Source organism: Schistocerca piceifrons, chromosome 8 (genome assembly GCF_021461385.2).
Source record: "Schistocerca piceifrons isolate TAMUIC-IGC-003096 chromosome 8, iqSchPice1.1, whole genome shotgun sequence".
Taxonomy (NCBI): domain Eukaryota; kingdom Metazoa; phylum Arthropoda; class Insecta; order Orthoptera; family Acrididae; genus Schistocerca; species Schistocerca piceifrons.
In genome coordinates, this window is record NC_060145.1 from 301,034,987 (window position 1) to 301,104,093 (window position 69,107).

At 39.9% G+C, this 69,107-nt stretch overlaps 1 protein-coding gene across 2 annotated transcripts; it reads right to left on the reverse strand.

Moving 5' to 3' along the window:
* Nucleotides 1–19,560: 19,560 nt before the first annotated feature.
* Nucleotides 19,561–60,626, reverse strand: LOC124711843 (elongator complex protein 4). Of its 2 annotated transcripts, XR_007005532.1 has the most exons (9): nucleotides 60,204–60,626; nucleotides 58,616–58,651; nucleotides 58,329–58,441; nucleotides 53,531–53,771; nucleotides 52,439–52,692; nucleotides 44,220–44,429; nucleotides 38,919–39,030; nucleotides 34,180–34,320; nucleotides 19,561–21,720 (listed from the first exon to the last, which is right to left on the reverse strand). XR_007005532.1 is itself a non-coding variant. In XM_047242068.1 (8 exons), the coding sequence occupies exons 1-7, from the start codon at nucleotides 60,331–60,333 to the stop codon at nucleotides 38,923–38,925; spliced, it is 1,092 nt and encodes a 363-aa protein (XP_047098024.1). In that variant the 5' UTR covers nucleotides 60,334–60,625; the 3' UTR covers nucleotides 19,561–21,720; nucleotides 38,919–38,922. The 2 variants fall into 2 exon arrangements, 1 of the variants encoding a protein (XP_047098024.1); XM_047242068.1 differs by lacking the exon at nucleotides 34,180–34,320 and having other exon boundaries at nucleotides 60,204–60,625.
* Nucleotides 60,627–69,107: the final 8,481 nt, after the last annotated feature.

Below are 69,107 nucleotides of genomic sequence, written 5' to 3' on the forward strand. Positions count from 1 at the left end.
TGAGCAGGAGTACGATGCAATTTCCACATACACTCCTGGAAATGGAAAAAAGAACACATTGACACCGGTGTGTCAGACCCACCATACTTGCTCCGGACACTGCGAGAGGGCTGTACAAGCAATGATCACACGCACGGCACAGCGGACACACCAGGAACCGCGGTGTTGGCCGTCGAATGGCGCTAGCTGCGCAGCATTTGTGCACCGCCGCCGTCAGTGTCAGCCAGTTTGCCGTGGCATACGGAGCTCCATCGCAGTCTTTAACACTGGTAGCATGCCGCGACAGCGTGGACGTGAACCGTATGTGCAGTTGACGGACTTTGAGCGAGGGCGTATAGTGGGCATGCGGGAGGCCGGGTGGACGTACCGCCGAATTGCTCAACACGTGGGGCGTGAGGTCTCCACAGTACATCAATGTTGTCGCCAGTGGTCGGCGGAAGGTGCACGTGCCCGTCGACCTGGGACCGGACCGCAGCTACGCACGGATGCACGCCAAGACCGTAGGATCCTACGCAGTGCCGTAGGGGACCGCACCGCCACTTCCCAGCAAATTAAGGACACTGTTGCTCCTGGGGTATCGGCGAGGACCATTCGCAACCGTCTCCATGAAGCTGGGCTACGGTCCCGCTCACCGTTAGGCCGTCTTCCGCTCACGCCCCAACATCGTGCAGCCCGCCTCCAGTGGTGTCGCGACAGGCGTGAATGGAGGGACGAATGGAGACGTGTCGTCTTCAGCGATGAGAGTCGCTTCTGCCTTGGTGCCAATGATGGTCGTATGCGTGTTTGGCGCCGTGCAGGTGAGCGCCACAATCAGGACTGCATACGACCGAGGCACACAGGGCCAACACCCGGCATCATGGTGTGGGGAGCGATCTCCTACACTGGCCGTACACCACTGGTGATCGTCGAGGGGACACTGAATAGTGCACGGTACATCCAAACCGTCATCGAACCCATCGTTCTACCATTCCTAGACCGGCAAGGGAACTTGCTGTTCCAACAAGGCAATGCACGTCCGCATGTATCCCGTGCCACCCAACGTGCTCTAGAAAGTGTAAGTCAACTACCCTGGCCAGCAAGATCTCCGGATCTGTCCCCCATTGAGCATGTTTGGGACTGGATGAAGCGTCGTCTCACGCGGTCTGCACGTCCAGCACGAACGCTGGTCCAACTGAGGCGCCAGGTGGAAATGGCATGGCAAGCCGTTCCACAGGACTACATCCAGCATCTCTACGATCGTCTCCATGGGAGAATAGCAGCCTGCATTGCTGCGAAAGGTGGATATACACTGTACTAGTGCCGACATTGTGCATGCTCTGTTGCCTGTGTCTATGTGCCTGTGGTTCTGTCAGTGTGATCATGTGATGTATCTGACCCCAGGAATGTGTCAATAAAGTTTCCCCTTCCTGGGACAATGAATTCACGGTGTTCTTATTTCAATTTCCAGGAGTGTAAATGGATTTGAAAATCGATGTTGAAACTTGTAATGGCTCAGAAGCACAAGTAGGAATGTTATCCATACGAAATTTAACGGCAGGAAAACAACTAACTGAGAGAAGAGTGTGCACGAAAGTACCCACAGAAAATAACTTAAATCGCTGGAAATGTAAAATTTGGGAATGTTAAAACAGATTTTACTATAATTATACTGTTAGTTTGTTTACAACAGTCACCAGATGCTAAAAGTACAATGTAGAAACTAATAGGAGAAAATTATGAGTACATGACAATGCTCTGAAAATTTATAAATCACTTCTATGGCAAAAATGTTTTGCCCCTACTGAGATGAAAACCTGCTGGCGCCCCTGAATGAATTTTCTCTTTTTGAGAATGTGACAGATCCCTTATCTGACTAACTCCACGGACGAGTACACAATACATCGCTAGCGTACAGCGGTCTAACTTACTTATCCGCAATAATAAACAACAGTCGCAACACGCGGACGATGTGAGTTATTACTTCATAAACTTCGTGTGTTTTGATTTGAACGCCGTGCAGGTGACGACATTATCAGAAAATACGCACTCGCAGAACTTCCTGTATACAATCAAATGTGGAGCCCTGATATGATACAGGCATCAGTTTGCACGTGCTCAAAATGAAACGTTTGACAGCTCATTGGTCATCCCCAGATGATATCTGCAGTACCGGCAGTTGACTAGCTGACGACAGCCGAGCCTCCAGTTGCACAACATGACACACCCCCACAGCACTGAGATTATTCAACATAAAGGTTACGCCAGTTTCATCATACGGCATACAACGAATATGGAAACACCCCATATACAGGGTTATTACAAATGATTGAAGCGATTTCACAGCTCTACATTAACTTTATTATTTGAGATATTTTCACAATTCTTTTCACACACATACAAAAACTCAAAAAGTTTTTTTAGGCATTCAAAAATGTTCGATATGTGCCTCTTTAGCGATTCGGCAGACATCAAGCCGATAATCAAGTTCCTCCCACACTCGGCGCAGCATGTCCCCATCAATGAGTTCGAAAGCATCGTTGATGCGAGCTCGCAGTTCTGGCACGTTTCTTGGTAGAGGAGGTTTAAACACTGAATCTTTCACATAACCCCACAGAAAGAAATCGCATGGGGTTAAGTTGGGAGAGCGTGGAGGCCATGACATGAATTGTTGATCATGATCTCCACCACGACCGATCCATCGGTTTTCCAATCTCCTGTTTAAGAAATGCTTCTGCTTTAGCCTTTTCCGTAATATTTTCCAAACCGTCGGCTGTGGTACGTTTAGCTCCCTGCTTGGTTTATTCGTCGACTTCCGCGGCTACGCGTGAAACTTGCCCGCACGCGTTCAACCGTTTCTTCGCTCACTGCAGGCCGACCCGTTGATTTCCCCTTACAGAGGCATCCAGAAGCTTTAAACTGCGCATACCATCGCCGAATGGAGTTAGCAGTTGGTGGATCTTTGTTGAACTTCACCCTGAAGTGTCGTTGCACTGTTATGACTGACTGATGTGAGTGCATTTCAAGCACGACATACGCTTTCTCGGCTCCTGTCGCCATTTTGTCTCACTGCGCTCTCGAGCGCTCTGGCGGGAGAAACCTGAAGTGCGGCTTCAGCCGAAAAAAACTCTATGAGTTTTTCTACGTATCTGTAGTGTGTCGTGAGCATATGTCAATGAATGGAGCTACAGTGAATTTATGAAATCGCTTCAGTCATTTGTAATAGCCCTGTACTCAAATCTCGAACGGATGGAAAGAGTCAAATCAGCATACCTGGGGGAAAAAAATGCTATGCATCTCATGATTCACTCAAAACAGAATAACCTACGTCTTAGCAGATACTACCTTCTTAATTGAAGACCTAGTGGCAGCTAATAGCCTGGTATCAACCTTATACAGCACCAGACCCCTTCAAGATGCGCAGCAAAAAGCAAGAGAGACAGATCATGGACTCCCCAGCAACACAGCGATGATGAATACCGGACAGAAGAAGGCCAGCTTCCGGTTGCGTCGCCTTTACACGAAGGTGGCAGTCCATGGACTACATCACAGAGTGTGTTCAACCAATGATACCACAAGTCCACCGACAGATGTCAGTGCACCATATGTGAGGTACCTTGCACTAAATATCAAATCACTGAGTGTAAAGAAAGAAAATTGTCACTACGCAAATTATGATAACTTTAACTATTTAATAACTGGTACATATCGCATTTAATAAAACCTTAATAAATAAAATGAAACTCATATACGTTCTCTACCTTCATATACGAGGAATGTCGGGAAAGCAAGCACCGTATCGGAAAAAACTCATAAAAGGTTTTTCCAAATCAAAATTTACTTTTACAAAAAAGAGCATTTCTTAATCTATTTTTCTACATAGTTGCCACCATTTTTCATAAGTTTTTTATAGCGAGAAAACGATGTTTCTATATGCTCTTCACAGAAAGATGCCATTGGTGAAGACAGTCGCTGCATAACTGCGTTTCTTGTGCCGTCACCGCTGTCAAAGGGCACTCCATCAACATCTCGCTTCAGGTTGAAGAACAAGTGCTAGTCAGAAGTTGCGAGATCGGGACTGTATGGCGGGTGATCGAAATGCTCCCAACACAATTCTTGACTAACATTTTGAGTGACACTATCAGAATGGGGACGTGGGTTGCCATGAAGCAACACAACGCCGTGACTGAGCATTCCACGCCTTTTGCTTCGAACTGCACGTAAAAGTTTTCTCAGTGTTTCGCAGTATCGTACCGCATTGACGGTTTCACGTCTGGGAAGGAATTCAACAAGCAGAATGCCCGTTCTGTCCCAGAACACAGTGCACATGATATTTTGGGCTGACAAAGTTGTTTTGAATTTACGTTTTTTGGGGGTTCGTGAGCGCCTCCACTCCATCGACTGTTGTTTTGTGTCTGAAGTGACATGACAAACCCAAGTTTCGTCACAGATCACAGTTCTGTTTCAGACTTCATCTTCCTCACCACTGCATTGGGGAACAAATGTCAAAGCACTGCCAAGTTGCTTCATTTTGTGGACATCCGTAAGCATTTTCGGAACGCAACAGGAACACAGTTCGCCAAAATTTAACCGATTTGTGACAATCTCATGCAAAACACTTCTCGAAATTTTTTGAAACTCATCACACAGCATTCTTATTGTGAACCATCTGCTTTTAGAAATTTCTCATTCAATTTCTCGACCAGACTATCATTGATAACAGAAGGCCACCCACTTCGTGCTTCGTCATGAACAGTGGTTCGTCCATCATTGAATTGTCTCGTCCACTTTCTCACCATTCCACCAGTCACTACATTTTCACCATAAATCTCCACAAGTTGACGATGAATTGCAGCTATCTAAACATTCTTTGCGCTCAAAACTCTATTACAGAATGCACTTCACAGTCAGCGAGCTCAAAGATTGTCTTAACCATTTTGATTGATTACTAACAGTTACTGTGTGTAACATGCAGTGTCTTTTTGTTACATATTATTCATATGTACATCAATTCTGAGCTATGGCATTCTTTTTTGGGGGACAAATGCACAAAATATGAACACAATTTTCAAACTCCAGAAAAGAGCCATAAGAATAATAACCAAAAATACTAGTCAAGCTCGTTGTAAAGATCTGTTCAGAACACTAGGGATTTTAACTGCTCCATGTGAATACATTTACCAGTCAGTTGTACACATCAAAAATAACATTGGCAATTACTGCACAAACAGCTCTGTCCACGACCATGCAACAAGAGATAGACTCAACTTACATTAATCAAGAAAAAATAAACATAAAACTCAAAACAGCATTTTCTACCAAGGAATAAAACTGTACAATAAATTACCAAAAGAGATTAAAGAAATTTCAAAAATACCTATATTTAAAAAGGCAGCTAAAAAGTATCTGTTATGCAATACATTTTATACATTGAAGGACTACTTAGCTAAAACAGAGTAGGGGTTTCATAAAAAATGTTATACAAATAAATAATAATAATAATGATTATAAAATAGCCAACATTCCACATAATACCTTCACTTTATGTTTTTTCCATCTTTTTTTTCCTTTCTAGAAATACTTAACCCACAAGCTATGCATGGCACAATACAACACCTCTTCCTCTCCCTGAGTTCAACATTTTACTAATTACGGAGGGATGCTGACTCAGTTTTTCAGGATAGCAAATGGGAAGCTGCGGTACAGAAAGTGGCCCAGAGATCACCTGTGTGTGTGTGTGTGTGTGTGTGTGTGTGTATGTGTGTTTGTGTGTGTGTGTGTGTGTGTGTGTGTGTGTGTGTGTAGTGAGTGAAGTGTCGTGTATAGTGTGTGCAGTGACTGATAGTGAGATATGAGTGAACAATGTGTCATTACATTATTTAATAAGTTATTTGCAAAAAAAAAAAAAGTATTGTATACCAGGAGTAAATCTAATGATTGTCTCTAACTAGAAGTCTGTAAATATATGTGTATACGAATTAGCTTATTTTAAATTGATGTAAGTTTGTAAATACTTTGACATGTCCTATATCCTTGTAAAAAGAGATCTACGGATGAATAAAGCTACTACTACTACTACTACTAACAATGTAAACACAACACAACCTAGCTCTAATGGTGTCAGTGGATAGACGATAAACCAATTAGACGAGTGCGAATAATGTGCGAACTGCGACACTTGTGCTGCGGTAGCAATAGAAAGAAATGGTGCTTACTTTCCGGACACGTCTCGTACCTCACGCACTGCAGCGCAATTAGCAGTTCTCAAAACAAGATCACGTAAGTTACAGCCTACTGCGCATGAGATCTGACTCGCATTTCTTCTGTAACCCATTCCGCTTGTCTGGTTTCGAAAGCTTGCGTTCTCCAGAAACTGTCGATTGTCTTCTGTTATGTGACCAGCATTGGTCACAGTGTAAAGCAATCGTCAACTCGAAAGCTAATTTGAAGATCACAGCGTTTTAACAGCACTGTCGCGGGTTTCCATGTCCTTGTTTTCCACGGAACTCACTCACATATGGATAGAATAACATCGAAACTACCACTTCCGACTGATTTCCATGGAAACCACGATAAGCATTGTTGAACATAATTGAATGTGGTGCAAAAACTCTCCGTATATCTGCAGCACTACAACCAATGAATACTGTCAAAGCCAGTCTCGACCGCATCAGCTAGTCATATGCACCCTGTGTCCCGGTTTGCGATGTTGAGGGTTCCACCCATCGCCAAATTCCGTTGACACCACAGTACACGGAGCAGGATTCCAATATCGATCACGATATGGACGTGTTTTCTGTTGAGGATCACGCAAGTCAGGAGCACTTCATGGTGAAAGACGAGTTAAGAGACAGGGCTGTGCCATAAACATCAAAGTTCTATCTTCTCCCATGAAAGCGCCGTTTCAAGATATCGCAGACTGCAGTGGAGCCACAGAATAGCACATCTACATCCAGACTAGCATCCGACTTAACAAAAAGAGACTAGGAGTAGAATTTCAAAACATATCAGTTAAGATGTAGAAAACTTTATATGTCCAGTCAACAAACACAGCCGGACCAAGGCAGCTCACCATCCATACATGTCACCACAAGCGACTGCTATCAGGTTGTTAACATGGCAAGTGCTTCAATGCAAGAAACCTCCACCAGCATGAAACTGCAGTTGTTGTCAATTGTGTTCAAGTACAACGGCCAGTACACTTCTAGTCACTTAAATTGCAACGGCAGGAAGGATAGCAAATAACGAAGTTTGACTTATTTTGTGTATACAGTATAGTGAGAAAAATACGTGATTAAATTTATAGGTGATTTTGAGGGTATACAGGTGCCGAAAAAAGGTTTCAGATAAAGCACAGTTTAAACAGAGTTTGAAAGAATTTTGATAGGCAACTCCTCCTACTCCATAGATGAATATCTTAACAGAGACTGTTAAGCCAGCTTAAGTAAAATTATCTGATAGATTTCAGTTTTGACAACACTTGGTGACAATATTCAAGATTAGGTATTTTGTGTATGATAAATTTATTAATAGTGCATAACAGTGTTTCATTCTCACAGTTTGTTAATTCTGTCAACACTAGCTGTTCCAGTTTAGTGCATTGTATTAACTTATTTCGACTATCTCCTGATAAATGATCACGGTAATAAGTATTATATTCAAATGTTTTATGTTGTACTTTTTGACATGTTCCACACCCACAAGAATCATCTCATTTTTTGGGTCTATGGAACGAAAACTGAATCTAATCTAATCTTTAGTATACACAGCTCCCACATGTGGCAGCATCAATGCCTCTAACATAGTTGGATGACATACGAGTACGGCATTCGATGCTGCTTCAACTTTATGGCAGGAAAATGTTGGTATGCCATTCTCTCAGCAACCCATGGCCAGATATTCTCAATATTCGATGAATAAGAGACTTGCAGGATGTGCTGGCCAGGGCAACAGTCGAACATCATTTGTATCAAGGTAAGTCATGACAGCATAAAGAACGTGTGGTCTTGCATTGTCTTGTAGAAAATGGAAAGATATTTTAGGTAGCGCACAGCCACTGACCTTAAGACGTTAGAAATTTAACGTCTACTTTACAAATCACCGAGCATGCGAAACAGAGATGATTGCATTGTGTACACAATGACACACCATACCATCACGCCAACAAATGGATCTGTATGACAATGACGAATGCAGTCTGGCAATGTTTATTCCGCGCAGAACAGGGACTCAGTGATCATACGACCGTTGCAGCATCCCTGAATATGAAAGTAAATATGATTATAAAAAAAGGGACGAAGGTTTATCTGTTTAGCAAGAGTAATAGGAGGCAGATTTCAGACTACCTAACAGATCAAAACGAAAATTTCTGTTCCGACACTGACAATGTTGAGTGTTTATGGAACAACGCAATCGTAAAATGAATTTTAGACAGGTACGTGCCGAGTAAAACTGTGAGGGACGGGAAGAACCCACCGTGGTTCAACAACAAAGTTAGGAAACTACTGCGAAAGCAAAGAGAGCTTCACTGCAGGTTTAAACGCAGCCAAAACCTCTCAGACAAACAGAAGCTAAACGATGTCAAAGTTAGCGTAAGGAGGGCTATGCGTGAAGCATTCAGTGAATTCGAAAGTAAAATTCTATGTACCGACTTGACAGAAAATCCTAGGAAGTTCTGGTCTTACGTTAAATCAGTAAGTGGATCGAAACAGCATATCCAGACACTCTGGGATGATGATGGCATTGAAACAGAGGATGACACGCGTAATGTAGAAATCCTAAACACCTCTTTCCAAAGCTGTTTCACAGAGGAAGACCGCACTGCAGTTCCTTCTCTAAACCACAAAGCGAACGAAAAAATGGCTGATATCGAAATAAGTGTCCAAGGAATAGAAAAGCAACTGGAATCACTCAACAGAGGAAAGTCTACTGGACCTGACGGGATACCAATTCGATTCTACACAGAGTACGCGAAAGAACTTGCCCCCTCCTTCTAACAGCCGTGTACCGCAAGTCTCTAGAGGAACGGAGGGTTCCAAATGATTGGAAAAGAGCACAGGTAGTCCCGGTCTTCAAGAAGGGTCGTCGAGCAGATGCGCAAAACTATAGACCTACATCTCTGACGTCGATCTGTTGTAGAATTTTAGAACATCTTTTTTGCTCGCGTATCATGTCGTTTCTGGAAACCCAGAATCTACTCTGTAGAAATCAACATGGATTCCGGAAACAGCGATCGTGTGAGGCCCAACTCGCTTTATTTGTTCGTGAGACCTAGAAAACATTACATACAGGCTCCCAGGTGGATGCCATTTTCCTGGACTTCCGGAAGGCGTTCGATACAGTTCCGCACTGTCGCCTGATAAAGTAAGAGCCTACGGAATATCAGACCAGCTGTGTGTCTGGATTAAAGATTTTTTAGCAAACAGAACACAACATGTTGTTCTCAATGGAGAGACGTCTACAGACGTTAAAGTAACCTCTGGCGTGCCACAGGGGAGTGTTATGGGACCATTGCTTTTCACAATATATATAAATGACCTAGTAGTGTCGGAAGTTCCATACGGCTTTTCGCGGATGATGCTGTAATATACAGAGAAATTGCAGCATTAGAAACTTGCAGCGAAATGCAGGAAGATCTGCAGCGGATAGACACTTGGTGCAGGGAGTGGCAACTGACCCTTAACATAGACAATTGCAATGAATAGCGAATATATAGAAAGAAGGATCCTTTATTGTATGATTATATGATAGCGGAACAAACACTGGTAGCAGTTACTTCTGTAAAATATCTGGGAGTATGCGTACGGAACGATCTGAAGTGGAATGATCATATAAAATTAATTGTTGGTAAGGTGGATGCCAGTTTGAGATTCATTGGGAGAGTCCTTAGAAAATGTAGTCCATCAACAAAGGAGGTGGCTTACAAAACACTCATTCGACCTATACTTGAATATTGCTCATCAGTGTGGGATCCGTACCAGGTCGAATTGACAGAGGAGATAGAGAAGATCCAAAGAAGAGCGGCGCGTTTCGTGACAGGGTTATTTGGTAAGCGTGATAGTGTTACGGAGATGTTTAGCAAACTCAAGTGGCAGACTCTGCAAGAGAGGCGCTCTGCATCGAGGTGTAGCTTGCTGTCCAGGTTTCGAGAGGGTGCATTTCTGGATGAGGTATCGAATATATTGCTTCCCCCCTACTTATACCTCCCGAGGAGATCACGAATGTAAAACTAGAGAGATTCGAGCGCGCACGGAGGCTTTCCGGCAGTCGTTCTTCCCGCGAACCATACGCGACTGGAACAGGAAAGGGAGGTAATGACAGTGGCACGTAAAGTGCCCTCCGCCACACACCGTTGGGTGGCTTGCGGAGTATCAATGTAGATGTAGATGTAGCGTCGACGTATGGGTATGTAAATGGTGGTTGACGTATGCAGAAACGGAACTCGTCTGAAGAGATCACGTGTCTAGTGTTGTCATTGGGCGCGTCATTGTCGGTGGGTCTCTCCTTGCTGCAACAACAGTCGCTGTGCTGACAGTCTGCGATGCTCCGCGAGCAGTCGCAACGTCCGTAAAGATACTTGTTTTAAAATGTTTATTTGACACCACAAACGGTCATCAAGCCACAGCCACTAAAAGAATAAAATTTTTAAAAGGTTACTAGTTTCGGCGCTCTGAATCGTCATTTTCAAATGTCATAACAAACCTGGAAACCTGCATTAATAACTGAAACCACGCTTCTTTCAGATATTACGAAAAATACGCTAAAACCAGCAAACTGAAGCAAAGACAGCAGAAATGAGTCACAAAACGTAATGACAATTTCTGGTTGACCAGTCATTCCACATCTTAATGCAGTGTAGATAAAAAGTGCATCGGGATGAAAGATATTATACACTCTTGCTTTACATCCTACAGCGATGCAACGATCATTTTGCAAACAAAGACTCACACGTCGTAATCTCATAAAGTGCAGTAAGCCCAAAACTAGAACACAGCACGCAGTCGTACTGTGTTCCGCTAACGAAGTCTTACAAAGATACTTGTTTTGTTGGGAATAATCCCGTTTAGTGACCTAAGGTTAGTGGCGTGGCTGTACGATCCTGCACTGGCAAGCAAATAATACTCTATACCTGTCCTCTTCGGGGCTAGTCGCATGCAGCCTGAATGGCACTGACAAGGGGAAGGCCTCAGACAAGGCCAGTCGATTCAGCTCATATTTGGCAGGTCGCTTGTGCACAAACTAAAAAGAAAAACTCAAAGATATTTTGGCTCAACAACCCTCCTTTTTATAGAAAACCACCCCCAAATTTCATGACCTGCAGTTGACTCAAAATTGACGAGATTGACAGGTAACTGAAAACTGAGCATTTTCCATAATCATATACAGGGTCGGTGTAAGCATGTTTTCCTAGACATCGAGGAAATAAACTGTTACGATCGTCCCACGGTACAAGCACGCGAAGGAAAGCGCCGCTTTGATCGAGATGCGGAGAACGTATTCTGCAGGCTTTTTTTATTTGCAGCTTTTTTTGCATATCGAAATTGGTAGGAACAGGATGTTTAATAGGGTAAATAAATCAATAAAAAATAATAACAAGGTAGGCAAATAAGTTTCTCAAACGACTCTGATTAGTAGAAAATAACAATTTTAAGCCTCGCCTTATAAAAACAATTCTCAGTAAGACTGCTGCGGATTTGCCGCAGGGACCTCGGACAGCTAACAGCGCGATGCTTGTTTACAGTCAGGCGTGGGACAGAATTTTATTTTGAGGTTTCAAAATTGCAAATTCGTAGCTAATTCATGATCAGCTGTCAGCATCGATTTTTCAGGCGACGTTATTGCATGGTCGGTACGCATCAAAATTAATTCCATAAAAACAAATATTTTAAACATAAAACAAGTCTGTTTTTCGCCTTTTCTTCAGAAAGAACAATGTAGTTGCGCGAAGATTGTATTCATAAGTTGTTTAGAGTGTTTATATGCCAAGTACCATCCCTTTAGTTTTTCGGAGGAAAGTGAGAACATTACAGTGTGAGTGAAAGAGTCATTGTAAGGCGACCAGGATTAAAATTTTAATTATTTAGTGGTCAAAGTCGTTTGGAAATTTATTTGCATCTCTTGTTATTATTGGTTATTGTTTTGCTTACGCCATTCACCCCCTCCCCCAATTATCCCTGCCAAATTCTATTCGGAAAAAAATTCAAATGAAAAAAAAACAACAGAATTTGTTCGGGAATCGAACACGGGTTCTCCTCTCCCATGTCAAATGCCTTGGTCTCTATGCCCACATCGCTTTCATTCACCAGCGTGCACCTTACGGTTCCGTAAGCAGGAGTCATAACACTTTCTTTCCTCGATTTCTAAGGAAATGTGCGTTTGTGGACCCCTTACATGGTAACAAAAAAATGTTTTGTTTTCAGTTACCTATCTATTTATCCAGTCAATTTTGAGTTGTACACAAGCAACCTGCCAAATATGAATCGAATCTGTTGGCCATGTCTTCCCCTTGTGAGCATGACCTTCCTGAAGCCGTTGGTTCCACATTTGCACAAAGTGAGGGATCCCAATCAACGCGAACAGCAATATCGTGCAAGGATAAACCACAGTCCCTACAGACCAAAAACCAGTGATCATCGAATTCCGGCACATACTAGTAGACGTTCCTCTTCCTTACACGAACGATAACACAATCTTCTCGCAGACAGACAGCGTTCTCACTTGGTTTCTGAAAGGGAAACTTGTTGCGTACTCTTTCCACATATATGGAAAGTAGATGACCTTATTACGAGGGCTATTCGGAAAGCAAGGTCTGATCGCGGGCGAAATGGAAACCACAGCGAAAATCTGATGTAGCCTCGCACAGTTGTACTGAGCATTGTATGCCCAACGATTGTGTCACGTCGCTTTTTTCCTTTTTGAGCGTACAGTGAGCACGTAAAGATGCCTAGAAAATAGTGTCTTCCGCCAAATATGAGGACCTGGTGAGAGATTTCGCATCATGTCATGCAGTTCACATAAAATAACTCTCACGCGTCTCCTTTTTCATGACAATGCTCGGCCGCGTTCTGCAGGGGCAATGAAGGTGCTCCCGCAGCGTTTCCTTTGGGGAGTGTTTCATCAGCCACAATACAGCCCGTAATTGGCTCCCCTCAAGTACCATTTCTGCTCACATGAACCGCTGGCTATCAAGACAATATTTTGGCACAGGCAATGAGCTGTCGACCAACGTAGAGAATTGGCAGAAAGCACATGCGGCTTTCTTCTATGACGAAGGTATTGTAAAGTTGTTACAAGACTACGACAAAAATCTAGCTGTAAATTGGAGCGATGACTACGTAGAAAAGTACCAGTAGCTCGAAAGAGTAGCTAACTGTTTCAAATAAAACATTTTTTTATTTTCACAGTGATTTCCACTTCGTGACCAATCGGCTCTTACTTTCCAAATAGCCCTCGTACTGCGTATATTGTGTGGCAGCGCTGAAATGGTAGTCATTTACATAGCTTAGCATGTGCACTTAATGCAAATTTGACTTTTGTGGCATGGTGCATAAATTTATTGGCAAACAGCAAGAGAAGACTAATTCTGGAATCCATACGGTTGTCATCAGAAACAGTTGTAGCACTCTGTGTCAGTGTATTTAAAACGGCTCTCTTCTGGACTAAATGGTGGATACTGTGCATCGACTTGCCCTATGCTGAGCTGCCTATCTGACATTGTTGCGTCAATACATCTCAAAATGGCAACTTTCCTTCTCTCTCTGACTCTATGGTGAACTGGATGACTGGGCGCATGATGTTTATGTGTTGAAGGAAGTGCTCAAATGCTTCAACATCATGTGGCCAGACTGTAAGTATGTGAATATCGTGATAAAATGAAGGTGAATGAAATGGAACACGTTTTCAAAATGTTCCATAAAGAAGTTAGCCACTGCTGGAGGTGGGTGAGAAACCATAGCCGTTCTGTCGGTCAAATATTTTCAGCTATACAAGAAGTAGGTGGTCCTCGTAGCATGATGAACTATATAGTCTAAGAGGGAAAGTGCTTCTCCAACTGTCTCAGTGTATCCTCCTTAGGATCTTTTCTAAATACAGAAGGATCAACCCTTATTTATTTGACCAACTCAACAAACATCTGAGAGTTTTTATGGTGATGTTAATGTCAGAGTCATTAACCTGGTTAAATGCACTGACAGAAAAAAATCACAACACTAAAAAATAATTAACGTAAAGTAATGAAATTTTGGGATTACATCTAAGTAAAATATTTAAGTGATTAACATTGCAAGATTACAGGTTAACATAAGCACAAAATAAGCCATTGCAAATATGAAATGCTGCTACATTAACAACCAGTGTACCCACCAGAACATTGAATGCAAGCATGCAAAGGTGCATGAATTGTGTAGCATTGGTGCCAGATGTCAGTTTGTGGGATGGAGTTCTATGCCTATTGCACTTTGTTGGACAATACAGGGATGGTTAATGCTGGATGTGGATGACACTGAAGTTGTTGACTAATGATGTCCCACATTTACTCGATTGGACAGATTTGGTGATCAAGCAGGCCAAGGCAACATGTCGACAAACTGTAGAGCATGTTGGGTTACATGTTATGTGGTTGAATGTTATCCTGTTGGAATATACCCCTTGGAATACTGTTCATGAATAGAAGCACAACAGGTTAAGTCACCAGGTTGATGTACAAATTTGCAGTGAGGGTGCATGGGATAACCACAAGTGCGATTCTGTTGTCATACAAAATCACACCTCAGACAGTAATTCCATGTGTAGGTCCAGTGTGTTTAGCATGTAGACAGGTTGGTTGTACGCTCTCAGCTGCATGTTTAAAGCAAATATGATTTTCATCCTCCTAGTTGCACAACTAGTGCCACTCTTATGCGACTGGTGCAAAATTTGAATAGACATCATCTTTCAGATGTAGAAATTAGCCTAAACTTTCATTTATGTCACATAATACCTTCTTGGTGTTACAATTTTTCTTTCCACCAATGTATTTGGTTAGCCTGTAGTGGGGGAGAACTAGCAGCACTAATGATGGATCACAGCAGCATGGGTTCTTTGTATATTTTTGGATAATCTGTACAGTGTGCGATGTCTAGGAGTTCGAGCTCAAAAATTTTTGCATTGGTAAATCAGAATTCTTCAGTAACACTGCCATGTTAATGCTGTATTACATAGTAGGGTTCTGTTATAGGCATTTGTAAGTATTATCCTCCAACAGTGATGACACTTTGGTATGACATTCAGTAGCATTAAGAACAACCATAGCATTTCCCTTGTCAGCTGGAAGCACAAATAGACTTTAATGTCTCTATAACGCATGAAGTCTCTCTTTCTCTCTCCCTCTCTTCTCTGCTGATGTTTGACTTAGTGGGCTTGGCTGTGGCTAAAATGCAACCTGTGGTAACTCTTACCTCATTAGTGGCAACCCGTGAGAGATGCTGAACTGCCTGTCCCACTCCACAAACAAAATTTACAATGAGTACAGAATGTGACGTAGGAGTGAAGTCCATCCTTTAACAGGCCAAAAAAGTTACTTCATCCAGGAACTTGAGATATCATCAGCCTCATAAATAAACACAAAATACTATGTGATAAAAAAGGGTTGTCTGTGGCTTCTACAAAATGAGATTCTTTTATTAAAGGGGCTGTCTAAGTCACAATGTGTGAGAACAACTTCGACTGGCACGGTGGATATACTCTCACGTGTGTGTGGAAGGACGTCGTCTGCACTGAAAAGAAACAGAGAATGCTCATATGGGAACAGTGGTGCCACCAACACAGACATAAACACAATCTGTGGCAGGATGATGTAATGGTGCATGCTGTCCAATCAGAAGCTGTCCATAGGCTATGTAAGGACACAACAGCAGCAGTCAGTCGGTTGCTTCTGACAAAGACGATGGTGGTAATTATTGAAAGCTTGGGGTTTTACCCACAATTCACATGGTGTTGCCATGAGAAACTCCGTTCTCATGTTACTGTGTGTTTAAAAAATCATTCTTGAAAACTGTGAGACTGAGTACTTTTTATTATTCAACTACCACCAAACAAACCCAATTTGCTGTAGAATGAATAGAGGTCAGAGCCAGATGTAAATATGTGCAGAACTGTACTGCCTACCACTCTGTAACTATGGAAGAAGTGACCTTGCCAACAGCTTTACTGAATCTTCTAAGTATAATACATATTCATAAATTTATTCAAGAGCAAAACTAGCCATCATTCCATAGTCCCCATATCCTTGGTTAACTTCACACTTGCTTTGTGTAGTCCATACCAGAATAAGACTAACTGAAATTCATGTTCATTTGACTCACTTCATACTTGCTGCTGACAAGTAGAAAGTCTGTACATCTTACCAATGTATTACAGAACATTAGCTAAAACTAGACAATGGTAGCACAGGAAATTGGACATGACTCTTTCAAAGCAATCACTATCAGAACATTTTCCTTAATTAATTCAGGGAAATTTCCAAAACACTAGGCCCAGATCTGAACGACGCTCCTCCTAAATCAGAGCCCAGTGCCTTAAGCACTGCACTATGCCACTCAGTACAGAGAGGTTGACTAGCAGAGATTGACGTGACAAGAGTTGCAAGAAAAGTTGTATTGGAGAGACAGTTCCCAGTTGTGCAACTGGAAAAGCTGTTAACAGATGGGAGGGAAAAAGGAGATCAGGGTGTAAGGGAAAGCAGTTCTTAAAGTTGAAAATGCGCTCAGCAGCATACACAGCCACTGGGTTTTGAAGCTGCCCTTGGACACACTATTAGGCAACATCTCATCATACATTGGTTAGTGAATGGCTATGCATACGTAATAATCTGTGCATTAGTTGCAACAGAGTTGGTACATGATGTGGCTGCTTTCATAGGTGGCCCTGCCCATAACTTTGATCTGATAGGATAAACTGGCTGCAGGTTTGGAATAGGATGTACTTAGATGATATGTGGGACAGGCTTCACATCCATGCCTTCCACACAGATGTGCCCCATGTGACAGGTGGGGGGGAGAGGGGGGTCAAATGGAGGAGTGTCATAAGGATGGCCCAGTATAATTTGTAGGCTGAGTAAGCAATCAAATACTACCCTGCAGAATGTTGGAAGTAATTTGGGGTTGCAAAATTTCTCATTTCTTGGCATAATGAATGGTTGTTAAAGTCCTGACAAAGGACACACCAACCTGGTGTGATTTACATCTACATCACACTACACAAGCCCCCTAAATATGCATGGCAGAGAGTATTGAGAGTATTGATGGTGCCACTACCTGATTCCCCCTTCCCTGTTCATCTTGCAAATGGCACGTGGGAAAAATAGTTGTTGGTAAGCCTCTGTATTAGCTCCAATTCCTCAAATTTTCTCATTGCGGTTATTTCATGAGATGTATGTGGGAGGAAGTAATATGTTGTCCAACTCTTCCCAGAAAGTGCTCGCTCGAGATTTCATTAGCAAATCTCTCCATGATGCACAACACCTTTCTTGTAATATCAGCTACTTGAGTTCGTTGAACAACCCCTGTAACACTCTTGCGCCGACTAAATGAACCTGTTACGAAACGTACCACTCTTCGTAGGATCTTCTCTATTTCTTCTAAACATCCTAACTGTTAAGTGCCCCAAACTGATGAACAATACTCTAGTGTCGGTTGAACAAATGCCTTGTAAGCCATTTCCTTCATGGGGGAGTTACATTTCCTTAAGATTCTTCCTATGAATCAGCATGGCATCTGCTTTTTCTACTATTTGTTTTATGTGGTCATTCCACTTAAGGTCACTCTGGATAGTTACTCCTATATATTTTATGGTAGATACTGTTTCCAACAATATGTCATCAACAGTGCAGTAGTGGATTTCTTTTTCTATCTATGCACAATATGTTAAAATTGTTTATGTTCAGGGTCAACCTCCACAGCATGCACCATACATCGATTCTCTACAGGTCATTCTGCAAATCTATACTGACTTCAGGCATTGTTACTTTCTTATAGAAAACCACATCATCTGTAAACATTCTCACAGAGTTTCCAACATTCGCTACTGCTGCAAACAGTAATGGTCCTGTCACACTTCCCTAAAGTACTACAGACATTATCTTTATATCTACTGATTTTGCTCTATTAAGAGCAACTTATTAAGTTCTATCTGCAAGCAAGTCTTGAATCCACTTGCAAATCAGATTTGATACTTGGTAAGCTCATATTTTTTCACCAAACAGCAGGATGGAGTCAAACATCTTCCTCAAGTCAAGAAATACATCTGCCTAAGTGCCATTATCTACAGCACTCTGGATGTCATGGAAGAATAAAGCAAACTTAGTTTCAAAAGATAATACTAAGTAGTAAAGTAGCTCTTCTTTAACGCTGGTCACTCAGGGTGGCTGGAGTACTGGTAGTATGAGATACAGAACACCTGTTATTGTTCAGATTTTGGGGGATAATTATTGTCCGGAAAGAACTTGTCAAGGTATTTATAGCATACCAGGAAAGGTATTGCTCTACATTAGAGCTGTACCATCCTTCGGTATCAAGACTGAATGAGGCAGATTTTTTTAATATGAAATGGATAGGAGTTGTTGAAATGAAGAAACTGTTTCTTATTGGCACTTTCTATGCAGACATATTTTTTGGATCTATCGGAGAGGTGATAGTCAATATCCAGCAATGTGTGCCAGTGAACTAAAGAAGACCACATGAAATAATGAGTAGATAAGATTTAAAGTATGTGACATGAAGAGAACAAACTCTTTCATTGGGCCAAGGCCAGGAAAACATCAAAACTGGACCAGAACCAGGCTAAAGGTTTAGCATAGTTCATGATCTGTGTAAGATCAATGTTGAAATAAATGTCATGTCATGTTATGCCATGTCATTTAATCAGATGAATGCCCTGTGCATTAGTAGTAAGACATGCAGTAAATCACTGATTTTCAAATTATGGGTGCCAAGAGATAGTCTTAGTCAGGGGTTTCTAGCAAGATTGCCAGGACTGACACCATTAGACTAACTCTTCCGACAGAATGTAGACCATAGCAAATAAAAAAATGAGTAATACACACACACACACACACACACACACACACACACACACACACACACACACACACACAAAACATTTTACTGTTGTATGTAATGCAATTTCTTCAAATACGTAGATCAGTCAATTATTTGTGCAACACTCATAAAAGTGCTGTGTTAAAAAGGTCAACACTTTGAACATATTTTTTTCAAAATATTGTCAGCAGAAATGACACATCTTGCAGATGGTATACTTGGTTCTTAGTAAAAAATATTTGGATTCAGTTAAGTACCATCTGATATACAATATTTCTAGTCAACAAAATACCCATAAAACATCAACAGAAAAAAAAATGTTAATGTTATAACAATAAAAAAACAATTTCATTGCAAGCATGAGATGTTCGTATGGATTCTTATGATTGATTGAAGTATTTTAGTAAGCCTGGATAAAGACTTTAATCTGACCAACCTTTCTATCAGATGAATGATTGTTCTCAGTATTTGGTACAAGTTTACAAGGGTGTAGAAAAATTTCCACTACCAGTCACAATAAAAGGTTATTTTTTTGTCACACGATCAGTTTCTGGTTTGTGCCCATCCTCAGGTGTTTATACATTCATGTACATGTTTATACTGCTAGAGATCACTGTATAAATACAGAAAAATTATTTGTTGGTGACTAAACAGATACAAGTGGGACAACTGTAAGTGGCGTATCAGCATTTGTCGAAATAAAGCTATACTTACACAAAGATGAAGCATCATTATTATAGTTACACTATGGTGACAGTTTTTCCACTTAGTTGCACACTTGTTTACTATTTACATGCATATTTCAGTTTCATAAAGTTTAGCTGCATATTTCACTATTACGTTGTGCACTCATGAAATACACTGTGTTTACATACAAACATGATGGCTATGGTCATAGAACTTAGACATAGCAGGTGTAAAAATGTTGCTCATACAGAAATGTGTAGGTTATGGTCAAACCAGTTATGGTGGACTCTTAACAATGTGTTCCTGGATACTGGCTTTCGGATCAGGTAGAGACCAAATGTGTCGCTGGTAAATGCATTCTTTTATACAACCCCAGAGCCAAACGTCACATCTTTTCAGACTTGGTGATCTTGCAGGCCAGACCTCTGTAAAATTTCTGGTTTGTTCACGGAAGATTGCTTTAAGCAGATCTTTCACTGGGCAAGCGACGTTAGGTGTGGCCCCATCTTGCATGAAAACAGTGCTTCCACACAGTTATGTTTTCCAAAGCAGGAATTACATGCTTTACAAGGAGATCTCAATAACGTTCAGACATCAGGGTGCACCTGACAGGCCCTCTCGGTGTGTTCTCTTCAAAGACAGATGGAATGAGAATGAACAAGCTTGTGAATCCACAGCACAAAGTCACATAAGGTGAGGAAATGGTCCTTTGTGCGCAACATGCAGTTTAACAGTATCTCAAACTTGGCAATTCAGTATATACACTCCACCCTGTAGTGTAAATGTGTCTTGTCACTCCACAGAATATTGACCGGCCACATGTCATCAACTTCAATCCGCCCCACAAATCAAAGAGGAAATTCAAAATGTTGCTGTAGATCATGAGGTTTCAGTTGCAGCACCATCTGAATCGTGTGCAAGTATGAGTGTAATTGTAATATAGACTGCAAAACTTTCTGTACTGTTGACTTTATGATGGGCAATTCTCGCGATACTGCACAAGCACTGGAACTACCCGGGGAATGTCTTGCCTGCTCAGGTATGGCAACAGTAACCTCACCAATAACTTCCACCAGGATAGGATGCCTTCCTCTTTCAAATTTAGCTCACCAATTCAGCAACATTCTCCCCATGCAGCACTGTAATTGCTGCCATGTACATAAAACAGTTTCACTACCAGCGCACAGTTTTTCTTCTCGATAGCCATATTGTTCGCTCACATTATGGCTTGTCGAATGACAGCATATCTAGCAGATTTCACTGCCATATGACAGTTACAACCTACAATGGACTTCCATGAGTAGCTGCACTTTAATTATAACTGCCCAGTATTTGTGTAACACTTTTACGGAAATCTGTAGTATACTGAATCAAATTAACTAAAATTTTTAGGTGAAATTATTAAAAGTTTTTACCAGAAAGACTATCTGAATATTGTTGATGTAATTTTGTCTTCTACTTTACTGTGTGCATGTGTCTGCAATTAACTGTGGAGTATGTGTATTGATATCTCCAAATAATCTTGCATAAACTTATGTTTTCAGGCCTACAAGTCTAAGTCACTTGTAGCCCTCAACATGTAAAACTGTGGACACAAGGGTTCAATAATGAAGAAGAGATAATCTTCTAACAAAAAGATATTTTAGCTCAAAATCATTTTTTTTCCAATGGTAGTAGTTCTCATGTCTTCTACAGTCTATGAGATTCTTCAGTCACACTTTTTACTTGTTTCATTAGAAACACACACACGTAACACAGTTATGAACCACATTATACAATGACACATTTCAATATTCCAATGAATACAGAGTCCACACAACTACAACAGCACCACTTTTTTTCATGTTTCCTTTAAGCACAGGAATTGTAGTTTTCAATATCCTTAAATTTTACAACAAGGAAACCATTTCAACAGCCATTTCCTTTCTTACAAGTGACAGTGAATCAAATGCAATTTCTTCAATCTGATGTCTTCTCTGTTTGCCTGCAATAAAAACAAATGCTGTAAGTATTATGCTGTCTTATTAGGTTTGACATACAAAGTCTTTTTTACAATCTCTGAGACAGAAACGTCATCCAAAGTAGAATCAGGAAAACGACTATCACTCTATGAAAGAAGCCCACAAGTTTTACTGTAAAGCTTCTTACTTGCATTTAAAGTTACTTAATTCAGTACAAACAACAATCATACATAAGAAAACGTTTTCAAAGTTCTTCTGTAACACTGAAAACTATTACTTTTTTCTTTTAAAAATGATGTTTAATGATGTAATGATGATTATAAGAATATGAAGATACAGGGCATCCAGAGAAGGAGTCCCCGATTTCAAAATTAAATGCCTCAAAAGCTAACCTCGATACATGAGTGCCACAAAAGTTATGTTTGTTGTGAGAACTGCAAGAATTTTATACAGAAGTTATATAGAAATTTCAAAATAGTTTTAAAAAGCTGGTAACAGATGGCGCTGTATGCTGTGCACCTCACAGAGTATCAGTGTGCATAATTAAACTCATCCTACGCAAGCAGTCTTTGCAATCACATCACAACCTTTTCAAAATTTCCACCACTCGCAGTATGGAGGCGGTACAAACAAACAATGAAATTTATCATCACACCCTGAACTGTCTCAACAGAAATCAAACAGATCACCGATTCAAGTTCATCTTGCGTGGTAAGATGGTTTCCAGTGTACAGTGTCTTTCACTGTTCCCCTCAGAAAGTACTCACAAGGAGTCAGACTGACCAAATATGGAGGACAATCCATCCTTGCACCAGCAAATTTACAATAATCTAATGCCGTGACTCTATTCCCAAAGAAGTGTGATGTCGTCTGGTCTCACCTTGTATGAACCACTCATAGTCTGGTCGATCCTCCAACGCAAGCTGTCTGCCGACAAATTATTTCAAAATTGCAAAGTAACATTCATTGGTGATCATTTCTCACATGAAAAAGGGCTAATAATGCCTCTGCTGCATGTTGCAGCCCAAACAGTAACTTTGGGAGAATACAGTGGTTTCACTGCACATTAATGGGGATGTTTGGAACCCAAAAACCCCAGTTTTGTTTATTCATGATTCCATTCAGATGGAAGTATGCTTCATCTGTGAAACACGTGGATGCAGCATCAAATACTCCATTATTAGTCACTGTGAGAATCTGGTTCACAAAGTCAGTCCTCTGTTGCACAGCTAGTACAGGTATGGCGGCTTTGGATTTTGAATGGATACACAAGTAGGGTCTGTCTCAGTATTATCCGCATGCTAAAATGCTTCAAACCAGTCTCGGCTGCAATTTTTCAGTTTGATTTCCTTGGATTTCGCCAAATAGTTCCAGAAACTGTGATGACGTTTTCAGGAGCAACTGCAGTTTGCCTACTGCCAACATTCTCCATTACATCATTGGTCATGCTGCCTGCCTGTTGGAATTTCGCAAAGTGCTTGCAAATGCTTTGGACATTGGGTCTTTTTGAAACATTAAATCATGTTTGAAAACTGTGCCTTGTTGCTGTAGGACTGTTTCCTAATCTGTGGAATTCCAATACCAGAAAAGCACATTCAATGGAATACATAATATCAACCTCCTCCTTCAGTATGCTAACCTCCTTTCACATTTCAACAGTGGAATTGATAGCTCTCAGCTGTGGTACACTATTTACAGGCATTACATATTGCAATTACAGCACCATCTCTTAGCAACATTTCAAAGTATTTCTAAACTTCTGTATAAAATTCTTACAGCTTTCAAAATAAACATGCCATTTGTTGCAGCCATCTACCAATCTCGGTTTTCAAGATATTTAATTGAAGTCAGGGACTCCTTTGCTGGACACCCTGTAGCAGACAGCAGTAGCAAAGAAAAGGCAGATGCACATGAACTGAGGCAGAAAAATATAAAAGCAGAGAAGCAAGAAACTCACAAAGATTTAGACCAGACAGCTATAAAGGATTTCTATTAAGAACAAGAGAAGACGTTCTGATGCTTGAAACACACTGACAATTGTACAACTTTTGTGTGTGAAGGATGATGTGCAGCTGTTTGGTGTCACTTCTATGCCAAAGTGGAGGTGTGTGTAGAGTTTAAATTTGGAAAGAACTGTCATTGTTTACAGAAATATCTCCCACAAATTACAAGCTTACCACGTGGTGAGCCTTTGGTATGACAAGCAGCCTATAAAAAGACACAGGTTGCATCTAGAACATATTGTGCTAATCATTCAACATTTTTAGCATTGGCCTTGACTGGCAGATGCAGTCGTCATGTGTTTGTGAGTTGCATTTGTATGTGTGTGTGTGTGTGTGTGTGTGTGTGTGTGTGTGTGTGTGTGTGTGTGTGTGTGTTGTCTAATTCTGAAGAAGGTGTCCTGGTTATTAGTCAATGAAGTTGTGCAGTGTTGAGCACTTTTCAAAAGTCCAGGGAGATTAAATCCACCTTTTCACCTGTACCTGTTGTTTGCAAGACATTATGTATGGATAAAGCAGTTGTGTATCACACACATGACTTTTCCTGAATCACTGCAGATTCTTTAATGGAAACTTTTTTTTTCCGGAGGTAATCTGCATTCTTTTATAGTCATGCAGACTTATTCACTAGGCAAGAAATTCATGATAAATATGAACTCTGATAGGGGCTAATTCTAAAGTGTATTCAGTATAAAAATCCAACTGGTATTCCATCAGGGTATAATATCTTATTTAACTGTCTGTCAGTACTGTGAGTGTAACAGTCAAACATTGGTATGACAGGATCCTCATACAAGTATATTCGTATGTTCAAGTATAGAATTTAATATTTCTGTTTTCAATCTGCTTTTGTCAATGGGCTTTCACTCAGCAATGGAGTGCACATTGTTATGAAACTTTCTGACATATTAAAACCATTTGCAGGACCGGAGTTCAAATCCGGAATCTTGCTTTCTAGGGGTAATATCCTTATTGACTGAGCTACCGGGCACACCTCATAGTCGGCCCTTGCAGTTTTACTTCTACCAGTACATCTCTCCTACTTTCCAAACTAATTTCCCCAGCATACTTTGTGGGACTAACATTACTGAAAGGAAGGATATTGCAGAGAATTAGGCTTAACGACAGTGTAATGGATGGTTAACTGAGTGGTAGGCTGGGACTTGAATGTGGAAACTTTCATTTCACTGGTAATGCTCTTACCAAATAAACTATCCAGGCGTGGCTCATCCTCACAGCTCTAGTTCTGCCAGTACCTCTATTCTACTTTCCAAATTTCAAGAAAGTTGCTCAAAAGTCTTTCAGGCATGCAGCTGGATGGATTGGTCACTGGAAAGAATTTTCAATGGGTACTACTATGAACAGAATGATGGTATGGCTGTGGGTTGTCCTCTGGCACCTGTGGTTGCCAATATGTACTTGGAATACTTCAACAAGAAAGCATCACATTTATGCCTCTTGCCTGTCAAGCCTAAATCTTTTCTAGAGACAGAAAAAGTGATCTGGGACTTTGAAACAGTAGTGCATACCACGCACTATGCGAGTGCATAAAAACACATGTCAGAGAAACCATTCACATGGTTAACACCTTGAGGAATGGGCAGCTAGGGTGATACGCAAGTGCCTGATACTATGCTTTTTCACTTTCCTTTTTTTTCCAATTCTGAGTCGCAGGTTCTACTGCACACAAGTTAAGTCAGTTTACTGCAATAAGAAAGTTGAGTCTTTTTTATATAAAATAGAGCAGAGAAACATAGACTTACATCAGTGGCAATTTTTTGTTGTGAAATGAAAATGTGTTTATAATTACTGAAACAAAAAAAAGATTTATCTTTCGTTACCTAAGTAGAGAAAGTGTCAGCAATTGTTGGTGCTAAAACTGTATGAAAATGTAGTTTTTAATTGCAATTTACTTAGTTACATTTGCCTTAGAATGAAATTTTTGAAGCATTTTGGAACACAAAGTCCTACATCAAAGTCTTCACAACAGTTCCTCATATATCTTCTTGCCACGTTCCTAGATCTTTCCTCATTTTGTTCCACACAAACCTCGTATCGCCTCTGATTTCCTCCCCCCCCCCCCCCCTTAGTGGACCACATTGCAAAATATGTCTTGTAGTGACATGATTATGATAATGATACAGCACTTACACTGACTTTATATGAGTTTTATAGTGTAAATCACAATGAAGTCATTCCAGCATATTGCCATCATCACGTGTTCTGTAAATACATTAATAGGTGATAATCTTGATACTGTACTTTGTAACTATGATTGTACAGGGATTATACACTCAATTAGTGTTTTTACCTTACAGGTAATATCGACACTGTCATATGCTGTCTTTCTTGGATTTGTATTTAGACATTACTTGTTGGGCATTTGTTTCAGACATACTGTTATATCTGATGTTTAGGTATAGATTAGTCACATTTTTGAGCTTTATTTTCCCTTTTGACAGCTTCGATGACAGTGAGTTATTCATATTACATGTTTCACAATTATCACTAGAAGTAGGTGATGGGTGGAAATTCAGTTATGTTTTGTATATTTTCTTAGGGTTTTTTTCTGATTATGTTTTTTACCTGAAATTCGTGTGGTTTGCTTTGAGATTATCACGTGTTATTTTTATTATTATTTAATAATTTTGTTATGGTTTATGATTTGTCACCTTTCCTTGGTGCTACTGTATATTTTTGTTGTATGGTGTTTATGCTGTTACTATGGATGTGTGTTACTCAGTATCCGTGGTTTGTTTATTTTACCCATTTCCTGCTTTATAATATCAGTAGAGTTTTCAATGTATTTTTTGTGCTTGAGGTATGTTTGTTCATTCTGTAAATCTTGAGGGTTATTGTTCGCATGTAACATGAGCCACAAAGTCTACACAGGACAAACCAAAAGAAACTTCAACACCATAAACCAACCTCAAGCACAAACAATACATTGAAAACTTTATTGATATTATAAAGCAGAAAAATGGGTACAATAAACAAACCAGATACATGAAGTAACATTCATCCATAGAGCAACGTTCATGCCATCCACCTGCAAAATTGGTATCCCACATGACAGAACAGAGATGCAGGATGCCTTCATCACAGCAAGTGAAACCAAAGCAGATGTTACGGTATGACTGAGGCTGCTGTTGGAGACTAACATAGCCTCGGATCTCAGCCAATGGCAACCAGGTCCTGCTACCTGAGCACTACCAACCAACAGCAGTGCCAGAGGTCGCATTTCAGAAGCGAACTATTTTCCTGCGTCACTCATGTGATCGAGAATAATCCCAGAAAACCCATCCACCAACCAGGCTTATAAGCTGGAGTACCACCAGCCAGAAAGCGGTTCAAAACGCCGCCTGGACCTGTAGGTATCTGCCATCCTAGCCGCAACATCCCAGATTATCAGGAGAGATGGCTTCGGACTGTGACTCAAGAGTGTTGCGCAATAGTGGTCTAGTCTCCATGGACAGCTTTGTAGTAATGCTGTGCCGACCACTCTCAAGTAGTTTTGTTTCCGTTTTTTCTTCGGTGGACTTTCTTGAGGAAGAGCCTTGTAAGGGAAACATTTTGTTTTGTTATTCTTCTGTTATAAAACCCAAAGCGGAATCCTTACTTTGTTTCTAGCTTGAATTGTGCTTTGTTTTTGACTACTTTGTCAGCAACAGCAACATTCTTGTTTATTGGTTTTTCCCAGAAACAGATTTAGGAATACCATTCACATTTTGTCTCTGCTACTGCAGATACAGCACATAGTTAACAGCATAAGCACTGTACAACAAAGACATACAGTAACACTAAGGAAACATCACAAATCATAAACCATAACAAAATTATTAAATAAAAATAAAAATGGAACATAATAATCTCAATACAAACCATACAGAATTTCAAATCGAAACATAACCAAATTTTCGCACATCACCACCTAATTCCTAGTGGTAACTATGTAAACATGTAATATCACTAATCCACTGTCAGCCAAGCTGTAAAGAGGGAAAATCAGGCACAAAAACAGACCCATCTATATCTAACAATCAGATATAACGGTATGCCTATAAAGAACGTCTGAGTACATTTAAATACAAGGTAAAAACACCCCAATCAAATGTATAATACCATTATGATCATAGTTACAGTTTACAATACTAAGATTAATAGGCGATAATTTACCTACAGAACACCTTATAAATGAGTGCATTGTGATTTATGCAATAAAACTTATAGAAAGAGCAGAGTAACTGGTATATCATTATCACAATCCTCTAAAATCGTTTCAACATTTCCGTAGCCAAGGTCACTTTATGAAAACTTCTTCCACTGGATTTGTTCATGACTGAACTTAATTTGAGTGGAAGGTGATTCAATGAGGCTTGCCTCTGCCAATTCAATAATAAATACAACAAGGTGTTTGCTAGTAGTCCCTGACTTTTTGTATAAAACATATAGTTATCCTTACACCACATTCTCCGCTCCATAATTATCCCAGTCTCAACCTACAGTAACACACTATCCCCACAGCCTCCACATAAAACTTTCCACCTTCTCTGTCCTATCATCTCCTCCCCATTCTCATCTCAAACCCTGTTTATTTGCTGCCCTCTGACAATGCATCCGCCCATCTTTCCCTGCTCTTCCCCTTTTTTTCCCCATTATCCTACCCCACAAACTCCTGATGCAGCACCAGTTGGAATTCTGGTCTCTGTGCACTCCACCAGACAGTGTTTGTCTCTCTCCCCACCCACACACTACTATCCCTTCCCTTCCCCTGCCCCCTCCAGGTTGCTGCTTGTATCCCACGTGATAGTTGCACTCTGGCCCAAAAAGCTGGAGTTGGCGGTCACGTGTGTATGAGGTGTGCTTGCTTGTGTGTATGAATGGTGTGTGTCTCTCTTTTACTGATGAAGACTGCGGCTGAAAGCTTTATGTAAGTATCTTTTAATTGTGCCTGTCTGTAACTTATCGTGTCTTCTTTACAGCAAGTAGCAATCTGTCTTTTCCTGCTTTGTTTGTTTTTATTAATTCTGGACTAGAATGTGTTAAGGATACACCATAATTTGACAATATACCCTACACATAGCTGTTCCAACACTGCCCCATTGGGCACCGGCATCTGCAAGTGCTTTTCAGCTTGCCTGTGGGCAGGGGCAGATGGTGTAGGCAACCCGCCAGATTGAAACACAATCTGCGCACACAACACCTTCTTGGTCATGTCTTGGCTGACTGAGATCAGCCAGTGGACTACAATCTCATATGCTATGGGGCGGCTGCATGGTTTCCCGGGTGTCAGCTGTTTGCCCACCCGCACCAGCCCAGTGCCCATTGCTCCCTGGCTGCTCTCGGGTGGGTATGCAAGCTGGAACTGCCAACCCTAGACACTGAATAAGTGACTGTTCTATTTCATCACAATAATACAAAGAATATTTTTTTCGATGTAGCAATGGGTCTTCATTTGACAACGACCTATACTATCACATTCCACTGGCAATGTTTTCATAATTTTTAGGTTCTTTAGCACACACATTTCAACTTTTTATAACATACAGTATTAAAAAAAATTATGTGTCTGGTTCCACAACCATTAAATATTTTACAACTGAAAACACTGTACGGTGTATATTAATGTTCTTTATTTAATTTGTGTGATTAGCTAATTTTGACTTTGCCTCATTTTCAAGGACATGTGTGACATCAACTTATGTACATCATATTTTACATTGTGTAAGTATTGAATGCCACACATCACACATATGTAAATACATGTGGACAGAATCCAGATCATAATGCTATGCCAGTTTATGTTATGCCTGTGTCTAAAAATGATGCAAACTCAAAGGTAGCTAATCGCATAAAGTGCTATAGCAAGAACAAAAGCGATTTATGGAACGAAGTACTTTATAAAGGAACACATAAGATACAATGTAGTACAGGTTGTGCATAGAACTGAACACATGCACTGAACACATTGACTGGACTACAGTAACACAAGTTACAGAATAGGCCGAGCACTCATTTACTATCGCTTAAATAACACTGTTTCTTTAGTGGCTCACACTGTGTGCCAGGGGGCCAACCCAGGTGGCCTCTAGAAATGGGCCTGTGAACTGTACGGATGTGCGATCTCTGAAACGCTTCTGTCAAGAGCGAGGGTACATCACAAATTAATAAAGAACATTGATATACAGCATCCAGCGGACCACGTTTTTATTTGTAAGAGAAATACTATTCACTTTAAACATTTCCTTAAGCTTTGGCGCATCACATAAAATTTTTTCAAGACAAGTATCAACAAATATTAAATTTACATTCACAAAATCTAAGATTAGGACTGACAAATTTTGAAGAGAGGTGCATTGAACATAAACAGCGCACTGCTCTCTGGCAGCCAATGAAACCAGCAATTGCTGAATTCTTGGATAGACAAACCACATAAATGAACGAGGTATGAAGACAAAAATTTTGAAAAACACATGCCCCCCTTTGGGACTTTGCATATAAGGAGGCCACAGAAATCTAGCAACAAATTAACCTAATCAACAAGGCGATGGATTTCAACTTAGCCAAGCATGGAATCTAACACTGAAGCTGCTGCGAATGCAGTGGAGGCAGAACACAGAGTAGGATGAAGGCAGAGGGCAGACCACTACTCAATACCGAGAGCAAGTCATCCTCACAACAGTCGCCAGTGCATCATCGACAACTACATTCCACAAGTTACAATATGGTGGGTGGTGAAGGGTACTTCTAGTACCACACGCTTACCCCCTTTTATGCTCCATTCGCATACGGCATGGGGAAAAAATAACTGTCAGTAAAGCTTCATACAAGATCTAGTTTCTCTAATTTTCTTGTCGTGATCACTTGACAAGATACATGTTGTGGGTGGAAGTAATATGTTGCCTGACTCTTCTTTATATGTAGGCTCTCAAAATTTCAACAGCATATCTGTCTGTGCTGCACAACACCTCTCTTGTAGCATCTGTCACCAGAAATTGTTCAGCATAACTGCCATCGAGTAAACAATGCCTTGGTGAAACACACTACTCTTGAATGAGATTTTCACTCTGCAGTGGAGTGTATGCTGATATGAAACTTCCTGGCAGATTAAAACTGTGTGCCGGACTGAGACTCAAAATCAGGACCTTTGCCTTTCGTGGGCAAGTGCTCAGGAGTGCTAGTTCTGCAAGGTTCACAGGAGAGCTTCTGTAAAGTTTGGAAGGTAGGAGACGAGGTACTGGCAGAAGTAAAGCTGTGAGGACAGGGCGTGAGTCGCGCTTGGGTAGCTCAGTTGGTAGAGCACTTGCCCGCGAAAGGCAAAGGTCCTGAGTTCGAGTCTCGGTCTGGCACACAGTTTTAATCTGCCAGGAAGTTTCACACTACTCTTCATTGGATCTTCTATTTCTCTTCTATTAATCCTGTATAATGAGGGTTCCAGACTTATGAACAGTACTCAAGAATCAATCAAACAAGTGTTTTTGTAAGTCACATCTTTCAGGATGGGTCTCATTTCCATGAAATCCTCCCAATGAATCTCAAACTGGCATCTGCTTTCGTTACTAACTGTTTTATGTGGTCATTGCACTTTAAGTCACTCTGGATAGTTGCGCGTGCATTGTGTATCAAACCGAGAAGCTAGAAATGACGGAGAGGTTTCGTCCCTGCCATAGCCCTCAGTGATTCACAATCCCACAACAGGCTATAGCAGTCCACTCACACCACCACCACCCCACATCGAACCCACGGTTATTGTGTGGTTTGGCCCCCAGTAGACCCCCCCCCCCCCCCCCCCCCCCCGCCAGGAATGTCTCATACCAGACGAGTGTAACCCCAAATGTTTGCGTGGTAGAGTAATTATGGTGTATGCATACATGGAGACTCTGTTTCTGCAGCAATCGCCAACATAGTTTAACTGAGGTGGAATAAGGGGAATCAGCCCGCATTCACCGAGGCAGATAGAAAACCACCTTAAAAACCATTGACAGGCTAGCTGCCACACCAGACCTCAACATTAATCCGCCGGGCGGATTCGTACCAGGGACCGGCATGCTTTCCTGCTCAGGAAGCAGCGCATTAGACCACACGGCTAGCTGGGCGGGCTACCCTGGATAGTTACTCCAATGTATTTTACGGTAGTTACTGTCATCCATTTTATACTCAAACAGCCATGGATCTCTTTGCCTATTTATTGCAATACATTACATTTATTTACACTGAGGCCAGTTTTTGTACCAATCGTTGATTCCCTGCAGATCTTCCTGCATTTTACTACAGTTGTCTGGTCTTGCAACCTTCCCATAGACAGTAGTATAGTCACCAAATAGCCTCATGGAGCCTATTATTCACTACAATGTCAATATGAACTGTAAATAGCAGCAGCTCTATAAACCCACTTGGTGTACTCCTGAAATTATCTTTACATTTGCCAATTCTGTTTGATGATGATGATGATGATGATGATGATGATGAAGTCCAATACTCCTTGAAGAGTGTAGGGGACGATGCGGGAGAGTTAAGGGCAAAGTTTTGAGTTCTACATGAAAGGAAGTTCCGTGTACAATTATAAATCTGGTCTAGTACTCAATATATACATACTTTGTTCACTACATGACAGTGTAGAGCGGTATCAAATAACGTCCAGAAATCAAGGAACACGGCATCAACCAGAGAATCTTTGTCTATGACACTCTGGATTTCATAGACAAACGGAGAAAGCTGAGTTTCGCAAGATGGAGGCCACAACCCAGTTCAATACAAAAGTTGATTAGTTCTTGAGCTATAACGTCACTACACATAAGACATGAGTATGGCACTAACTCCCTCAAATCAAATGCTAGTAAACTGGGTATAGACACCACATCATCACATGGAAACATGAACTGAAACTTTGTGTCATGGAAGATTATATTGGGTATTAAAAGTGCTCTTTGTGAATTTTATGACATAATGCACCAATATCAACTATATCAAAAATGGAAGCTTCTATACAAAAAGTGATGGAAGGCAAGTATTTTTTTATTCGATAAACACCATTTTTATTTGTTTTTATATAGAGAATCTTAAAAAAAAATCTGTGTTAGACCATAGTTTTGGTGTGACCTCCTTATACCTCTAACAGCAAAGATGTAAACTTCCAAAACACTATGCAAGTTGTACTTGAAGTGGTGGAAGTTGTACTTGAAGTAGTCATGAGATATGTTGTTTGTTGTTGTGGTCTTCAATCCTGAGACTGGTTTGATGCAGCTCTCCATGCTACTCTATCCTGTGCAAGCCTCTTCATCTCCCAGTACCTACTGCAGCCTACATCCTTCTGAATCTGCTTAGTGTATTCATCTCTCGGTCTCCCTCTATGATTTTTACCCTCCATACTGCCCTCCAGTACTAAATTGGTGATCCCTTGATGCCTCAGAACATGTCCTACCAACCGATCCCTTCTTCTAGTCAAGTTGTGCCACAAACTCCTCTTCTCCCCAGTTCTATTCAATACCTCCTCATTAGTTATGTGATCTACCCATCTAATCTTTCAGCATTCTTCTGTAGCACCACATTTCGAAAGCTTCTATTCTCTTCTTGTCTAAACTATTTATCATCCATGTTTCACTTCCATACATGGCTACACTCCATACAAATGCTCTCAGAAACGACTTCCTCACACTTAAATCTATACTCAATGTTAACAAATTTCTCTTCTTCAGAAACACTTTTCTTGCCATTGCCAGTCTACATTTTATATCTTCTCTACTTCGACCACCATCAGTTATTTTGCTCCCCAAATAGCAAAACTCCTTTACTACTTTGTCTCATTTCCTAATCTAATTCCCGCAACATCACCCAACTTAATTTGACTACATTCCATTATCCTCGTTTTGCTTTTGTTGATATTCATTTTATACCCTCCTTTCAAGACACTGTCCATTCCGTTCAACTGCTCTTCCAAGTCCTTTGCTGTCTTTGACAGAATTACAATGTCATCGGTGAACCTCAAAGCTTTCATCTCTTCTCCATGGATTTTAATACCTACTCCGAACTTTTCTTTCATTTCCTTTACTGCTTGCTCAATGTACAGATTGAATAGCATCGGGGAGAGGCTACAACCCTGTCTCACTCCCTTCCCAACCACTGCTTCCATTTCATGTCCCTCGACTCTTATAACTGCCATCTGGTTTCTGTACAAATTGTAAATAGCCTTTCGCTCCCTGTATTTTACCCCTGCCGCCTTCAGAATTTGAAAGAGAGTATTCCAGTCATGAGATATATGTATAGCTTATGACTAAGATCTTTTACTGACTTTGTCATATTTACTTTCCGTGTTGCTAAAACAGATAATTTAAAATAATGAATATTTCACAAAAACTGTAATTGTGTTATTAATATTATTGACGAGTTACTGAAAATGAAACTAAATACACATTGCTCCTCCCTCTATGGCATGCAATGTCATTTCAGAAGTCTACACGTTCATTAGCTTTGGGATTTATTTACCTTCAACGTACACATTCACAACATGTTTCTTCCATGAGGCAAGCAGTGAGTTTCATAATTTCTGGAGAAATTCAGGGCAAAATAATCATGGACCACCTGCATTTAATGCTCTTTCAGTGAATCCCACCATGGTATCTTACACTGCAACAAAGAGACTGGTATTTAACAACTTGTAGAAAGAGAATGGAGAATAAAAGATAACATCATCCACAGATTTTCTGCAGTGCACTGAGAGAACTTAACATATAGAGCTACACATTTCAAAAGATATTTTTTACTTCTGGCTTTATTAATATGTTCACTCCTATGTATGGCATCACTATTATTTCTACAAGCACGATAATGAAGATTTTATATCTTTTCTGGCTCAGAAATACCATAGGAATTCAAACGTGTAACAAGGGAAAGTTTTCTTTATTTAGAGTGACTGGGCACCTTCCATTTACAAAGTAAGAATGTTTAGTCATAGCAGTAAGTAAATATCTCATGCTGATGACTTTAATGAATGCACGTAGAATGTAGTATTGTTTTTGTGTTGATATTGACAGTGAGAGAGACAAGGGGAAAATTTGGAACGCAGTGCCAATACACAGCATATTCCACTTGAATAGCACCAGACTACCCAACCAAGTATCCCATTTGACAAATGGCTCTTATCAAAAGTGTAACAGCTTCCATTAGTCTGATATCAAGAGACATGCATTTTATCTAAGTAAACTTCCACATTAGCATAATGTCTTTATTCATCCCTTCAGATTCAAGAAGTTTTGCTCATCATTTAACAAATACCTAACTTTCCACAATCAAATAATGGAAACTCCAGGTCAGAATAACAAAAATACAGGAATAGGATAGATTGCTACTCACTGTAAAGAGAGTTGCAGACAGGCATAACAAAAAGACTGATACACATGCCAGCATCAGCCAAAGCCTTCCTCAGCAAAGAAAACATACACACATTCACACATGCAAGCACACCTCAATCACACTTGGTCACCACCTCCGGCGGCAGTATGTGTATCAGTCTTTTCGTTGTGCCTGTCTGCAACCCAATGGGTCATCTTTACGGTAAGCAGCAATATATCCTATTCCTTACATTGTTGTTATTCCTACCTGGAGTTTCCATAAAATATGGTACTGGTCAATGAAGTGTGTCTGGCTTCACTTAATGCTGCCATGGACAAACAAAACAATTTATCAGAGTTAAAAAGAAATGTTGTTCTGACTTAACACTCAGGAGAGACAGTACATCTAAAACACTTAACCACTGCAGTGCCAGTGTGAGTGGAATAATGGTGCCATAATGAGCAACCACAAAAAAAAAACTGTAGAGCTCGAACGGTAATAGATGTCCATGTTTGATGTTGAGTGCAAGTGTGTAGAGCACAATTGATTATCTCTCACCACTCAAGTGCACCAAGAGCCTACCAATCAAATAAACCATAAAAACTTAATGAATCCTGTTGCCTATTGGACCTAAAGATGGAAGGTAATTCCACCCATCCTAACAGTGCTACTTCAATGGGAAATACTTGAATTTGTTCAGCAATATTGAAAGAGAAGCACTGCTGATTTGTGACATATAGCATTCCTCAACGACTCTTGTTATGCCTCACAAGATGGCTGGATTTCAGCATTTTTAGCTCCATTAGGTGAAAATTTACCTTGATGCCAGCCTTGGTCTTCTCATCTAACAGACTTCCCTTGAACTTTGCAACACGTTTCACTACAAACTTGACACTCATTATATCACTAGATTCCCCTTTTCATGTACATTACTTGAGTAAAAAATGTTGTTTCAATGTTTCAGCAACTAAAATGATTTAAGTAATAAATGAACACAAAATGTTCACAAGTACAAACTTGTTTGTAAATCTTCTGTCAATAAATTAAAGCATTCATAGTTGTCCATATTACGTTAAAAACCAAAAATGGATAAAAGTAACTTTGTTGCCTTATCCAGTATTTCTCCTTCAGCGTTTTTGACCACAGTCCCTTCTTTGTCACAGCACTCTGGTTGTTGCCATGGAGAATAACACTCTCTCATTGTACCCCTCTATTAATTTTGATTGCATTTGTTTATGTTCTCTTTCTTTACCACACAGATAAGTGCACCATGCTTTTCTTATTACAACCTGCTCCTCTTTATCTTCCTCATTTTCTCTTTTTGTTCTGGAAAAATGGCTCGTTTCCAAAACACTAAGAATCTCGCACGTATTTTGTCTCTCTTTTGCCCTACTGTCATGTTCATTTTACAAATAGAGCAATTTTACCATTGGCTAGTGTGATAAAATAGACAGGGCATTCCTGTGACACTACGCAACAACATTTCACTTTTTTCTGTAACTGTCATGAAAACAGCTAAATGTTATGTTTTTGGTTATGCTGATAATGAAAATGTCAATGAAAATTCAAGATTACCTCTCATTTTGAAGTTCTGATAAGTTTGTTTTATTGCCAGTATCAGCTTATGCACGTATTTACCTTGGCGTTATCCCTTGGAAGAAGTTCATTGAAGGGGCAACTGCTTTCCCTCACATTTGTACTTTTCTGCTGGTGATTCCATGATTAGTGTCCAGCAGTAATCGGCTAACTTTGATGCACTTCACTTTCCCTAGTATTTCGTTTCCCTGTCCGAAAGTTGCTGTGTTCTTGTGCTCATTGGTTATAGCACCAAAGTTGTCACAGAAGAAGTCCAAGAGAAAATCTAGGAAATGTAACTTTAATGGCAGGTTGCAACACAGTCTATTGTTGTAGTGTTGAGGATTTACTGCAATATCCTTATAGTTTTCTGCCCTCTTATTTCCTTGAAAGATTGTTGACACTTGAACAAAAGCATCCCAAGCTAGCTTTTCACCAGCTGTCAGGATGGTGTTGAAGTACTCATCTTTGTACAGTTTGCATATCTGGGAATCCACAAAAATCCCGTCTTTTATTTTTGCCTCACTAAGACATGGAAATTTCTTGTGTAAACAGAGAAATGTTTCCCCAGTATTGTCCATGGGCCTCATGAAGCTTTTCATTAGACCCAATTTTATATGAAGGGCAAGGAGAATTATGCTCCTGGCTTCAACAACTGCTTCGCGCATAACATTGTGAGATTCTGGCTCAAGTGAGGGATGCTTAGCCCAATCTTTCTTTTTATAATGAAGTGCTTCGGTGCAGCTATCCCAGAGGTACGGGAACCAACACAATTCGGTGAAGCCTTGTTGTAGCCCAAGTAATATGCCTGTTACTTTCAGATCTCCAGAAATCTGCCACTTAAACTTGTCATAGTTCAATAATAATAATTTTATGTTATCATATGTTTCTTTCATGTAAAATACATACTCAACCGGAATCAATGGTAGCATGTTGCCATTATGCAGTAGCACATACATGAGAGATAGTTTGGAGAAGTCAATGAACAACTTCCACTGTAAATGGCCACAGTTGCCATTAGTCCCTGTACATCATTACAAAATATCAATTTCTTTTGCAGTTGCATTTATTGTCCTACAGATACAATTCCACTGTTTTAGGTTTGACACCAACAGTTCAGCTTCACCTCTCTGCAATTCCAGATCTCTCACTAGGTCATTAAGTTCACACTGTTCACTAACACCCCTGTCACTGTCACAATCAGGTGGGACAGGGACAGGCAGTCCAACCCCATGAGGCAATGGCTGCATGGCCAGCGGTATGTTAAGATGTGTCAAGGAAGACTTTTTCTTCTTGGAAATGCCATGTGTTAATGGAGTTGTCATACAAAAGTAACAGTCATTCACGTGGTTCGATGGTTCTTGCTAGATCACTAGTATAACAAAGTCCATGGAAGATCTTTTATGACTGAACCACAAACAAAGCCTCAAGACACAAGATATGTAACATGTAAGAGGAGCCCAGGGCTTGCCCTGGTCCCCAATTTGACAGCCATAATACAGTCTGTATGCCTTCCTACTATTTGGCATTATTGGCCTCCTTTGCGATGTCAACATAATTTGTCCGCAAATATAACAAAACATGTCACCACTGTTTACACATTTGTGAGGCATTTTGAATCACAGGAATTACAATGACCACATGCACTAACTACACTTCAGTAACATGTTCTTCCAGCACTTGAACAGAACACAGATCATAACAGACTGAAACTACACTTACATGAAACATGCTCCGCTCATCCCTTCCTCTTCCCCTTCCCCCTGTTGCTACAAGCCAACGCTAAAAATAGCAACAGCTATTGCTGTCTGAAATTTCACCACTCTGTCTGCCATAAGCGAGATTTCGAAGGGATTGACAATGAATGCCAATCAAATATAATTATAATTAAATGCACCCCTCTTTAACTTGGAAACAAGCGCTAATTCGAGTTTTTCCATTGGTATTTACATTACCAATGTGGTCATATAGTTAACAACATTTATTTCATCCCAGTTACTTTTTCACTGTTGGCTAGTGTAATCAAAGGTTGATTTGAACACCACGTTCTTTTACACGCATTATCCTATTGGAAGTAGTTAGTATGTTCTTGAATTGCTTCAGCTTTTGGATTCATTTACATACACAATTATATGAGGACTGACAGTTTAACATGGACTGCAAATCAGAATGCAGCTTGACAAATCTTTCAATTTGTAATCTGACACTTGCCCACTAAGCACCAAGAGACTCTTGCTAAACATACAGACAAATAAATATCACTTTAAAAGTAATTTATCCACCCTGCCATTACCTTATGAAAAGGAAAAATTACTCACCACATCAGAAGTCTAAGGCTTTTCCACATGGCAACCTGCTCCCTGAAGGACCTATTAGTTCATCTTGCTCTCTCTCAGTTGACTCTTGAAGTTCTGGTGGAAGGTGTAGTTTCTGCAAAGGAAAATAAGACTTCATTACTGTTTCATTGTACTATACTAATATCTCTGTAAGTGCACTGTAAATAACACTGAAGTACATGAAATGTTCTCAGGTAAGCATTGGGTTGTACTGTCTAAACTCCACAATATTTCCAGGAAGCAGTTACTCATCATCTGCAGGTGCAACTCTGGCTAGCTGTTGTGGTTTGCCTGTTTATATGACAGCTTCCCAGAAATGCACAGGTGCCGAGAAATGGGGTACAACTTCAGTGGAGATGACCTTTTCATTCAAAGCCTCCTGACAGAGAAGCGAGCTACAGATTCCACATGTGTGGCTTGGAAAGATTCTGCAGCAATCCATGGTCCCCACCACATGTGTGTGGCCTAGCTGTCCTTTCTTAAATTCCCCATCAGTGCTATTTTGATGAATTTGTTTCCATACAGCCAATTGATTCCTTAGTGCTGCCAATGCTGCTTCCCATATTTTGCCGGGTTGAAAACCTCTGTCCCTGATAATTAATCTGTTAGCTATACGTATTTCAACTGCTTCTTTAATGACAAAGTCCCAGAATGTGGAGTCCAATCATGGCCCATCCATAACTCATATCACATTCTGTATCAAGACAGTGCTCAGCAACAGGCAATTTTTGTGGCTGAACTAGTCCTGCAAGATGTCTGTGTTCATTGCATCTGTGGTTAACAGTGTAACATGTCTGGTCAATGTAGGATTTTCCACACTAACACAGCATCTCTTATATTCTTGGTCTTTTTACTAGAGGATCCCCCATAGGTCACACTCTGATTCAACACCGATGTTGGCTTAGGTGCTAACACTTGTCATTTTCTGAAAAAATGACAGCCAAAGTTTGGATTCAACTTCATCAGTGCTCTCCAAGTGAGTTTGTAATGCAGTATCTAGAACCACCCATTTGAATTTTTGTGCCTTGTGTTCAAAGCCTATCTCATGTTTTTTTAAGCGCACCCAACTCCCAAAATTTAAGCAGAGGCTGGTTTCAAACCTAGGACCCTTTGATATCTACTGAAGGACTCTACCCCTAACCCGAAGGTTTGTCCAATTGCCGCACTACTAATTCATGAGCATTCATGGTGCGTGAGCAGACTAATGAAGTAGCATCAAAACTTTGAGCATCATTTGCTCAGAAACTATTGAGTGCTGGCACCTAAGCAAAAATAAGTGTCCCTTTACTTTCACCCTGCCAAGTTTCAACTGTACTGCCTAAATGTATAACAGGTTATCATTGTTAGACCTGGGTATTCTTTTACTGTAATCAGTGTCATTTGCATTCAAATTAGATGACAGAAAATGCATTTTATTCAGGGTTTCCTGATGAGCCTGCTGATATTGAAGGACACATTGCCCAGATAAGGCAGGAAAACCTTCATAGTGGAATTCTCTGTTTATTTGGGTTGCTCTCAATGTCTTATCTTCAAAATCAGCAGACTCTCCAAGAAACATCCCATAAAATGTGTCTTCTCTCATAGTACAAACAATGCTGGGTTCTGTAAAAGATGACCAAAGTCTACAGAGACCAGGAGTTTAAGAGATCTTATGTTAGTGTTGAAAATCATACACTGGCCAGAAGTGTCGCAATGTCAAAGAAGGATGTGATGAAAACAGATATCACACAAGACTAGTTCAGGCAGAAAAATTTGCTGTTACTAAAAACGGTCTTGATACGGAACATGGTATGAACTACAGAGACCAAAATTCACATGTCCATCTCAATGTACTGGGAGTCCTTCATTTCAAAAGCAGTTGAAATACGTACAGCTAACAATGTAATTAACAATGACACAAGTGTTCAGTTCATTGAAACATGGGAATAAGCATTGGCAGTACTTAAAAATTGTTGGCTGCAGGCAAACGAATTCTTTTAGATAACACCGCTGGGGAATCAAATGTAGGTTGGTTGGTTGGTTGGTTGGTGGATTTGGGGGAGGTGACCAAGCAGTGAGGTCACTGGCTCCATCAGATTAGGGAAGGATGGCAAAGGAAGTTGTGCGTGCCCTTTCAAAGGAATCATCCCAGAATTTGAATAAAGTGATTTAGGGAAATCACCGGAAATCTAAATCAGGACAGCCGGATGCGGGTTTGAACCCGAATGCGAGTCCAGAATGTTAACCACTGCACCTCCTTGCTCAGTCCGAAGGCAGGACAGCAATATTGTGCAGCTTAGATAATACAACCTGACACTACATCCAAGAATTTTTCAAGCAGTTATGATGTTGGGAAATCCTCAAACAACAAGATATGGAAGTAGTTGTCATTATTTCACTTAGTCTCTCTAACCACTTCCCCAAATGTATCCCCAAGTTTCTTTGATTTACTGCTCTTACTACATCAAATGCATGGGAACACAATATATAGTATTATGACTGGTCTAATTCCCTATTAGTTAAATTTTTAAATGCTAAATTTATGGACCACAAACAAAAAATAAGACAAGAAATCAAACAAGAACATCAATTAGAAAAAAAAGTAAAATTGACATCTAACTTAAGGTTTATAGGACCACTGGAGATTCATTATGGCTTTGTCTTGCTGGAACCTGGGAATAACCTGTAACAATCCCTTGTGGAAATCGCTAAACACGGAAGCAAAACCTCAAAGCTACTTGTATGCCTATCACAAACTACCACACGACATATATTCAGATACTTTGCACATATCTGTTACTGTTGTCTACTTGATAGCATGTGAAGTGTAGCATAATTTCCAGTTTTGGTAGAACACCTCATGTTCAGTTTATTTACTTTTTTGCACTCACATTTTGCTTCCTTCTTTCAGTTGTAAGTCAGTTATGTTTTACTTTCAACACTGTATGAGGGCAAATAAAAGTGAAAAATTGTTTCTTCCTTTGTTCAATTATAGATCTTCTCATGTAGTTTTTCTTCAAACTGATCCATATGCCTTGTATAGCATTAAACATATTAATAAGCTTCGCAAGGTAATCAATAACAAGAATACAATTTCCATAGCAAAATAATTGGCCATCATATCTCTACCAGATGAAATCAACCTTGCCTTTCTTCTTGCTGATCACCTCCCCCCCCCCCCCCCCCCAAAGCTTCCACCCACTGATTTGATTAAAAATGGTGCAAACATTGCTCAGAAAGTCATATTTGCTTTTGCTTTAAGTTTACACTCAAGAATTTCAGTATCCTTCTTGCACCATATTTTCTTAAGATAAATTTTTCATGTATAATGTAACGGAATCTTTTGTTTATATACCTATGACATCAGCTATTTTATACTTAGTCATCAATCATTCAGAAGAATATTCAGTAGTTTCTAAGTGTTTACAATGTGGTAGCAGTTTCGGGTGTCTTTCACATGTACCGTCTTCAGGGCAAGTTCGGCCATATTTGTGCTTAGGTGTCTATATTTCAACAGATGAAAATGGGGAAGGTGATTCCTTAAAAACATCATCAGCTTTGAATGAATTTCAATTGGTGATAAATTCACCAAAAACAAAATGATGTTATTGGTGGCTACATAAATGAATGTACTACAATGAGAGCAATAATAAAATAATCTGTGTAATTTTAAAATTGTTATTATTGTGGTAATACAACAAATGACAAATTTTTTATCATTTAGTGTGTTGTATCATACACATCTACATCTACACCTACACCATCTGTACTCAGCAAACCACCCTGAGGTGCGTGGTAGATGGTACAGCCCACTTTACCAGTTATTAGGGTTTCTTCCTGTTCCATTTGCATATGGAGCATGGGAAGAGTGACTGATCAAAAATCTTGTCCTCACAATCCCTGAGTGAGTGATACATAGGGGGTTGTAATACACTCCTAGAGTCATCATTTAAAGCCAATTCTTGAAACTCTGTGAAACAGACTTTCTCGGGATACTTTATGTTTATCTTCAAGAGTCTTCCAGCTCAGTTTCTTCAGTCTCTGTGTGACACTTTGCCATGGATCAAATAAATCTGTTACCATTCGTGCTGCCCTTCTGTGTATATGTTCAATATCCCCTCTATCCCCTGTAAGTCCTATTTGGTACAGGCCCCCACATTAGCAATATTCTGGAACCATTCACATGAGTGATTTGTACGCAACCTCCTTTGTAGACTGATTGCACTTCCCCAGTATTCTACCAATAAACCAAAGTATGCCACCTGCTTTACCCACAACTGAGCCATATGATCATTCTATTTCATATCCCTACAGTGTTCTACATCCATGTATTTGTATGAGTTGGTCGACTCCAATAGTGCCTCATTGATATTAATAGTCATAGGATATTACATTTTTTCATTTTGTGAAGTACACTATATTACATTTCTCAACATTTAAAGCAAGTTGCCAATCTTTGCACCACTCTGAAATCTTATCAGGATCTGACTGAATATTTATGCAGCTTCTTTGAGACAATACTTCAGACAAGATAAGTGCATCCTGCAAAAAGTCTGAGCTTACTATTAAAATTGTCTGCAGGGTCACTGATATACAACATGAACAGCACCAGCTACAATTCACTTCTCTGGGACAGATGTGAAGTTACTTCTACATCTGAAGATGACTCTCCATCCAAGGTAACATGCTATGTTCACCCTACCAAAAAGTCCTCAATCCAGTCACAAATTTCACTTGATAGCCCATATTAAACACCTGTCACAATATAAAATAATTGTGACTCATACTTTGTGTGCTAAAAATGAATCATTTTTCTCTACTTGAATATAAGTTCATCCCTTTGCCTCACAAAATGAATAACATTTTACTGCCATGAGTCTAGATGTCATATTAGTGCCAAATACAGGATATTAACTACCTCACTTGTTGGTATGAGTCACACATGATATTGTTGCCTTGAATCTCTCAAATTTATTGCAGAAGGAAAAACAGATACAAACTCATGCAGAGAATACAATTTCTTATTTATGCGCTGTGTCAGATATTCACTAGGATTTAAGAAATTTGGGCTAACTACAGTTTGAATCCTGACCTGTGCCTTTCCCATGTGGCACACTTCAGACTGTATCATCTGAGCATGCATTATAAACTGACAGCAATTCAACTAGCTACTGCCTCTCAGTCTTTTCTAACCACTACAAAGTTGCCCCCACTCAATTTCCAGGAAGGATTTAAAATATTGGCAGAAAGGATAGAAACCTAAGAATGACTAAACTGAAAAATGTCAGATATTTTTAGAGTTACCTGTATCACAAACTTCTTACGCCGTAAACGGAAGGCAAGGTCCAAGCTTTCAGGTATATGCGGAGCAAGTGTATTGATGGCTGGAAGCTTACGAAGGTGAAGTAAGCCATTGTAATCACGGAGAGCAGGTAGAACATCACCTTCCCAAGCCTCCAGTCTAACTACATAGTCCACCAAATGTTCAAATCTCTCCACTGCACCAGGCACTGGCTGAAAAAACAAACAGCAGTTGCACAGAAACTATAAGTGTGACAGACATGTTTACAATAAACTATTACATTGGTGTGACTACCACCATGTTATAAGTTAGGATGAATGACCACAGACGTGGTGTATACTAAAACACACACAATATCATATTGTAAAGCGTGCTCTACAATATGACAGTCGTGACCTCAGTGGCTGTTTCACCACGTGTGCCATCTGGATTCTTCGCTCACACCGGTTCCTCAGAACTCTGGAGGTGGAAACTGGCATTGCAACATGTCCTCTGTTCTCGCACCTCATATGGCTATAATTAATGTTGATTTCTTCAGTCTCAACATTTCTCCTCAGTAACAATTCCTTTCTTCACTCCCTTTTAGTAGTGTTCTGTATCTTTTATTTTCTAACCTGTCCATTTCCTCCCCACTTCCACCACATATAATGCAGTTGCTTTCTGATCTTATTAGCTGTAGCATTATGTTTCATCAGTAACTTCAATCTTGCTTTTTATCCATCTTCCACTTGCATGGTCACAGGTTTTCAGTTCCAACAATCAATCTTCCCTTCTCATCCCATCAGATAGCTCTCCCCTGACCTGAGTTTCTGGACATCTTTTCCATAACTCTCACCATTTCCTAAACTTCACCAGTCATTTTCTTTATCCCTCTTCCTTCCCCTTCAATTCTACTATCTGGAAGAGGTGCAACTGGCTCCAAAAGCTTGCAGCACACTTCCTCAACTTTTGTTTACTGGTGGAAAAAAATCACTATATAAAAAAACAATTAATGTAGAGTAATGATATTTTGGGATTACGTTTGTCTAAGTAATCAAACAATGGAAACTCCAGGTAGGAATATAGATTGCTACTTACTGTAAAGAAAAGACATTAAATTGCAGACAGGCACAATCAGCAGACACTCGCATGTAGCTTTCAGCCACAGCCTTCATCACACACACACACACACACACACACACACACACACACACACACACACAACAAAAACAAGCAAGCAAGCAAGCACACCTCATGCACACGCAACCACCAATTCCAGCATCTTGGGCCAGAATGCAACATCACGTGGGATGCAAGCAGCAATCTGGATGGGGTGCGGAAGGGAAAGGGATAGTAGTGTACAGGAGGGGGGAGAGATGAACACTGTCTGGCAGAGTGTGCACGGACTAGACTCCAACAGGTGCAGTGTCAGGAGGTTGTGGGGCAGGATGGTGGGGATAGGGAGGAGATGATAGGACATAGGACGTGGAAACTGTTGAGTGGAGGATGTGGGGACAGTATGTAATTATGGGAGTGGGGAATGTGTTGTAAGGATAAGTCCCATCTGCACAGTTCAGAAAAACTGGTGGTAGAGGGAAGGATCCAGATGGCTTGGATACTGAAGCAGACATTGAAATCAAGCCTGTTATGTTTACCTGCATGTTGTGCCACAGGTTGCTATTGGCCACAGTTTGGCAGCGGCCGCTCATCCTAGTGGATAGCTGGCTGGTAGTCATACCAATATAAAAAGCTGTGCAATGATTGCAGCAGAGCTGGCAAATGACATGGCTGCTATCACATTGTCTAAGTAATATATTTAAGTGATTAACAATGTCAGATAACAAGTTAATGTAAGGGAGGATAAGTCATTGCTAACGTGAGATGCTGGTACATTAATAACTTGTGTAAATACCACCACTATATTGTACAGGTGTCAGATGTCAGTTTGTGGAGTTCCACGCCTCTTTCATTTTGTCGGTCAATAAAGGGATGGTTAATGCAGTTCGTGGATGACACTGCTGTTCTCAACCAATGATGTCACATGTGTGCTCAATTGGAAACAGACCTTGTGATCAAGCAGGCCAAGGCAACATGTTGACATACTGTAGAGCATGTTGGGCTACAACAGCTGTAGTATATCAGTGAGTGTTATAATGTTGGAAAACACCCCCTGGAATGCTGTTCATGAATGGCAGCACTACAACTTGAATCATCAGATTGATGTGGAAATTTGCAGTCAGGTTGTGTGGGATAACAACAAGAGTGCTCCTGCTGCCATATAAAATCGCACCCCTGACCACAGCTCCAGGTGTAGGTTCAGCTTGTTACGCACACAGGTAGTTTGGTGCAGGCCCTCTACTGGCCACCTCCTAAACAACACACGGCCATCACTGGCACTGAGACAGAACCAGCTTTCATCAAAAAATAGAACAGACTCCACCCGGCCCTCCAATGAGCTCTCACAAATGGTGGTGGTTTGGGATCAGTGGAATGCATGCTAAAGGGCACCTGCGTCAGAGCTGTTCTTGCATAACTGATTCCTAACAGTTTGTTGCATCACCGTAGTGACGATTGCTGCTGCAGATGCAGTACCATGCACCAAAGTCATAAGCTGAACACAACGTCTTCCCTCTCAGTAGTGACACATGGCCATCTGGAGCCCGTCTTCTTGCAACCGTATATACTCATGACCACCACTGCCAGCAATCTTGTACAGTTGCTAAATTCCAGCTAACTCTTTCAGCAGTCTTGCAGATGGAACATCCAGCTTCTTGTAGCCCTATGACATGACCTCATACAAACTCAATGAAGTATTGATAATGGGTTCATAATGACATCCTTGACTTAAATCAGATCACCCTATCCAATCTCAAAGGTAACTAAAGTTCACAGGTATTACAGCTTCTATTTAAAACAAACCTGATTTGCATCCTCATAGTCGTACTACTAATGCCAGTAAAATTTGGACAGATATCTTATTTTGGTTGTAGAAACCTGCCTACCAATTTTCGTTTATGTTGCACAACTCCTCCTCGGTCCTGTGATTTTTTCCCCTCCCGTCAGTGTATGTGTTTTCCCCTAATGCCATTTAGTGAGTACATTTTTTATGTATCTACTTATATATTCCAAAACTGATTATTTTCGCTATTTATTGTTTAATCCTAAAGTACTGATAATTTAACTGCAAGTAATTCAGCTGTAATTTATTATGTTAGATGGCGGTCTACCCTTATTTGTCTTTCACTGCAGATTTTTTTCTGATAAACTTGAAGAAACTTCCCCTTAAGACAATAAAGTGATCCTACTATGATTGCTTATTAACAGTGTTAAGTGTTAAATTTGGGCTTGGGAAAAAGATGGGGTGGGATAGGAGGGAGCAAGTGACATAAGTAACTTAATTCTTAATACTACAGTTCATAAATTTCTGCTCAGACAGCACAACACAAATATGAAATGTGCTACGTGCCCAAAAGAGTTAAGATTTTAGGTGGTCACTTCTACATTATTGAAGCTACTACTTACTTTTATTATTCTGTATAAGTTTGCAAAACATACTACACAGTTTACTTCTAGATTCCAGTCTTAGCATCATGAATCACACAAAGACACACACATCATGTTTTGTGTCCTTGCCTAATGGTCAACCAGGGTCCTCCAACTCCGATGAGATGATCCCAGAATTGGCGGCCTAAGGTGGGGTCAGCACTAGGCAGTTCTCAAAAGACTACGTGGCATGTGGTAGAAGCCACTCACAACATGTACAGAGGAGTGTGTAATTATATGATGTGCCTCATACTTAGGAAGCCACATCAGCCATTCCACTTCACTTCATATCATCTAGCAGCACTATTACTTCACCTGACAAAGACCTTCTATTGGAGTTGGCTTCTACCAGACTGCTGCTTTGGAAGCCTTTGTTAATTGTGTACAATTACTTAGAAGAATTACTTTCTAGTTAAACTACCATGTTCTGTTTTGGCTCCAGGTTACGATTTATTTTACTTACTGTACTCTGTTTCAGTTGTGAATAAATGGAGTATTTGTCAAATAGTGTTGAAGACATCACCATGCAAGTAGAAAAATGCACTATTTGTCACAAAAGTGCCACAGACCAAGCAAGGAGTAAGAAATGGTAGCAGGGCATTTTTAGACCACTATTTCTCTACCTCTGACTGTAAAGAGGCACTGCTGGTTTACGTACACAACCAAAATTATATCTGCAGCACATTGATTTAATTAATTATTTACTTTGTCACATTTAAATAAAATCTTGCAGCACAGAGAACAAAGGTTAATGTAATCTAATCCCAAAATACAAGCTAGTCTGCCCAGAAACCAAGAACAAGTGTGACTGTTTTTATGTACATAAAATTAATTGAAAAATTTTGCATACAGCTTTCTCATTTGACCCACTCTTGGGGGTTCAGAAGCACACATTCTTCAGAACGGGGAAGGAAAGGGAATTCTTTGCAGCTCAAGTACAGTTGAGAAAGACTCAGACTCCAGTAAGGGACACACAAAGCAAATGCAGACAGGAAAAATTCCGGATAAAGAATAATGAAATAATAGACTATAAAGTTGGCAATATACCGTATTTACTAGAATCTAAGCTGCACTCGAATCTAAGCCGCACATAGAAAATGAGACTTGAAATCAAGGGAAAAAAAAATTTCCCAAATCTAAACCGCACCTGAAATTTGAGTCTCGAAATTCAAGGGGGAGAGAAAAGTTTTAGGCCACACCTCGAAATCGAAACAAAGTTGGTCCATTGTAATATGAGACACAATTTAGGTCGAATGAATGACAATACAGCTACAGTAGTTTGGTTCGAGTCGTAAGCTTAGCAGTTAAGCTTTACCAGGTAGGCATTACTATGCGTCAGGTGCTCTGTCCGTATTTATATGGGTACCCTTCCTTTTTCACGTGCTTCGTCTGGTTTGAATTGATTGCTTATTTTTCTTTGATCTGATAAGTGCCGTTCTCTATGTTATAGGTGTTTACGTCACTCTAAGCTGAAAATGTATTATTGTACTGACTCATGCATTGTTTGTCGCATTCTGTTAATGAGTGTTAATGGCCTGTCGCCGCTCGCGGCATGGCTTGCTGTTGTGCGCGCTACCATGGCTTAAAAGAGGAATCGTCTCATTAGTGAAACAATGACAAAAGACTGCTATTTGTTGTTACTTACACTGCTGCTTTCTTTGATAATGATCAACAAGAACCAAATAATAGACTGTGTATGATAGATGATGATCTGAACTAGAGTTTAGCGAAAAATTTTCTCTGTTTGAAAATCTTTGCAGACGCCTCTTTAGTACATTACATTCTGCACAGGAATTAGTCATCATAGATTTAAAAATCTAGTCAATTGCCGTGCTTCATTTCTGACTGTATCACTATTAGGCATAAAAATAGTACGAATATAAACATGACATATGTATATTATTCCGCGTCTGCTGTTGTCTCACTGTAGTTTCGTAGTTTATTAGGCAGACAGGATTTAAATGAGATAGCAGCAAACACGAAAGAATACATGGCAAAATGTTTATATTCGTATTATTCTTATGGTGCAGAGAATACTGCATGTGATTCACAATTCATAAAATTCCTGTTAGCAACAATCTCTTCTCACAGGTTGGAAAAAATTCAGAACGTGGAGTTGGCCATATTGATAAACATCCCAAACAGTCTTTCCAGTCGGATTTTCGTAGTACATTGAAATGCTGCTACATTCGAAGATGAACAATACAGAATTTGTATTTACTACGTTGGATAATGTATGAAAAATGCAGTGGTTGAAACTCGGGGCAGAGAAAACGCTCGTCTTCCACCTTTTTTTCATTTATTTACTGATGCAGAGGTTTTGGCGCCAGTATTTATCTTTGTGCCTGCAAAGCATGCCTGTATAGCGCTACATACATTCGACGGCAGCAGTTTGTTGTGGCGGCACCTACCAACATTTTTCAGAACTTCCGCTTACTTTGCACTCGATTCTAAGCCGCAGGCGGTTTTTTGGATTACAAAAACGGGAAAAAAAGTGCGGCTTAGATTTGAGTAGATACAGTAGGTATTTCACTCAGCAAGCAGTAATTTAACTTGAAAGGCTATGATACATTAGCTTTGATAAATTCAACAGTGTGTTGAAAAATGAAATAAGAAATCAATTGTAATGGCAAAGCAAGGTTTCCAGAAAGAGGAACACTTATTATGCAGAAAAATGTGGTTGGAGTTAAGGAAAAGAATAGTAAACACTTCATGTGGAATGTTTTTTGCTATGACTATGAAAGCTGGAAATTTAAGAAGAGAGAAAGAGTAAAAAATTGTAGCATTTGACATGTGTATTTGGAGGAGAATGGAGAAATAAAAATGGGTGAAGAACAGTGAAGAAACAGAAAGGGTAAAGGAACACAGAATTCTCTTAAACCCTTAAGAAATGGAAATCAAGCTGAGTGGGACACATACTCACAAGAAAAAGGGAATCAAACAGCTACCAAACATAAGAGTTGAAGGACAGAAGAAAATAGGAAGAAAAAGAATGAAAATGCTCGATGAAGTGGACTACTAAGCAGTTAGTCTGGAACAGGATCAGTTGTAGACAGCAGCTGTGTCAGGATCCTGCCTGTATGCTAAACACCTTATGGTGATTATATGGCTCAAGATGCATAGTACCTCCTAATTTTTATATGCATTTTAAGGAGCTCAGAAGCTTTGTATGAAAGAGGAAAATTTTGTGAATACAATAATGCAGAATAAGACAAGAGATCTCTTTTTATAAGAGAGCTATAAAAAGCTACAGATGTTACCAATTTACAGTTGGCAGCCCTAAATTGCCAGTTGACATCTGATGTTACTGCAGCAATAAAAGCCTACCTGAAGAAGGGCACTACGTGCCTGAAACTAGTTAACGAATTTTTTCTTTTTTTTTCTTTTTTTTCCCATGCAACTGGTTGCTGATTACTTCAATGTATAGAACTACATTTGTTGAAGATGGATAAAACAGTAAACACATGTTAACTCTACAAATGAAAAAGATGATTTTTCTGTCAGTACATATGACTGAATAAATGTATTGAAGAATAGTACTGCTAACAAAGTACCACATAACTAACAATACCCACCTTGAGTTCAACGTTAACTGCAAAGTTAGTGTACATTGCAAAATGAGACATTGATGGAAATAAATATGCACACCACATCTTTCCCAGAGGAAACAGATTCAGCAGGGATGACAAAACAACAAACAGACTACAATTTTCAAATATGAGGACCAACTGCAAAAAGGAATGAAAAGACGTTCTGTGTTTTCAAGTAGGACTAGAACATGAACCAGAACCTCAAGTCAGTGATAACGAGGATCCTGAAGAACCACCTTAATAGCCAAATATTCCAGAAACAAAGAAGAAGAGGTGAAACAGCTGTTTATGAACAATCTTGAATTCCTTTGGATACACTTATTTTAGAAGCACAAAATCAAATTTTTTGGCCACTATAAAATATTGGATCTCAATCATCTATTTTTGGGGGCTGTTTGACTTCAAAATTTCAGGCCCATTAATGGGTTCAAAATTGAAATCTCACCTAAAAGATACCTTAGTAGAGAGTAAAATTACCAATCTTTTGGGAAAAAAGGGGGGGGGGGCTGTGCAGGGTACGCAAATTTTTCTCATTTTGGGGCCAGTTTATTTGGTTTTTAATTTTTGCGCACTACAATGTGATATTGGTGTGAAGACATTAACCACTTGATGTGTAATTTTGACTTAAAAAAGTTTGTAACATTTCACAAAGGACATTTTAAGGGTAATATATATGCAGAATTTGTGTCTTAAATATGGCAAATTTAATAATGGTAATAAAGTGAAACATTAAAATGCTTTATCTCAAAGCACCTATTTTCTATCACCAGTACTCAACCTGTTATAACTCACTCAATTATAGAGATAGAGATCTACTTCTTTTATAAACTGTTCAGAATTTAATGCTGGATGTAAAAATTATAACAGCTCAAAAACCAATATTGTGGACAAAGTGTTCCTTCTGCTTTCCATTTCACATATAGAGGAGATATTCAACAGATCTGCTGAAATCTAGAGAGTCACATAATTTTATTTGGTTGTAAAAGGACAATTATATGACTATAATAAATATTAGTTAGGCTGCTTATGATACTTCATCCACAAACTAAAACAGAAAGTCTTCTAACATATTCTAACTTTCTTTCTAAAATCCAGTGAGTAGAACTTACCTCAAACAGATGCCACGGCAGTGTCAATAAGCAGACACCAAATGCAGAACGGATAAGTGAACGAAGGCAATACAGAAAGTGGCATAAGTCTTTGATATCTTCCACAGGCCCCCACAGCGGAGAACCCATGCTAGTCACACCCACCCTTAAAATATTTCGATGTTCAGGATTTACATGTACAGAGAACCCTCCTCCTTCAACATGGTCACGGATAAATTGAAGCAGTTGCCCATAGCCAGCTTCAGCAAAGTGACCTGTAGATCAGAAGTTTCATATTCCAAAACACAATACATCAAGCTATAAGGAAAGTATAGGATGATCATCAAATAATATAAAATAAAAAATTCATTCAGTGATACAAATAAGCAAAATGAATTCTGAATTCTGATGTTTGATAAAAATCTGAAATTACAGTATTAATAAAAGATCAGAACAGTTTGAATGAACCACTGAAAGAAATGTGAAAAGTGACACAAGCAGAGTAACGGATAACATCTGTACTTGTAGTATTTTAGTTTCCTGCTTGTTTTATGGATCACATGTACAGTAATTCACACGTGAAACATGTCAAAATGTTGTAAATCCAGTACACAGACATGCAAGCACTTCCATGATTAAACTATCACAGACTTAACTCAATTTTAAACTGACATAACAGGAAAACACTTATTCACGCATGCACGCGTGTTCGCGCCCACATACTCACGCCTCACGTGCATGCACCCTTGCTCTCACACACACACTCGCTCACACACTTTTATATTATATTACAAGTTAACATACTTAATCAATGAAGTAAGTATAGAGGATCTGTTGTGCATATATTGTGATTGTGATTTTTTTTTGTGTGTGTGTGTGTGTGTGTGTGTGTGTGTGTGTGTGTACATTTTAGAGATTGAAATAGTTTGTTTACCTTAATAGTAACTGCATTTGATAAGAGTGCATCTGTGTTCCAATCTGTTAACTAAGTTCAGCCATAATACAATAAAATTACTGTACCAATCATCCAACAAGAATACAAGAAAAGTTACCTTTTCTCTGTCCTAACTACAAATGAAACTGAAAAATTTTATTCTGCTGTGAAAAACTCACCACTGGATTCTGTAGGCTGACTTTGACTCCCATGCCAATAAAAAATATTTGCCGTTTTAATTGTTTCCAAATCCATTGTTCGGGTCAAGTCGTAATAGTGACCAAAACTTGTTCTTGACTGTGATGGTACATCCGGTTTTATGTTCTGATAACGCCATGCAATTTTCATTTTCTCATCTGCAGTGGCACAATTTGGAGGTTCGCTGTCATCTTCCTGTACTATTGCTGGTAATTCGGCTACCTGAAAAGCAAACAAACTCAGAGGAAAAGTTCAAAACACAAAGGAGATGTGTACCTGAATCAGTCAACAAGAACGCTTTTTACAGAGTCTAACAGTTACATCTTTAGTATTTTATATTTAACTTTCTGTAGCAAATTTTTAAATTCAAAACAAAATTACTTGGTGGGGTAATCAAACACGGAAAGAAACTGCAGAAATCAAACATTAGCATCATAGTTTATACGAAATACTTGAAGATAAATATGGAGTTTAAGAGCCAAAATATAACAGAGGTCTTAAATATTTCCGACTAATCACTTTTAAAAGCTTTCTTTATCAACTTGAGCTCCTGAGATAAAGAATGATCTCATTCATTGTGTAGTTAGTAGAAGAAAAAATCTGTGACACTGTTGCAAACCCACAACAATGTGCATCTGCAGCCATTGACAGACTCAAACAAAAGGTATACCAATGAGGACAGAACATAACTGAGCTGGTTACCAACATGTACAATCTATTGTTTAAACTATTTGCCACTTTACTCAACCGAGGAGAGGGGGGGGGGGGGGGGGAAGATGTATAAAAATGAAAATCAAGCAACAAAGAAAAAGAGGTATGTAAACAACTCGTAGCTACGCTTTCAGGCAATTCAGAGCTAAAAGATTAATGAAAACACACACATATGCACCTCAACTATACGGTGAGTGTCTAAGTTCCTTCCACTGGCTGCACACAGCAAAACATTGGCTACAAAAGTGTATGAAAAACAGAAACTGGAACTGTTAGAAATATGGTATCGCTGAGGCATGTAAAAAGCTGGAAGAACACACAGAATATTTACGAGAGAGAGAGAGAGAGAGAGAGAGAGAGAGAGAGAGAGAGAGAAGGGTGTTCAAACAAGGATATTTGTAGGAAAAGGTTTACTGAAACTGTAATAGGAGGAAGGGCAAATTGGTGGTATATGTTAGCAATGTTGCATGTCACAAAGCCCGATGTATGAGACACATTACTGATGGCGCTGATTACACCAAGTGTTCAGATAATATTTCCGCATGATAGGGTCTTCTGAAAGTGCCAGTATTGGAGTAATCATAACACTTGTGAACAAAATGAGAATGTCCCACAGCTTACCATTTGCAGTGGGCCTGCATTTTACACAATGAATACTTGACCGAATATTGAATCATTCATTTCTCTCATATGTACCCATTCAGTCTTCCTTATTTAAATAGTTTGTGGTTTCCCTGAACACAATTGAGGCAAATATCAGGTTACCCCCTTAAACCAGGTTATAACTTATCTTTGCCCAATACAAAAATGTTCTGTCTCTAACATTACTGACATTGAAATGATTCAAAGCCAACTTCCTTCCCATTGGTTAATTTCACTGATACCTGCTGCTTCGAAAGGTCACTGGTTCAGCTTCACAATGAAATCTTAGCATTATATCAGTCAAAATTGTTAGAAAATATGATTTCTCACTTAATTCAAACTGTTTGTAATATGAAGTGAGAATGGAATTGAAAGGTTCAGAATTACAATGACACATGGGATTGTCCAATCTGAATCCAGGTATTATCATTTAAATTCTTTTTTTTTTTTCATGGGATTCTAAATAACTTCACATCAGTTAGGGATAGTTACTGTAACAAAATTCTGACTTTTTTCATGACATAAAAGTCCAAATGAAATAGTAATGCCTCTACAGAATCTCTCTGTCAGCAAGAAATAACACAAAACAAAAAAATTACAGATATCAGTTTGTTTGGCAAAGAAAAGAGGTGGATTGATAGTGGATCTTCTTATTAAATTCAGAATAGTTTGTGGGATGGCTTTTATTCCATCGAGGACGCTCATTTTATTGTATTCACATGGTTTATCCGTAAGAAAGATTCCTATACTGCTGTCACCAGCAATGAATATGTGTGGACTGCTAGTCCATTTATGTAATAAGCTACAATACTTTCAGCTATTGGATTTCTTGTGAAAATTCTGAGAACTTTATATTTACAGTATTAAGTCATAATTTATAACCTTTATGCTGCATGCACCTGGTAAAGTATTAGACACACTAAACAGTATTTTTTGGATGTTTGATTTCAAATCTACATCTACATATATATACTCTGCAAACCAACATGAAGTGCATGCCAGAGAGTACATCTCATTGTACCAGTTAATAGGGCGTCTTCCCGTTACATTCACATATGCCTCTGTGTGTGCTGTAATTATTCTGATCCTATCCTCGTGGTCCTTATATGAATGATACGCAGTGGTTGTAATGTATTCCTAGAGTCATTTCTTGGGATAGTTTATGTCTATTTTCAAGAGTATGCCAGTTCAGTTTCTTCAGTATCATTGTGACCATTTGTGCTGCCCTTTTCTGTGTATGTCCAATATCCCCCGTTAGGCTTATTGGTATGAGTCCCATACACTTGAGTTATGTTCTAAAACCAATCACATGAGTGATCTGTAAGCAATCTCCTTTGTAGACTGATTGCACTTCCCCAGTATTCTACCAACAAACTGAAACCGACCATCTGCTTTACCCATGACTGAGCCTATGTGATCACTATATTTCATATTCCTACAAAGTGTTACACCCAAGTATTTGTATGAGTTGGCCATTTCCAATGGTGACTCATTGATATCATTGTCAAAGGATACTATGTTTCTTTCATTCTGTGAATTGCACAGTTTTACATTTCTGAACATATAAAACAAGTTGTCCATCTTTGTACACTTTGAAACTTTATCAAGCTCTGACTGAATATTTATGCAGCTTCTCCCACTACACATCAAAAAAATTTCTGCATTACCTCGGTTCCAGAACCTGCACAGAAAATTGGAAGAGAGATCAACATAAACATCATTTCCGCCCTTTCTATTGCTCATGAAAACCACACATTGCATGTTGTACCACCATACCGCGAGACCTTCAGAGGTGGTGGTCCAGACTGCTGTACACATTGGTACCTCTAATACCCAGCAGCACGTAATCTTGCACTGATGCATGGCCATAATCGTCGTGGCATGCTATCTACAAGTTCATCAAGCCACTGTTGGTCCAGATTGTGTCACTCCTCAATGGCTGGTGGGTCACATCTTCCATAAACAGCCCTTTTCAATCTATCCCAGGCATCTTCAATAGGGTTCGTGTCTGGAGAACTGCTGGCCACTCAGTCGAGCGATGTTGTTAACCTGAAGGACGTCTTTCACAAGGTGTGCACGATAGGAGCGTGAATTGTCATCCACGAAGACAAGTGCCTCGCCAATATGCTTGCACTATTGGTCGAAGGATGGCATTCACGTACTGTACAGCTGTTACGGAGACTTCCATGATCACCGGCGGCGTACATCGGCCCCACATAATGCAATCCCAAAACAGCAGGGAACCTCCACCTTGCTGCACTCGCTGGACAGCGTATCTAAGGTGTTCAGCCTGACCGGGTTGCATCTAAACAGGTCTCGGACAATTGTCTGGTTGAAGGCGGATGCGACACTCATCGGTGAAAAGAATGTGATGCCAATCCTGAGCGGTCCATTCGGCATGTTGTTGGGCCCACCTGTAAGGAAGTCGGGAGTGAAGTTGCACATCATGCAGCCAATTGCACACAGATTGAGTCATAGCACAATGTCCTGTAGCTGCACGAAAAGCATTATTCAACATGGTGGCATTGGCGTCAGAGTTCCTCCGAGCCATAATCCGTAAGTAGCGGTCATCCACTGCAGCAGTAGCCCTTGGGCATGTCATCGACAGTTCCTGTCTCTCTCTGTATCACCTCCATATCCAAACAACGCTTTGGTTCACTCCAAGATGCCTGGACACTACCCATGTCGAGAGCCCTTCCTGGGGCAAAGTAACAATGTGGACGCGATCAAACCATTTTATTGACCGCATAGGCATGGTTGAACTACAGACAACAAGAGCCGTGTACCTCCTTACTGGCAGAATGACTGTAACTGATAGGCTGTTGGACCCCCTCCGTCTAATAGGCACTGCTCATGCATGGTTGTTTACACCTTTGGGCGGGTTTAATGATATCTCTGAACAATCAAAGGGACTGTTTCTGTGACACAATATCCACAGTCAAAGTCTATCTTCCGGAGTTCTGGGAACCGGGGTGATGCAAAATGTTTTTTGATGTGTGTAGATAACTGCATCACCCGCAAAAAGTTTACAGTTACTATTGTTCAACCATTTTTCAGTATCTAGTGTTATGAGAGTTTCACTGCTTTTCAGAAGCACTTCAGAATCTGGCATTTTGTTGTAAATGCTTCAGCAGTTAACAATTAGGATTTTAATATGGTCACATGTCAGAGGCACCTCTTTCAATCTTGCAGGGCAGGGAGCACACTAGACTCAACAGTGGTTATGCAGTGTTTCTACAATGCTGTGGCATATTGTATTGTTTAGTAGCTAAAATTGTTGTTAGAAGAAAACATTCTGTACCAGGCTGAAGTCATCTGGTTACTGTACGCATAGAAAATGGCCAAGTTTTATTGCACAACATGAGGTAGATAATTATATGGAAAATGACAGTAGAAAAATTATGTAATGTTATAATCAATACTAACCACTGCTTCCGGATCGTCTTGTGAGGCTGCAACAACAGAGTGGCCACACACAACTCCTTCAGCTAAGAAGTACTTCATAATGAATTTTGAAAATGTTCCATATTTGTCCTCTTCTGAAAGAGTCGAAAAATAAAACTGAACTGAGCAAAGGAAAACTTTTCATCAAGTTATTAGAAAAGATGGGATGTAGCTTACAATCTCCTCAATAACTCAAGAACTAAAGCAATACAATTTAAGCACTATGAGTGATGGACAACATACTATCCTGACAATATTAAAGCACTTACCCACCAACATCACTGTGCCAACAGGTATACCTCCACCTATAAATGGTAAAATTGTCTTCTTAGAATGCAACATTAAATTTACTAATTAATATTAATGCAATCAGAGTTATACTCTTTACGCACTGAAAACAGTACAGCTATTCAAGATAATCAAATCTAATGCATCATCACCTTTACAAGAGGTATACATTTACCACTTTTTATTCCCCCCTCCACCACATTATGCATCTTTTGTTATTTACATACTACTACATATGTACATAACATGCATCAACAAACTCACTGGAGACTTGTCCATTATCAAATACAGGTTTTCTAAATTTACTTCACCATTTTAGTTACTATAGCAAAAAGGGCTATAAATATGACATGAACATAGATATCATGCTCCAAGATGTATCAATCTGTTACCACAACTTTTATTTCACCTCTATACCCACTGACTTCATCAACTCTCAATGAAAATATCACTTTCCAACCTAACTTAGACCTAAGTCCAAATCACAGTCAAGACTGTAGGAGGTTGGAAAACCCACTATCACACTCTTACTTTTCTTTTCATCTCTAGCACTCCCTCCCCTATCACCCTAAAGAATTACTTCACCTGAAACTGAAAGAGAAGGATTCAACTGTATCCTCAAAGGTACAACCCCAGCATTTGGGCTGAGTCCTAAGAAAGGGCAAATGTTGACGGCCTGGCAGATAACTGAATATGAAATTTAAGGCCAATCTCTTAAATACATATTAGTACCTTACCTAGCAAAATCAATATTTATTTACAGGCCATACAATACACCGAGGACTGGACACTTTACACAGGTTTTCCTAAGCTCATTATGTTGTAACATTTATGATATCACTATTGGTGACTTCTTATGGATTTGCAAAAAGACTGCAAGAAGATTACAACAAAATTTAAAATTTCTCTTGCTAAGTGATACTGTATCCTATTTAAAAATAAACACAAAAGTAATCATTACTGCTGGCTGACAGTATTATTTGTAACACTGTAACTTTTGTCATTTCATATTAGCTGCACAAAATGGTATCCTTCGAATCTCTGACATGCAAAGGTATATTTGCGATTCACGCTCTTTCTGAATAAAAGTAAACCACTTATCCAACAGACGTCTGGTTTACGAAAGACTAATTCTGAGCCATAATATTTTATGCCTGTCATTGAGGCAACCGTAAATCTACGTCCAAAATTACGTCGATCATTGATGTACGGTTTCAAGGCATGGTTTCTAATTTCAATGAACGTAAGTCTGCTTTGAGCACTGAAAGATCAAGTAACGCAGTGCTTTACTAGCCATGGTCCTGCTGACGGATATATGGCTTTGATTGCCTCCGACGCTTGAACCAGATTAACCATCCAATTATATAAATCTCAAACACAGGCAACACAGTAGTTTTCACATTCAGCACTCTCTGTCAGGCGTGAAAGTAGCCATGTATGACAGAAAAAAATTAAATAATATTAGCAATAAATTCAATTATACTACTTCTAACGAATTCGCATAAATCCTCCAAAATTATTGTTTCAACAGTGTGTCACCCTGTACGACGATACATATGCATCACTTACCTAACACATAGTCCAAAGAGGGAACACCAGAGGATATTAGCAACTGTGCATTGTGTATAGATGGTTTAGTTCCCTGAATTGGGGGCACCTTCGGCTTCCCTTTTTTCTGAAAGCTAGTTGACTGTGACATCTTACAGGAGCCCTAAATCCAATGTTCATACTACCTGGTACACAGCCACATAATATAAACACAAACACTTCGTCACTTTGTTTACTTCTTATTCCCAAAGCTCTTCCTGCACAACGGCAAAACTAACTGCATTCTTCCTGCACAAAGGCAAAACTAACTGCAATCAAAATAAAAATATCGATATGAAGCAACTTTTCATACAGTTTAGATACACCCTGGACGTGAACAGAGCAGCAGGTATGGAGAAAATATTTTCAGAAATCTGGATAAATGCAAGTAGGACTCGCGCACTGAGAGTTCCATAGAGATTTAATTATGTTTATAGACAGTTCATCCACAGTCTAACATATGTTAGACTGTGGTTCATTCATCTTTGAAAGCCAGAAATTCAACGATTTTTGCCTGTTATCATTATCCTTTTGGTAATATAAAAAAATATGTGACATAAATAGCCGCAAAGACCACGAATTGCTGTATGTTTTAATTTCTTTGATTTAGAAGCTTAAGGTTGTTACATCGCCAAGTGACCATTGACCTCAGCATGTGACACAAATTTCGACGTGGTATGTCCAGTCGTTCTGAGAAAAAGGGGCATTAACAGACGGACATATAGACGCCGAATAACGAATGACAAACAAATATTTTTTCCTGTAATATAAATACCACTTAACAATTTTTGGGTTTCTTCCTTAAGTTGTACTTCCTACCAAATTTCATGTTTCTAGTTCAACGAGAAGTGCCCTATAGGTTTTTAAAGTGAATTTGGAGTATCAAAACCGTATCTTTTGGTTTCTACATCTACAGACAGCCCTATAGGTTTTTAAAGTGAATTTGGAGTATCAAACCCGTATCTTTTGGTTTCTACATCTACAGACATACTCTGCAAACCACGTGAGGTGCATGGCAGAGGGTACGCCCCCTTGTACCAGTTATTGGGCTTTCTTCCTGTTCCATTTATGTGTGGAGCGCGGGAAGAATGATTGATTGAATCCTCTGTGCATGCAGTAATTATTCTAATTTTATCCTCACGATCCCAGTGCGTTCGATACCATGCGAGCTGTAGTATATCCCTAGATTAATCAGTCAAAGCCGGTTCTTGAAACTCTGTTAATAGACTTTTTCGAGATAGTTTACATTTGCCTTCAAGAGTCTGCCATTTCAGTTCCTTCCAGTATCACTGTGACATTCGCCCATGGATTAAACAAACCTGTGGCCATTTGTGCTGCCCTTCTCTGTATATGATAAATGTCCCCTGTTAGGCCTATCTGCTGCAGATCCAATACACTTCAGCGCTGTTCTAGAACCAGTCGCCCGAGTGATTTGTAAGCAATCTCCACTGTAGATTAATTGCAATTCCCCAATATTGCACCAATAAACCAGAGTCTACCATCTGCTTTATCCATGACTGAACCAATGTAATCATTCCATTGCATATGCCTACAGTGTGTTACACTCAGGTATTTATATGAGCTGGCCGATTCCAACACTGATATTACAGTAGTAGGTAAATCCTTATTTTCGGTTTTGTGAAGTTCAAAATTATACATATCTGAACATTTAAAGCAAGTAGCCAATCTCTGCACAGCCTTGAAACCTTATCAAGACTGATTGAATATTTATGCAGCCTTTTCAGATAGTTTTTCATTATAGATAACTGCATCATCTGCAATAAGTCTATGGTTACTATTAATACTGATTAACAGAAAGGATTCCAACATACTTCTCTGGGGCACACCCAAAGTTACTTCTGAATCTACGGATGACTCTCTATCCAATGTAACATGTTGTGTCTCAGTCCAGTCACAAATTTTACTTGGTACCCCATATGAACATACTTTGATTGCATTGATGTAGATGCCTAAATTTTTTACATCACCAAGGGACCATAGATCTTAGTATGTGACATAAATTTCAACTTAATGTGTAAACCCATTCTTGACAAAAGGGGTTCTTAGCAGTCGGACAGACAAGGGACAACAAAGTGATCCTATAAGGATTCTCTTTTTACTGATTGAGGAGCAGAACCCTAAAAATGGACGAGTCGGTAAAATGAGGGTGGTAGAACTGGTGTTTGGATGAAATCAGTCAATTTGGTTGTGGCGACAGACTAACCTGTAGTGTAGGTTAGATTGAAATGTGACAATTTGGCTGTGACTTGGTGAAGCCAATGAATGCAAACGCCAAATAAACGTTGCAGTAATAGATTGACTTGTTGCATATCGTAATGTTTAAAATCGTTCCATATTTGACTGGCTGATACGAACTGAATGCCACTTACATCATACTCATTTTAGTTACTCGTTCGATTGGTAGTTGATGAGTTGACACTAGACGCAACGTCAGCTCATCAGTTCACTTAGCCCTTTAACAAATGGTGAAAGTGAGTTTATGAGATTCCATATGTGATACAAAAGTCAGATATATAGCCTGAATCAAGGAACTACTATTGAGTTTGGTTGTTTTGAGGGAGCAGACCAGACATCAAGGTCATCGGTCTCATCAGATTAGGGAAGGATTTGGGAAGGAAGTCGGCCATGCCATTTCAAAGGAACCATGCTGCCATTTGCCTGGAGCAATTTAGGGAAATCATGGAAAACCTAAATCAGGATGGCCGGACACAGGACTGATCCGTCATCCTCCCGAATGTGATTCCAGTGTGCTAACCAATGTGCCACCTCACTCAGTGAACTACTGTTGATGGAAGTTATTTATGGCCATAGTAAAATCCATAAATGGTGTTGTTGACAATGTTTGCATGGTAAACTTCTGAAACAAGAGGAGAAGTGTCATCCAAACGTTTCGAAACATGGATATTCATATGACAAAGAAAATACATACGTATAAACACATTATGCGATGTGTAGAAGAGAATAAAAAGACTTCCCCTTCCACAGAGATCAGTTCTTGGACCATTCCTTTTTTATAACTGCAGTTAACGATTTCCCACAACATGTTCCCCAATCTGAGATGTGATACGCAGATGGCACAACAAAATTGTAACTAATCAAGACACATCAGCATTACTACAATTTTACTGGAATCACTAGATGCTGACCCTAACAAATTTCTATGTAACCCTAACAAGACCTATCATCTTCTATTAATTCTAAGTAATGATATAGAAAGCAGAATGGTTAAATATTTAGAATTTCAAACTGACTCCAAATTCATCTGGAAAGAAACACATCAGTCATATCTGCAAAAGAATATCAAGGGTTACATACATAATGTGGAAAGTGAGAGATTAAGTCACTTTAGAATATTTAAGGAAGATATATGTTGGACTGTTCCAGTCTCAAATTTCTTATGGACTGCTGGTATAGGGGTGCTCTATATAATTATGTAAGCAACATATTGAAGATCAAACAGGAAAGAGAGAGAGAGAGAGAGCAGGAAAGAGAGAGAGAGTGAGAGTGAGAGAGAGAGAGAGAGAGAGAGTGTGTGTGTGTGGGGGGGGGGGGGGGGTCAGCTCCCTAAGTTTTTTTAGAAAATTACCACCCTCAGAATGATCCATGTCTTGTAAACTATTTAAAAGAAAGTTGTATAACTACCTGACGGAACGTTAATTTCATAATATGTTATAAGAAAATTTTTTGTGTAGAGATTGTAAACATACATTAAAATTGAAAATGTGGGGCTAAATGTCTATAACTGTGAATGTAATTAAATACATCATTTTACATGTAGGAGATGGAGCCTATTCCATTGTGTGTATCGTCAAAGGTGAATTCAAATAAATAAAGATTAAGGAATAAATTATCTGCTGAGTATTTTCTTTATAATCATGCTACAAAATAATGTCAAAAACTAGTGTTTTCCCTCCTTCATTAGAGATGACCTTTTCACTATTGGAAAAGATTACAGTAATAATTTCCGGGTATGCAGCCGGATCCTGTCGACATTCGACGTGGCAGAATGTCGACGGGATCCGGCTGCATACCCGGAAATTATTAGAAGAAGAAATACACCGGAAAAATTTCAGAAGTCACAAGTTTACAGTATTTAATAAAAATTATTTTATCGTGATCTTATTTATACTATTATTATTATTCTTTGTCCAGGTATTATGAATTAATTTGTTATTTTCATCTACACTCTTTTGTGCAAGAAGACTGGATGAAAAAATATGCAGGACATAAAGGTACAGTTGTTAGTACAGTTCCTACATATCGAACCTTACCATTACTCATGTCTGCCAGAACTGAGCCAATTGGTGGATCTGTGGATGCCCTAGCATATGGATATTGGAGCAGTTGGACGCTTGTGGCCTGCCACCGTACAGCAGACATATCTCTGGACTGAGCATTGCATTCTGTGCTTGATAATAGTGTTAAAATAGCACTGTAAAGTGACCTCAGGACTTGTTGTTATTGCCTTGTTCCCACTTGTTTATTCGTAATAGCAATGGCGAACTGCTGCTGTTGCTACAGGCCCAGAGAGAAATACATGAAAGAAGAAAAGTCTGAGTTGTAGGATCACCAAAGTACCATGCTGTTTTAGTTTCATTATGAATAAATGTTTTCATTCTGTAAACATGTGTGCAAAATGTATTGGATTGCTGAGCAAAGTCTTTGGCCATCCGTTGCAGTCATTTCTAATACCGAATTCGATTATAGCATTCAAACACATATAGCACAACTGAAGTCCACAGCTTGTCAAATGTCGATTTTTAGTGATAGTAATGAATCTCAAAAAGACTTGTAGCAGTTAGAGTTTATTTCTCTCGATACATTTCTGATAATAGACCTGCATGATGAATGGTCAGTTTGTATATCTGAAACTGGAATACTAATACCATATGGTATTATGCAACATGAAGAAAGAGTTCTGCGTTTTATTCAAAAGCAAAGTGTTTGTGAAGTGTTTCACACTTATCTGATACGATGTTTTCTACAATATAGGAGAAAAATATCATTTACATATATATGTATGAATACCTGGAACTGGTGTAGGCATGATATTCAAATACAGAGATATGTAAACAGGCAGAATACAGTACGGTGGTCAACAAGTCTTATATAAGACAAAAAGTGTCTGACACAGTTGCTAAATTGGTTACTGCCACTACAATGGCAAGTTATCGAGATTTAAGTGAGTTTGAACGTGGTGTTAGAGTCGGTGCACAAGCGATGGGACACAGCATCTCTGAGGTAGCATTCCAGTGGGGATTTTCCCATACGACCATTTCATGAGTGTACCATGAATACCAGGAATCTGGTAAAACAGTAAATCTCCGACACCACTGTGGCCGGAAAAAAAAATCCTGCAAGAACAGTACCAATCACGACTGAAGAGAATCGTTCAACGCAACAGAAATGCAACCCTTCTGCAAATTGCTGCAGACTTCAATGCCGGGCCAACAACAAATGTCAGCGTACAAATCATTCAACGAAACATCATCGATATGGGCTTTTGGAGCCAAAGGCCAACTTGTGTACCCTTGATGACTGCTCAACACAAAGCTTTACACCTCACCTGTGCCCATCAACACCGATGTTGGACTGTTAATGGAAACATGTTGTCTGGTCAGACAGTCTCGTTTCAAGTCGTATCGAGCAGATGGATGTGTTCGAGTATGAAGACAACCTCATGCATCAAGGGACCCTGCATGTCAGCAGGGGACAGTTGAAGCTGGTAGAGGTTCTGTAATGGTGTGGGACATGTGCAGTCAGAGTGATATGGGACTCCTGATACATCTAGAAACCACTCTGCCAGTTGACACTTACATAAGCATCCTGTCTGATCACCTGCATCCATTCATGTCCATTGTGAAATCCGACGGACTTGTGCACTTCCAGCAGGACAATGCGACACCCCACAAGTCCAGAATTGCTACAGAGTGGCTCCAGGAACACTCTTCTGAATTTAAACACTTCCGCTGGCCACCAGACTTCCCATACATGAACATTATTGAGCATATCTGGGATGTGTTGCAACGTGCTGTTCAGAAGAGATCTCCACCCCCTCTTACTCTTACGGATTTATGGACAGCCCTGGGGATTCGTGGTGTCAATTCCCTCCAGCACTATTTCAGACCTTTGTCGAGTCCATTCCACATCGTGCTTTGTCGAGTCCATTCCACATCGTGTTGTGGCACTTATGTGTGCTTGCGGGGATCCTATACGATTACGGTATTAGGCAGGTGTACCAGTTTATATATATATATATATATATATATATATATATATATATATATATATATATATATATATATATATATATATATGTGTGTGTGTGTGTGTGTGTGTGTGTGTGTGTGTGTGTGTGTGTTCTTTACAGCATATTTAAAAGTAAATTATAAGTTAAGTGTGTGCTAATAGTAATGTGAAATAAAGGTCTGTGATGTGAAATGTATTGGACAGAATTTCAGTGTTTATCTGAAATGCATTTCCTGCAGTATCCTGGTACATATCATTTCATTTGTTTATTTTTGTTGTAACACAGACATCCACAAACCTAGATTGTAAATTCTGCTTTTCAGATAAGTCAGTAGGAAATCAACAGGCTGAATGTGTGTCATAATTATGAAAAAATAGAAAGAACAGAAACAAAACACAGACACACAAACTCACTATAAGTACTTTTGTACAAAATCAGCTTCATTGTTGGAAAAATCTACGTTAGAACAGACTCTATAATACGATAAATTACTTATAAAACCAAAAAAATAGCTGTGACTGTCCTAAAACAAAACAACAGATACATATGAACTGAGACACTTGTCGCAAGGAAGTGAATTTCCCCTTCACGTTCCTCTTCAAAGCTAAGAGCCCATATTATACGAGTTATCAAACGCAATTTTTTATCGCTTCTACTAAACGACAACACGAAATCCACAACATGTATGAGGGGAATCTGCCTCTACTAGCGATGTAACTAGACATACAGAATTAAAAGGGAGAATTATGGACAAACGTATGTTGTCTCTAGGGTAAATGACCATGATGGCAACGTATGTTGACAACAAAAACTTGTTCTGCACATCTGCAAGCTCCAGAATGAGATTTTCACTCTGCACCGGAGTGTGCACTGATATGAAACTTTCTGGCAAATTAAAACTGTCTGCCGCACAGAGACTCGAACTCGGGACCTTTGCCTTTCGTGTGCAAGTGCTCCACCATCTGAGCTACCTAAGTACTACTTATGGCCCGCCCTCACAGCTTCAGTTCTGCCAGTACCTCGTCTCCTACCTTTCAGAATTCACAGAAACTCTTCTGCGAACCTTGCAAAGCAAGCACTCCTGGAAGTAAGGATATTGCGGAGACATGGCTTAGCCACAGCGTGGGGGGTGTTTACAGAATGAGATTTTCACTCTGCAGCGGAGTGTGCGCTCATATGAAACTTTCTGGCAGATTAAAACTGTGTGCCAGACCGAGACTCGAACTCAGAAAATTAGCCTCTCGCAGGCAAGTGCTCTACTATGGAAAAATCCCCCAGGCTATGGCTAGGCCATGTCTCTGCAATATCCTTTCTTTCAGGAGTGCTAGTTCTCAAGGTTTGCAGAAAAGCTTCTGTGAAGTTTGGAAGGTAGGAGACGAGGTACTGGCAGAATTGTAGCTGTGAGAGGGGGTCGTGAGTCGCACTTGGGTAGATCAGATGATACAGTCTGCCTTTGGCAAGCCAGCAGTGTGGACCGCACGCGGCCATCCACATCGCTGCTTGCGCGGAGTGTTTGTTTTCTTCCCCATCACCGCGCTTCTCAGTCGATCAAGCTATAATGGCCAACTCTTACAGGAAGAACACTCTCAAGTTCACCTTTTCAAATGAATATGCATGACCGAAAGCACTGGCCATTGGACACTTCCTACGTGAAGATGTGAAGATCCCCCATGACGATCTCATCAGCAATATCTGTGGATCATTAGCAGCGACGCTTATGTTAACTGCAACGAGATTATTCAACGGAAGCGACATGGGCTAAACTTCAGGCACTCTGGCGGCAACATCGGGCCTGTGGATGTCGAGCATGCAGGACTTGGCGTTCGAACAATCCGTGTATTCGAACTACCTTTCGAGGTAAATGAAGATGATGTCATCACAGCGCTTAGCCCATACGGAAAAGTCCAGAGTCATGTAGCCAAGACTTGGGCACAGTTTACGACGTATCCTGTGCTTAATGGTGTGAGACAAGTCCGAATAGATCTCAAACGTCACGTCCCATCATACATTTCTATCGGCGGCTGCCATGCAGTAGTCATTTACGATGGACAACCTCAAACAGGTTCCAGTTGAAGCAAAAAAGGCTACGTCCGTAATGCCTGCAAGGCCACACCACACAACTACGGCATGACGATACGAACACCAACCGAACCATAACTGCTCTGCCAATCACCTATGCGGCGATACTGCACATCCAGCCCTCACAAGACGCAGTTCATGTGCATCTCTCTGGACCGATACACTCAGAGGCATCACAGCACCTTGCCACCAGCAGTGTCGCTCGCGAACATGACATACAAATGGTTCAAATGGCTCTGAGCACTATGGGACTTAACTTCTGAGGTCATCAGTCCCCTAGAACTTAGAACTACTTAAACCTAACTAACCTAAGGACATCACACACATCCATGCCCGAGGCAGGATTCGAACCTGCGACCGTAGCAGTCACGCGGTTCCGGACTGAGCGCCTAGAACCGCGAGACCACCGCGGCCGGCCCCATGACTTACAGCCGGACACACCTGAGGTAGAAGATCACAAGGTTACCAGCGAAAGTCTTATGGAGACTGAAGACTGCATCATAGCACCTGTGGCTTTTGTACTGGAACATCGCGAA

Coding starts and splice junctions, on each gene's coding strand:
- LOC124711843 (XM_047242068.1), bottom strand. CDS start 60,333: ATGTCACAGTCAACTAGCTTTCAGAAAAAAGGGAAGCCGAAGGTGCCC. Junction 52,693..53,530: donor TCAGCCTACAGAATCCAGTG/GTGAGTTTTTCA, acceptor TCTGATCTACAG/GTCACTTTGCTGAAGCTGGC. Junction 39,031..44,219: donor GTAAGAAGTTTGTGATACAG/GTAACTCTAAAA, acceptor TTTCCTTTGCAG/AAACTACACCTTCCACCAGA.